The 67,086-nt window shown below is 42.4% G+C and overlaps 3 protein-coding genes across 5 annotated transcripts; 2 read left to right on the top strand and 1 right to left on the bottom strand.

Annotated features, from left to right (window-relative positions):
• The first annotated feature begins 26,730 nt into the window (after positions 1 to 26,730).
• Positions 26,731 to 42,203, top strand: slc35f4 (solute carrier family 35 member F4). Of its 2 annotated transcripts, none has more exons than XM_015970130.3 (7): positions 26,731 to 27,140; positions 37,769 to 38,069; positions 38,562 to 38,781; positions 38,859 to 38,984; positions 39,061 to 39,253; positions 40,409 to 40,498; positions 41,469 to 42,203. In XM_015970130.3, the coding sequence occupies exons 1-7, from the start codon at positions 26,921 to 26,923 to the stop codon at positions 41,708 to 41,710; spliced, it is 1,392 nt and encodes a 463-aa protein (XP_015825616.1). In that variant the 5' UTR covers positions 26,731 to 26,920; the 3' UTR covers positions 41,711 to 42,203. The 2 variants fall into 2 exon arrangements, with proteins under 2 accessions (XP_015825616.1, XP_015825617.1); XM_015970131.3 differs by lacking the exon at positions 26,731 to 27,140 and adding an exon at positions 31,078 to 32,506.
• Positions 42,204 to 46,343: 4,140 nt separating this feature from the next.
• On the bottom strand, positions 46,344 to 50,474 carry ap5m1 (adaptor related protein complex 5 subunit mu 1). 2 transcript variants are annotated; one of them, XR_001573776.3, is made up of 8 exons: positions 50,266 to 50,474; positions 49,376 to 50,030; positions 49,064 to 49,291; positions 48,847 to 48,986; positions 48,477 to 48,588; positions 48,287 to 48,399; positions 48,128 to 48,224; positions 46,344 to 48,038 (listed from the first exon to the last, which is right to left on the bottom strand). XR_001573776.3 is itself a non-coding variant. In XM_015970128.3 (8 exons), exons 1-8 carry the CDS (start codon positions 50,331 to 50,333, stop codon positions 47,956 to 47,958), a joined length of 1,470 nt encoding a protein of 489 aa, XP_015825614.1. In that variant the 5' UTR covers positions 50,334 to 50,474; the 3' UTR covers positions 46,344 to 47,955. The 2 variants fall into 2 exon arrangements, 1 of the variants encoding a protein (XP_015825614.1); XM_015970128.3 differs by having other exon boundaries at positions 48,503 to 48,588.
• A 56-nt stretch (positions 50,475 to 50,530) lies between these two features.
• Positions 50,531 to 59,554, top strand: exoc5 (exocyst complex component 5). Its single transcript, XM_015970127.3, has 18 exons — positions 50,531 to 50,710; positions 51,043 to 51,137; positions 52,686 to 52,833; positions 52,920 to 53,114; positions 54,534 to 54,598; positions 54,744 to 54,772; positions 54,876 to 54,985; positions 55,100 to 55,144; positions 55,241 to 55,381; positions 55,452 to 55,534; positions 55,616 to 55,825; positions 55,895 to 56,042; positions 57,879 to 57,987; positions 58,148 to 58,268; positions 58,482 to 58,568; positions 58,644 to 58,752; positions 58,841 to 59,056; positions 59,136 to 59,554. Exons 1-18 carry the CDS (start codon positions 50,684 to 50,686, stop codon positions 59,322 to 59,324), a joined length of 2,127 nt encoding a protein of 708 aa, XP_015825613.1. The 5' UTR covers positions 50,531 to 50,683; the 3' UTR covers positions 59,325 to 59,554.
• The last annotated feature ends 7,532 nt before the right edge of the window (positions 59,555 to 67,086 follow it).

Genomic DNA, 67,086 nt, shown 5'->3' with positions numbered 1-67,086 from the left:
CCGCAAAATCAAGATCCGCTAGCTTCGTGTTGCCCCATTGGATGCCAGGGTCGCCTTTATCAAGCGTCCGTCGCATAGTGAAGTCCATAACGAGGAGGAACAGGAGCGGCGACAGGACGCAACCTTGTCTGACTCCCGTTTCGATCGCGAAGTATTCCGTCAAGCCGTTTTCTGTGCGTACGCAGCAGCGAGAGTTGTGGTACAGGCTGCGGAACAAACCGATGTACCGTTCCGGGATGCCGTATACTCGAGCAATATCCCATAGTGTTTGACGGTGTATGCTGTCGAAGGCCTTCGTGAAGTCGATGAAATTGATTGAAAGCCGCTATTGGAACTCTATTGTCTGTTCGATAATGTTGCGGAGAGCAAATATCTGCTCTGTGCATGACCGGCCACTACGGAAGCCGGCCTGCTCTTCACGCAAACGCTCCTTGACGGCCCGTCGTAGCCGATTTAGTATCACAAGGCACATGACCTTTCCAGGGACAGAGAGCAGCGTAATGCCCCGCCAATTGTTGCAGTCAGAGAGATTACCCTTCTTCGGCAGCTTGACAATGACGCCTGTTTTTATCATAGGTACACTTAAACTGTTAAAGACAGAATGTTAAAAACAAGAAATCACATCGTACGGTCAGAAAGTATTTGGTCAACAACAAAAGTTCACCTCAATACTTGGTGGACAGAGGTTAAAGGTTTCCTGTAGGCCTTCACCAGGTTTGCACACACTGTAGCTGGTATTTTGGCCCATTCTTCCATACAGATCTTCTTTAGAGCTGTGATGTTTGGGGGCTGCAGCGGGTCAAAATGAACTTTCATAGATAATAATGGATTGAGGTCTGGAGACTGGCTAGGACACTCCAGAACCTCGACATGCTTTTATAATGTAGACCCTTCCCTCATTGCCCCTGTGGTGTGTTTAGGATCATTGTCACGCTGGAAAATCCAGACCCGTTTTATCTTCAATGTTCTCACTGATGGAAAGAGGGTTTTGCCAAAAATCTCACGATACACGACTCCATTCATTATTTCCTTAAAGCCCAGGCTAAACTGTGCGTTTACGATAGTCCCAAAGGGCTGCTTGCATTTGGGCTCTAGAGGGGTAGCCCGCTCAACGGCTATTCTACGTCTCGCTCTAGCAGGACGTCACAAGTGTACTTCCCAAAAAGCATGCATCACTAAAAGCCGTCAGCTAAACAAAACAACTACAATTAAAAGAAAAAGCACCACTGTTATAAAAATACTTCTATTATTAGAGTCATATTTTATTATTAGACATGTTCTTGGGTGCAACCTTCACTGTTGCTAACTCTGCTCTTGCATCGTACGTTAGTTTTTCACGTCACTCCCTGGGTGTATTTTCACTTCATTCATTTCAGACTGAAGTCGTGTGTTTTCTGAAACTGCTTCAAGACTGTCGGAGGATGAATTTGGTTGTGAGAGTTAGCAATAAGCTGTTGCTAGGCAGGTTACGCTGGACGGCCACAGACCTGCACATCACCTGTTTGTTTACCTATTTTTGTCATGATTCTGTTCACAATGAGAGATTTTTCCAGGACGGCTGAAAAAGACAGAGCGGCCCAGGCTTAATACGGATCACATTTGGCGAGTGGCATTTTTACCAAAGGGTTCCATCATCTGACCACATGATATTCCCTCAATCCTGCTCCGGATCATCCAGATGGTCTCTGGCAAACTTTAGATGGGCCTGGACATGTGTTGGCAGAAACAGGGCGACCCTTGGAATGCTGCAGGATTTTAATCCAACAGAGTGTGTTACTAATAGTGACCTTTGTTGCTGTCTTGGTTTTCTTCAGGGGACCAGTTTCCTCCATTCTAGGCTGTTTCTTCACTGTTCTCAAGATCATTTGTACCCCACGAGGTGAGATCATGCGTGGAGCCCCAGGTGGAGCGAGATCGTAAGTGATCTTGTATTTATTCCATTTTCTAATAATTGCACTAACAGTTCTCTTCTCACCAAGCTACTTGCCTCTTGCACAATTGGTGGATGCCAAATGCTTCGTTTCTCCACTGCAGCGCTTTTAAAAGAACTTTATAAACCAACATACACTCATTATAGTACTACTAAATCTATCAGTCGTGCATGCTCATAGTTTGCAGCAGCATTCAAAACAGGAAGCAATAACCTATTTAAATGTATTGACTTATTTTGTACAATAACAAATATGTCATTAAAATGCATAAATGACCCTAACCGTCTGGTTTACCCACAGTCTGAGTAAAGGCTTCAGCTTTAAACCACATTCACTGCAGGAATGCTTCAACAATTTCAAAAATTTGCTTTGTTGCCAAAAGATAAGATAATCAATATCGCTTTCAAGTCGTAGCAAGTTATCTTCAATGAGCCGAAAGGTTGAAAAAAGGGTAGAAATAGCCAGACTGACTCAGTCCAAATGTGATAACATTCATCTGTTCTCCAAATAACTCTGTGAACCAGCAAATTGGGATATTTTGTCTCAATACGTACCAGAATTGTGAGTGAATCTCATTCCTGAGTATAAAAAAAGAGGTGGAATAATTAACTTTGAGTGACCTAATGTGGTTGGTTGAATTAAAAAAAAAGTGTAAATAAGCTCAAACAATAGATGGCCTTGGGTTGGGTGCAAGGTGGAACTGTGCAAAAATATTACGCTGAGATTTATTTTCTGTGAAGAAATTATTTTATTAAAATAGCTTTTAGAACAAGACAGAAGGAAATGGGAACAGAACAGTAAGGAGGCTGGGTGGAGGTCAAAGAGTTAAGATAATAACTTAAAACAATAAATAAAAACTTTGACGTGTGGGACTTTGGCAGCAATTTAGAGGCAGAACACTGCTTTAAGTTGAACACTTTCTGGAAGAAAATCTCTTTTAAATACTCAAGACAAGGTGTAAATCTGTTTCTTTCCTCCTCGTGAGTGTCTTTTCTTGAAAATTTTCAATCAGGAAGGTGGCAGAGTGACGACCAGCCTCGGATGGTGCTCAGCCCTGAGGGGACAGATAAATGAAGGCCACCAGAGTGTTAAAAACATCCGTTCAGCATACTGCTCAGGCTGGAGGAGGAGCATCCTCTATATGTTAAACTCCAGGTCACAGCAAATGCACAAGTAAAAGAGATTTTCTATCATTACGGAGACATTTCTATTGAAGAAAAAGAAAAGTCAAAGCAAACAAAGTTTGACTACGTAAAAAAAACAACAATGAAAATGTAGACTTTTCTCATGAACAAAACAGCAATAAATCCACAAATATCAAACTCATTTTGGCTATGAGATTGTTCCACAAAGAAAAATCCAAAATTATCACAGTCATAATCACTTTCAGGCTGTAAAAATAGTCAAACCTGTGGCTAAGTTATAAAAAACGAGTGAAAATAGTGCTGCAAGATCATCAAAGTTCAGCTTCTTTCCTTGCTTCTCCGTAGAAAGAACGATGGGGAGTTTGAAGATGTTGTGATAAGCTCTGAGCCACGGTGTTGAACGAACAGACCCTCAACAGGCTCCCCGAACCCCAAGCTGTGAACGAGTGAAAATGTGCAGCGCTAATCAGGTGAAGGTAAACAGAACCGCGGCGCCTCCGGGGCATCGCGAAGAACGGACTCAGAAAAAAATATTCCCTATATCCTAACAAAACAATACAAACCAAGTGCAGAAGCATTAACAGGATTGGACCGATTAACATTTATTATGTTTTAAGTGGTTGAAGGGGCAGAGGCACACTTACTCAGATGGATTACTCTGGATTAAAGCCAACAAGGCCTGAAGGAGTCTGAATTGTGAGCCTCAGAGGAGCCAGTGTGCTCTGCCGGGGGTGGGGTGGCGGCGACTCCATCCCAATCTCTGAGATTGGGGGAAATTTCCCATAAAGATGAGAAGCAGATGTTTTTCTTTTCAGTCTCACCCACTCGCCGTCACATGGACTCTCCCGCGCTCGTACAGTCAAACCTGCTGGCCCTCCTTTCCCCCTGGGATGGGGGGAGGAACATGAGCACCATGGGAAGGGTGGCCATCCTTGAGCCTCAGTCACATGACAAGGAAGGCCTTGGGGGGGGGGGGGGGGGGGGGGTTGCAGTACCTTTAGGTAGTGAGCTGTGAGCACATGGAGCCGCTGGTCCCAGAGCCCCCAACTTTCTCATGGAAAAAAGCAAACAAGAAGATTTGATAAAAACGTCATGCTCTGACGATTCCCGCTGGCAAGCTGTCTTTCTTTAGGTGCACTGGAATTGCTTTGAATTTACTTCTCTGTTCCCAGTGTTGATCCAGGGAATGACCTCTGACTCCTGCTAGAAAGAGGAATCCCGGACATCAGATGGGAGAGACCCGTCCACTCCCACTTTTCTCATCGTCCTTCTAGGGATGGTGCCGTCACTAAAAAGCCTCTGAGGCTAAAATGCACCTGCAGTTCCTTGGGGACCAATCTGCAGCTTCCCCAGAGCCTAGATCTTTAGCTCCCATGACTCAGCTCTGACGTAAGTACTGTGATTCACAGTGTAAACAGGCAGAGGCAATCTGTGGGCCAAGGCACTGTGGTTTGTAAACAGACCGACCTTCCAGAAGACAAAGAAAAGTTAAGGAGCAGATGGTCGCTTGTTAAATATCCACAACGGCTACGTTTACATGCACCAAACGTCCCCCATCAGATCAAAATCCTGGTTGATCGGAAATCCCAAATCTGTTTACATGGACACTTAGTGATCCGATCATGCCGTGAGTACACAAGCACAAAGCATTCAGTCAGATTAAACATGCTGAGCATCTTTTGTATGTTCATACTGTGTGTTTTATCCGTTAGTTACCGTAATGCAGGATGAACATGCGCAGAGCGGTCTTCCTGGGAAAAAAATTGTAAACAAATGTCATCCTGGCAGGACATCTTTCCCCTTGCTTTTGACTTTTTACCTAAGCTTTTATTTGAACTGATCACCTTAACTAAGCTACAAGCTCAGCGGTAAACTATGCTACTGCTCCTCTGCCACAAGAGAGGAGAACAGGATAACTTACTAATGATCACCCGCTCACTACAGTTAAGGTACCGTCCTCTAGCTCCTCAGACTTGTCCCGAGTGTCTGCAAAGATGCAAAAGCATCATTTTACTCCAACGATCTGAACTGGTGTGTACATGGAGGTCAGTCAAAATGATGATCAGACAAAACCATTGTGAGTTTTTATCTATGTTTTAATACTTGGTCGTTTTTTGACTGCGTCCAGCTCTTTGAACCACTGACCGGTGGTGGTAAAGCGCTTTATAAATGAAATGAAATTCATCTGAGATGCAGAATTCCTGCAGGGCTTCACTTTACTCAGCCTTAGATCAACAACCTTACACATTTAAGCAAAAAAATTGGTGCAAATTAGGTTAGTTCATCTAAACGTGCAGCTGTGCTGTCTCCAGCCAGTGACGTTCTTTAAAGGTACTCGTTTGAGGAATCAAAATTAGTCCATTTCTGATCCAGAGCTGGACCAGGGTGTCATCTGCAGTAATGAGGTGTTGCTTTGGTCTGCTGCGGGGAAGAAGGAACTGAGCCAAAAGGCAAAGCTCAATCTGCTGATCCAGATATGCTCCAGCCGTCACAAGTTTTGGATTGTGATAAACAGGACATCAGAGGATCTCAAAGCGTCGCTGCTCCTGTGCATCAAAAAGATTCAGCTGAGGTGGCTCTGGCATTTGATCTGAATGTCTCATGGTTGCCTTAATCTGGTCGTTTTCCAGGCAACATTCACTGTCAGAAGCTCCTGGACAAGACCCACTACTCCCTGAAGATGTTGCATGTCCTCACTGGCCTGGAGACACCTTGGGGAGTCCCCTGCAGGAGCTAGATAGAAAGATGTCTGCTGTCAGGCTCAGAGCAGGAGGAGTAGGACCCAAGATGCAGAGCACCAGACGACATGAGGCAGGAGCGATTGAAAAAAAAAAAAGGTAGAATCCTTTATTTGGGAGGTTATCCAAAATTCACGGACTGGAAGCCAAGCCAGGTATCAAGACAACATGAAAAAATTCAGGAGTTCACTAACTGAGCAGGAGTCTCAGGTTTACACGGGGGACCAAAACACACTGACAGCAACAATGGACCGACAAACACTGAGGGACAAGACAGGGCTTTTAAACAGAGAGGGAGGCAATCAGGGGAACAGGTGACAGGTGTGAGGAGTGAATTCTAGAGGGAAGACAGGTGGCATCAATAAACTAATTGGGGGAAAGAACAAAGCAGGAGGCAAGATAAACCACAACCTATGAAACACGGAATAACTAAACCTAAAGACTAAGGGCAAATATGGACAACTAATAACTAGAGGGATGAGGAGGACTAATTCAAAATAAAATAGGAACTACCAGGGAGTGAATAAGAGGAAACATGAGGGAAGCCTAGAGAGAGCTGGGGAACAATGGCCGTGTTCGAGATGAGCCAGTTCTGCGCAGATTAGATCAGCGGTGATCGGCGAGCAGTGCATGCCGGTTAGATTTGTGTCTGACTTGACACCGACTTGCTCTCAGTCGTGCATACGTAGGCAACGATAACCTCGTGAGATCAAGGCGGCCGCAGATTTTGGAGCAAGGTGCTGCAGTTGCTCTCCATCGGCTGCAAAACCTAGGGGATGACGGGAAACGCCTGGCTCTCACCTGATCTAAGATCTGATTGGTTCATATTTTGATCCAAACATCTGGTGGTAGAACATGAAATGTTAGTAGGTCACATGTATTCTGTAAATCATGTTATGTTGATGATGACATATAGGCCATAAAGAGAAATGTGTTTTGTGTTATTTTGTCACGTTTCCTATGAGCACACTGAAGCTACAGCTGCTAACCTTTACTTATTATTACAGTCATGTTTTCATATAGAATATATGATATCCACAAGCACGTGAGGATGTGTTTCAGCTGCTAACAAGCACCAGAATTAAAACTGAAAATTAAACAAGTGTGAACGCTAACGCGATATCTTCATCCATCGTCACCCCCAAGCTACACATGTAGAGAAATCTGTCCGACTTACACGCCGGCTTTCAGCCACTCCCCCTGCTGCTTCCGTCTGCTCTCGCCTGTTTTCCAGACGAGGCGCAGCTCAACTTGAACACATCCAATGAGACACTGGAGTAGAACCTGGAGTGAGAACGGGGGGGGGGGGGGGGGGGCTGGGGACCAGAGGGACACAAAACATGACATCTGCACTCTAAAAAGTGATTAAGGATTGGTAATTTTCACTATAAAGATAAATTGGATAAGTTTCTAAACGTCTCTGAATATAACTTAAGTAATAATTAGAGTTAAATATATTGAAATAAATGATTGAAAATGTCACTTGTGTTTTTCTGTTAAAATAATATTTTTCTTTTCATTCATTCCAGTAAAATCCCTTATAAGTCGCTTTGGAAGAAAGCATCTGCTAAATACATAAAAACAGTATTTGGTTGACAGAATACCTTTTTTACATTTTGTTTGAAATTGTATCAAAATACTTGAAAAACAAGAATATTTACTCTCTAAAACCAATAATTATTCCAATCAATATTATTTATCTTAGACAACAACTAATAAAAGTGCTCCGGTCCTTGAGATTCACCAAACACCATGTTTTAGTTGTTTTCTTGCTCCATCACACCTGATTCAATGGTTGAATCCCCTTTTCAGCAGCTCATCAAGGGCCCAACCTCAATACTTCCAGCCTTGTGCCCTTCAACTGCACAATCCCATACAGGGTAGCGTGTCCCGATTCTTAAAGTGTTGAAGTTAGCCACACCCCTTTTGCACCCTGATCCACACCCACAATCCATTGCTTTGTAAGAATTTTGAGAAGAAGGCGGAGCAAAGGCGCAAGTGCCTTTTCTGAAAATATCTATTTTCTATTGAAAGTTAATTTTAGGACAATTAATGATATTTATTCATGCTCTGAATGTTTTTTGGACAGCAATGAATGTAAACTTTGTCACATAGTTGTTTGTTTGACATGCATTAATAAAGATTGTTTTAAAAAGTAGCACAAAAAGCGGCCAGTAATTCCGGCATGAGTTGTTTGGAATGCTCCCTGTCCCAATTCGGCAATCATTTGCACACTTGCGTACTACACACTCGAAGGCTTACTGTGCACTTCCTCCAAGTGCACTTCACAGACTGTAGGGCGCAGTACTAGTACTGGGGTTGGGCCAAGCTAACAATTGTTTTAGAAATGTGATTTTTATTTTTTAGTGTGCACTTCCTGTCTGAACCTGTTACCTCTGTGATCCAACCTTGCATAAGGTGGGGAACGAATGGAAAAGGACAGATGTGTGTAACATTTTTGATGCTTTAATAAGCTGACAAGCTAAAAAAAAAGAAAAGCAGAATACATTAACACCACTTTTTATTATTTATTATTTAAATCTATCGTAATGTTTTTGCCATTTAGGGCTTTTCTCAAAATCAGTGGTTAAAAAAAGGAGCTGGTTAAATATATAAAATGTTTAAAATCATCAGCTCGCCATGAAATTCCCCGACAAGTCTTCTTCCCTCATTAGTTTATAATATATGAGCAAATATAATTATCAATCAACCTGAAAGTCAAAGCTGTGAAAACTTGCATAAAACAATAAAAAAATTCTTCTATTGTCAGATAAATCCTAACTGAATTTTCATCTGGATGCCATCTTTGTTTGGTTTCTGTGCAGACTCAAAGAAAGTGTTCTTCAGGTCCTTCACGCACTTGATGCTTTAACATAAAAAGAACTTCAATCCCGAGAAACAGCTGGTGATCTTTGCACACCGCTCCAAAGTGAGGCCCCATCCGAGCTACCATCATAGCTTGAAGGGGCCCCTTTTGGTTTTTTCATCCTGTGTGGGATGTTCAGGAGGGCTTTTCAGATGTATTTGCAAAATATGCCAACAGAGGGACTCCTCTTGATGATGCACCTTTAACTAACCTTTTGCACAAACAGAATAACATCACAACTGACAATACACCGATTTGGCTCCTCAATATAATTATCAATGTGAAGATGGAAAATGATCAAAAAGACAGAAAAAAGCTTTTCTTTTCTTTTTTTTATGAGATTAAATCTGTTTTGAACATCTGAAAAACAAAACTGAAGACAAAAACTCTTCCCTTCCAGACAAATATCAGCATCTTTAAATGGAAGGATTGATCATTTTTGCATTTATATTGATCTTTATTTCACCCATTCTGGTACCTGCACTCAAGCAGAACACGGGTCTGTTGCATCAAACTCACTTCAAACACAGACAAAAATGTTTGGATGACAGCTTTACCCTACGAGGTGTGAAAGGTCAGTTGATGAAAAGTAAACTTCACGGCGGCGTAATGAGGAAAAGCTCATCTGTGGCTAAAAGAACAAGAAGGTTATTGTGGAAGATTACGGAGTGGCGGCCGTAATAAGGCTGTGTTTACATTCTGAGGCAGACCTGAATGACCTGGGATTTAAAACGGAGTCATGATGTCGGACAAACACGCACGTGTACATAAACACACATAAAGGATGGGGATTGGAACGCCAATCCCTCAAAGATTACACCAAATATTCACTCCAAATACCCAAAACCACACAAATAATGTCACAAACACTTCATCAAACGTCTTTATGCTGGTGACCAGAGAGCGAACACCATCTTTTTGTTAACACCTGATCCAGTAACCTCCCAAAACAACCAAAACAAACACTCAGTAGTGAACCCATCCATCATTCCGACAGTTCTTGGAGCCGAACCATCGCCACTCAGCTATAATGTTCCAGAGTAACCTAGGGGGTCTCTCCCTCCTCGCTCCACATCACCTGAGTGTAAAGAAACACCATCCCACAGGCACCTGCATGGCCAGCATGCTGCAGATGGGGAGATTATTTATGCTGCAGACAAACGCTGGTGATGTATATGACACTGTGGTCATAACATGCAGGGGGTGTGAATGACGACGCTGCAGCAAATGAACCATTATGGAATTCAGAGCTGAGATTCAAATCAAAACTAGCCAAAAGACCCGCATCCGCAGCTTTTTGATTCATCCTGTTATATTGCTTCCTCCTCCTGAAAATACCCATTCCCACACTGCGGCCATGATTCTGTCGTGACATCGTCCACTTTCACTGCTGAGATACCCAGCAGCTTTACAGCTCTGCAGGGGCACGGGTGTGTGTGTGTGTGTGTGTGTGGAGGGGGGGGGGGGGGGGGGGGGTAGAGGATAACAGACAGGGGGCTCGCCATCCATGGGGAAGCCCCCTATCCACCCTCGTTCTCCGCAGAACAGATAAAATCTGACACAAGTTCTGACAAGGTATTTACACACTCATGAGACACAAGTCATTATTTAAGTGCCTCCCTCTCTTTTCCCTCTGCTCCCTGTCTCTCCTGGGAGGGGCCTTATCAATGTGAAAAAGCCACTGGAGGAAATGCCAGCTTAACTCAAAGATCCTGCACAACAAGTTTCATATAGTCAGCAACAAGAGGGGTGGAGGGGCGGCATGTCTTGTAACTATTAGCCAGAATGCCTTGTGGCGCTGTGGATGGTGTGCTACGAGATCCGACCTCTGAACTCCCCTGGATCGGGTTTCAGGCCTCACAGACGCGGCGCAGAGCATAGAAGCAACAGGAACAGGCAGAGCGTGCAAACTTGGGAAACACGCTCATGAATCCAGAGACCCGTTTCCCTCTCCAGGCAGGAAACACAAATTTGCAGATGTTGAACAGCTGGGAGACATCAAAAAATGACAGCATGGGGAATAAGTTATCATGAAATATAGTTAACACTGCTGCAGTTTTACGTCAAACAGCCCGAGAGACAGAGTTTTAATCAAACTGAATTAAAACAAACTCAGGAGCTTAAACTTTGAGCAATAAAAGGAAACTTCGTTTTTAAAGACAAATAAATCGATCCTAGGACTTTTAAAAGGGTTTCTGCTGTCAGTAAAAAAAATCTGATTGAGAAAGTGCTTCTTTTAGGAGCTGAATGGGGAAGTTTGTGCCAAACACTGGTGCCATGGTAAGAAACACATGATCTGTACAAAAGTATAAAAGCACCGTGGAAGACGTTTGACGAAAGTCTCTGAGTCTAAAATGTGAGCGAAATTAAAACACTGAAACGCGTGATCTCTAAAAAGGTCACACATTTAACCGAGTCAAAGCCAGGATCTGCAAACTCATCTTATCTTAAATATATAAAAGTAAACCAGCCGTTATTAACACGTCAGGGTCATTTTCTTTGTTGTGTTGTTGTATAAATGCTAAATATGCTGAAATAAAACACTCTGATCCATGATGAGATCATGGTCTTTAAATCTAAAACATTTATAAATCAACAATAATAGTCCTCAAACTTCCTCAAAGTGTAAAATAAAAGAAAATGGCTAACTCACGCTCATAAATCATCAGATCTCATGCCTAATTATTTTCCCCCTCATTGATGAAGCTAAACCGATCATTCTGCACCATGTGGCCTGGTTTACCGTCTGATTTAGTCTTTATTTAAAATTGCATTCTGGATACGGTTCAGCTCTGGGAGGGTTGGCAATCACAACAACATCTGAAATTGCAGCTAATCTCAATTCCAAGAAAGCAGTTTGGAAATGCTGTCTTGGAACAACCCAACACGTTCGGTGAGTAAATAAGAGTTCTGGTCTGATGAACACGGACGATGCAGGCTGTGAAGCGAGGAGCTGAGGTTTTCAGTCAGGTGACAACACCACGAGACTCCTGCAGAAAAGTTGCACATCTGTTGTGTGGAGTAATGTTGTTTAATCTGACAAAAAAAGAACAAACATGCTGTTTTTGTGTATCTTTTATGAATTAAAAAGCATAAAAAATGGATCAGTTTTATATATTTAGTTTGGGTCAATGAGGGCTAAACATTTATGTAAATTAATTAAAATCAAAACAATAATTGGTTTGTTATTGTAATCCTTGCTTTTTTCTAGAAAAGTTTTATTCTTGTTTCAACAAGATGTAGAGAATAAAATCTGTTCCACAAAGAGCTTAATTGGTCAAAATAACTCTAATAAAATTTATAATAAAGATTAAAAGTTTGCTCTCTTTTTACTTCACAGCTCAGTAGGAATGTTTCAGCTTCTGCCGTTTGCAGTTTGACCAGAGGGTGGCGCTCTAGGAACAGCACCAAAGTGGTTTAAAACTACAAAAGCTCTTGTAACAGAGGAAATGTGAATATAGCATTAGAAATCATTCTGTGCACATGTAACATAATCAGAATAAAATTATATTCAGCTGTATGAGTAATTTGGCAGAACAACTAATGATGCCAGAATAAAAGAAGCAGCTTGTAGCTCTTCCACGTCACCGTCATTGTGAGGAGAACCAAGAAAAGAGAAGGATCATCTAAAGAATATTATCAGTACTGATTTTAGTAACCATTTTGCTTTTTAAATGTTTGCATCACATAATTAAATACGTCTTTAAGTGGTGGTTTCAGTTACATACATGTAATGCAAGTTTATGCAACATTTTCCATACCAACATTTTGCATGACACATTTGCTAATTTACTGTAAATACTTCCAAAAGGAAATCCTTTTGATAATTGAAGACAACATTAGGGGAACATTAGATTATCTTTTAGAGATAGGGGAGAAGCTTGGTCATCTGGGAGAGGCTAGGAGTAGATCCGCTGCTCCTCCACATCCAGAGGAGCCAATTGAGGTGGTTACCTGGTGAGGTTTTCCATGCATGTTCAATTGGAAAAAGACCCAAGGGTAGCCCCAGGACATGCTGGAGGGACTGTGCTTCTTGTCTGACCAGGGGACACCTTAGGACTTCCCTCAAGAAGCTGGCCCAAGTGATTGGGGAGAGGGAAGTCTGGGCCTCCCTGCTTAGGCTGCTGCCCCCACTGGTTAAGTGTTCAATAATGTGTCATGTGTGAAGGCATTTTCTTAACCCACGGCATGAAGAATCACCACCAGGAGTCGGAAGGCAAGTAAAAATGATTTTGTAAGGTGCGGTAGAGGTGGCTTGGACAGGAAATGGATCAGTGGGGGTCTGAGAGAGGTCAGAGTCTGGAACAACGTGAGAGGATGATGAGGAATGCAAATGGCTTATGGTTTCCTGGATGATCCGGGTTCTTCGGGGAGGGTATGCCAGGCCTGGCCGAACAGCGAGAACGAGGAGCTCCAGGTGGGCCGGTGAGTGGTGGAAAGCAGGTGATCAGGGGCATAACGGCAGGACTGGAATGTTGATGATGGTTCCGGTGATATTGCAGAAAGCGAATATGAATAGATGACTGGAACCTGGAGGAACCAGGAGGGCAGAGCAAGCTAACTGCCTGAAGGGCAGGAACAGGCAGACAAACAAATTCTAAAATCTTTCAGAAAGATCAGGAGGGGCGCTAGAAACTACCTAAGACTGAGTATCATCTGGCACTGGTGAGTTGTCCTGCTGCTCCTTTAAACCCCTGACCGCTGATGAGCTGATTTGATACAGCTGAGCTCTCCAGACACACCCACCTGTAAACAAAGCTCAGACAGATGGTTAGTTCAGCACAGATCATGACATAATGATGGATGGTAAACATGGTGGTCATTTTTATTTTAAATCTGATGGAAGTGTGCTAAATGCAGTAAAATTAGATGATTAGTTTCAGACATTTTCAACAAGAAAAATCCAAACTGGATGTTTTTTATTTCCCCAAAGTAAAAAATGAACCCCCCCCCCCCCCCCCCCCCCCCCCCCCCCCCCATTCTGATCTTATTCAGCCTTACTGAAACAAAACAAGTAATCTCTTAAGAGCTTAATCAACATAAAGTGTCACGGGCCAGCTACGGTAAGCCAAGAGGGAATTCTTTTCACATAGTTTGCTGTTTCTGAAAACTCCTCTGAGGTTTAGCGGTCAGCGAGCATTGATTCTCTGTAAGCTCATCTCTGCTGAGACAGTGGCAGCCCTGCACCTGCAGAGCTCCACGACCTTAGAGGGTTTAGTCAGTCCTGACATTTGAGGAGGAATGAGCTATTATGGACGATGCTCAAGGATGCACGGGGTCAAAGAATCGATACCTTAGAGGCTAATCATGGAAATTCCCACGCAAACAACATTTTGTAAGAACAACTCAGAACCAAATAGTAAAAAATGTCCCTGCTGGAACATTAACAGCTCACAAATTAGCTGCTTTGTCTTGATTCCTCGAAAACAACAATGATTGTATGGTTCTGCAATGAGTTTTAGGATCTTATAAAGAAAATCAATTTACATCAACGGGGCAGAAAAAGCCATCCATTCCAACTTGTATTGCAGGTATAACAACTGCAGACAGATGTGATCAACAACTTCCTGTTAGGCTCCTTCATTCACATTCATGAAATGCCCTGTAACATGACGATTTTTACTTCTTGCAGCAAATTACTATTTTTAACCACGTTTTCTTTCATTGGTTAATTGGGAAGGATTGATTCCATTTCCATCTGTCTCATCCTTTTTGCCACTTTAAATTCCTTTATTGTTTTCCATTCGTCATTTCTTGTGTCGCATCAGAACTCGATGAGTTCGGCTCTGACAATTAACCTCCTTGAATGGTATAGCCAATCGTGTATTATTGATCGTAGCTATAATGAGTTTTAAGGGAGGGTTACTGGGACCATTAATCAGCCTATGGCCTGTATCAGCTGTGTGTACACTGTAAAAATAAAATGTTGGATCTATTTACCCAAGATATGTCAACAGGTTCCGCTAAAGGTAGTTGCTTAAATGTAAGGATTGATATACATTTACTTTTTAAAACATGTAACAACTTGATTAAGCGAATTCAACATTTCCATTTTTAGGTGATATCTTGTTTAAATGTTTAGGGTAAGGGTTGACCCATAATCTGACAGCAGCAATAACCATCATGGACATAATTACTGTATACAAACACAGCTAATAAAAAACTAAACAAGGACTTTATAACTATTCCTGTAACGACGAAGGCAAAAATATGCTGCTGGTGATAAAATGCCCTTTGAAGACCCCGATCACAATCCCAATGAAAGATATTTTAAAAATAGGAAACAATTTGAAAGTTTCGTAACATTTCCCGACTGACAAGCAAAGAATCCTAAACTCTTCTGGTTAAACATTCAAAGATCAATCAGGTTGATATTTCACATTTATATGAAATTATCACATCTTATTGGTCATAATTAAATATGGAGTCGTTACACTATAAAGTGTGATGCTACATAATATAAGTAACATCCAGAAAGGGTCCATTTTGACCGGTCATCTACAGAAATAAGCCCACTATCTAGGTGGATTTTCTATTCTATCTTCTAACACCCAGAAGATTCTGCAGTGCTTATTGACATTCCATGAAGTCGAGATTGTCAAACTAGGTCTCCAAACAAAGTCTGTCCTCTTATCTCAGACAGCTGGATTCCACACTCTCAATGAAAAGTGAAATTTTACAACTCATAAGTTAAATAATCATATGGTTGAATGAACCAGATCTTATATGAAGTGTTTGAATAATCTGTGCCTAATTCAGTGAGGTTGAAATGAATATTGTTCTTACAATGATCCATTTATGTTTTATGATCAGTACTGTTTGATTGAACAAGTTAATCATTATCTACACTCATACACAATGCTCATTAGATGCAAGTTAAGGTTGAGGTCATCTCACATGATGTTTAAAGATTCTTCATCCACATAACTAGAACAGCTTGTATCCGGAAGGTGCGGTTTTCTGAGGGATGTTTGGTAAAGCCTACAAACATGTCAAATTCTGATTCGCAGAAATCATAACAAGTGGATTGTTAAAACTAGAGTGACTTCCCGAGTTATTCCGTTTCGAGCGGAACTCCGAAGTGGCCATTTCGGAACCAGCCTCCTTGAGACGCCTCTCTCTTTGACACACGGTCAAACCTGTTGGCACACTGCCACCTGACAAAGCCATGCGGCTACTTAAGAGCACATCCGTGTTAGATGCAATGAATCTTCCTGCCTGTTGTGACCTGGAGACATCTTGAGACCAGACTGGTCGCGCCGCGGTTATTCTACGAACTTCGGTGCCTTGAGGTCCACCCGACTTCCTGACATTCTGGATCTGACCGTGGGTCTCCGATCAGGGTTTGTAGACAACAAAGGTTCAGATACACATCTACTTCACACCACACCACCTACAACCCACATTCCATCACCGCATATACACTCCATCACATGTTGTTATTTTGTCATGTATTATAATTAGTTTAGAAAAGACTAAAATCTGTTTTAACTATATACTTGACTCTGCCTGAATTAATATGAAGTGTGTTTATGGTCCCTGAACAATCAAAGAATCCTAAACTCTTCTGGTTAAACATTCAAAGATCAATCAGGTTGCTATTTCATATTTATATGGATTTATCACATCTTCTGACCAAGTCCTCCTCCAAACACACCCACATCATCCCGCTTCTCCTCCAGCTTCATTGGCTGGCCAGTCAACTTCAGGGTTCATTTCAAGATCCTGGTTCTGGTCTATAGGGCCTTACATCGGCAAGCACCATCTTACATTGGTGATCTTCTTAGTCCCTACACCCCCAGCAGGTCCCTGAGGTCCAGTGATCAAAGCCTACTGGTTGTGCAGCGCACCAGGCTAAAGACCAAAGGTGACAGATCATTTGCTGCTGTGGCCCCCAGACTCTGGAACTCTCTCCCCCTGAGCCTGAGATCAGTGGACTCAGTGGTCTCCTTCAAAAAGCAGCTGAAGACTCACTTGTGCAAAGTGGCTTTTGTATGACCTTCTTCACCACTCTCTTTATTCTGCTCTCCCCACCTATTCCACCTTCCTCAGGATCCACTGATTTCCCTCTTTCCTATTCACTCTCTTTCTTTACATTTTTTAACCACAATTGTCTAATTTTGCTCATTTTAAATGTATTTTTAACCATTTTCTAAATTCTTTTTTATATTTTTAACCTTTGTTTTTGTGAAGCGCCTCATGATTTTTATCTTGAGAGGCGCTATAGAAATGATATTTTCTTCTTCTTCTTCTTCCTATTGGTCATAATTAATATGCAGTCGTTACACTATAAAGTGTGACTCTACATCAGCAACATTCTGTTATTCAAAACCGAACCTTTTAAATAAAGAATTTAGAATCAACAGATTCCAATTTAAAGAGCAAGTCACCCCCTACCAGAGTATTATTCCACTCCCACTTCCTGTTTGAAAATTGCAACAAATGCTGTTGCCTAGCAGACCGAGAGAGCGGAGCCACTAACAAATACACACACACACACACACACACACACACACACACACACACACACAGGCAAATTGTGACATCATATGGTACCAGCCAACGTTCTAGTGTACCTCTTAGCCAATAGCGATGGCAGAGTTTTTACCTGACAACGGCACGACACTGACAGTTTTAGGCAGAAAATTAAAATTTTAACAAAAATGTACTAATGTGCTAAACTATTGACTACACGTGTCTGCAGCTCGATTAGACACACATTTATATAGTTTAACAGAAAAAAAGTTGTTTTTGGGGTGGCTTGCTCTTTAAGGACATTTTTGAAGAAAATATGCTTTACAGCTTTAAGAATCAATTACAAATTACAAATGAGTCTTGATCTTTTTTAGTTCTAGGCCGTGTGTTTGAATACACAGTTACACAATAACTTCAGAATATAAATAGGAAAGGACAGGGCTGTGTTTTTTGGAAAAAGTTAGATTTTAGCGTTGTGCATCTTTCGGAGCATCAGTGTTGTCCCGCTGAATTAAAACATTCACATGTTCAATCTGCAACACCCCCCCCCCCCCCCCCCCCCGAAAAATTCTGAAGTTATAGAAATTCTGGGCAGTGGTGGTACCTGAAGCTGTCGTCCTTCAGACCTCTCTCCTCCTCACGCTCGAAGTCTAATCATCATCCTGACTGCAGACAGGAAAGACAGCTTGTGCAGAAAAGCCACACAGAGGGATTTAAATTTGTGTCGTGCTGCAGGCATGAATCTCCCTCACAGATCCATAAAGTTCATTCAGAGGCTTTTGGAAAAAAAGTAGCACCTTGGTATTAAACGTGCACGAACCCTCACAATCAGTCAGATGGATTTCTATAAAATCTAACTTCCACTTGCTGTTATTCCCATTCTGCTGAGTGTGTCTGCAAAAGGCTTCCTGTCAGGAAACTTTACCTCGTGTGCCTTATAGGGCACAGTCACATATGGAGAAAATAACCTTCAGCAAGCCGGACAGACAGCCGCTAATGAAAATTTCATGTGCAAACATGCCTCTGGTCAAATGCATGTGGTGTGTGTGCACGTATGCATGCGTGTGTGTGTGTTTGGGGGGGGACGGACACTTGAGTGCACATGACCACAGTAAACACAACATCCTTCTCTAAAGGATGAACACACACGAAACAGCAGCACTTGGGTGGGTTGGTGTGATGAGGAAGCTTTGTGCGTGTTCTATTCTTAACAGTGGAGCCTGATTGTTGCATATTTTATTTATTTGCTGACAGACTTTGTTAAACGTGAGCGGGTGGACTTGCTGAGCCTTCTTGAGGAAAGTTAACTTTTTGTTTGAGGGGAAAAAGAAACGAACTTTGGTGCTTTATGAGACCTCATAAGCAAGAGATTTGTGTTTTTACTTGAAGGGGTCCGTTAAGACTGTTTTAGGGATATTTATCTCACAAGAACACGAAAAGTCTACAGTAGGACTAGAAATATTACTTTTTCATGGTGTTCACACTCACCGTTTGACTCAGAGGTGCTAATATGATTATTTATTCATCACTGTTTTCCTGTTCCTTTCTCTCTGTCTAATTAAAAGTCATGGATCACCACCAAGACATGGCTGCCAGAGGTATTATTTATTTAAAAGCTTTCATGTGTGACCTTTGCTGCTGTTTGCACCTTCCATTCAAATGACAAACTCTTCTTCTGTCAAACAATCTTTCTCAGCTGCACAAGTTGGATTGTCTTTAGTGCACATTGAATATTTACAGTGGTGTGAAAAACTATTTGCCCCCTTCCTGATTTCTTATTCTTTTGCATGTTTGTCACACAAAATGTTTCTGATCATCAAACACTTTTAACCATTAGTCAAAGATAGCACAAGGCAGTTTTGAAATGATGGTTTTTGGGGAGAGAACAAAATCCAAACCAACATTGCCCTGTGTGAACAAGTAATTGCCCCTGAACCTAATAACTGGTTGGGCCTCCTTTAGCAGCAATAACTGCAATCAAGTCTTTTACAGTACTCTGGAGGAATGTTGGCCCACTCATTTTTGCAGAATTGTTGTAATTCAGCTTTATTTGAGGGTTTTCTAGCATGAACCGCCTTTTAAAGGTCATGCCATAGCATCTCGATAGGATTCAGGTCAGGACTTTGACTAGGCCCCTCCAAAGTCTTCATTTTGTTGTTCTTCAGCCATTCAGAGGTGGATTTGCTGGTGTGTTTTGGGTCATCGTCCTGCTGCAGCACTCAAGATCGCTTCAGCTTAAGTTGACGAACAAATGGCCGGACATTCTCCTTCAGGATGTTTTGGTAGACAGTAGAATTCATGGTTCCATCTATCAGAGCAAGCCTTCCAGTTCCTGAAGCAGCAAAAGAACCCCAGACCATCACACTACCACCACCATATTTTACTGTTGGTATGATGTTCTTTGTCTGAAATGCTGTGTTACTTCTACACCAGATTGAACTTTTGTCTCATCAGTCCACAAGGTATTTTCCCAAAAGTCTTGGCAATCATTGAGATGTTTCTTAGCAAAATTGAGACGAGCCCTAATGTTCTTTTTGCTTAACAGTGGTTTGCGTCTTGGAAATCTGCCATGCAGGCCGTTTTTGCCCAGTCTCTTTCTTATGGAGGAGTCGTGAACACTGACCTTAACTGAGGCAAGCAAGGCCTGCAGTTCTTTAGAAGTTGTCCTGGGGTCTTTTGTGACCTCTCGGATGAGTTGTCTCTGCGCTCTTGGGGTAATTTTGGTCGGCTGCTCACTCCTGGGAAGGTTCACCACTGTTCCATGTTGTTGCCATTTGTGAATGATGGCTCTCACGGTGGTTCGCTGGAGTCCCAAAGCTTTAGAAATGGCTTTATAACCTTTATCAGACTGATGGATCTCAATTACTTTTGTTCTCATTTGTTCTTGAATGTCTTTGGATCTTGGCATGGTGTCTAGCTTTTGAGGTGCTTTTGGTCTACTTCTCTGTGTCAGGCAGCTCATATTTAAGTGATTTCTTGACTGAAAAAGGTGTGGCAGTAATCATGCTTGGTGGTGGCTACAGAAATTGAACTCAGGTGTGAAACACCACAGTTGGGTTATTTTTTAACAAGGGGGGCAATTACTTTTTCACACAGAGCAATGTAGGTTTGGATTTTGTTCTCTTCCTAAATAATAAAAACCATCATTTCAAAACTGCATTTTGTGTTTACTTGTGTTGTCTTTGACTAATGGTTAAATGTGTTTGATGATCAGAAACATTTTGTGTGACAAACATGCAAAAGAATAAGAAATCAGGAAGGGGGCAAATAGTTTTTCACACCACTGTATACAGCAGGTGGCTGGAGAGCCAGCCACCGATCTCTAAGGTGACTTGCCGAGCCGCTGAGGGGACTGCTGGTGCATTGGGTGGGGGGGACTGGCTTGGGATAAAGTCCTTTGGGACACTTTGTCTCCTCGGTGTGTCCTTTTAATGCACTCAGGCTATGGATTGTGTTTTATGACACAAAAGTCTGTAACAAGCACCCAGGAGGAGAGCCGGGTATTGCGGTAATGATCTGATGAAACTGCCATAATAATAACGGCCCAAAAAAACTCCCAGCACACATCTTCTCGGGACCAAAATTTAAATCGGAGAGCTAAAAATAGAAATCTCATTCTGTGCACACTCCATCTGTACATGGAATCATCTCCAGAGTTTAGCATCAGATAAAAAACCTCATCACACCTCAGCAGAGGGAAACAACAGAAATGTTTAAGGAAAGATGATAAATGTTCACTGTTAGAATAAAGATATAAAGCCTGCACAGAACTGTAGCGACTTAGATCGTCTTATGTTGAGAAGCAAAGGGCTTCAAGGCGCTTTGGAAAAATCTTACCATCTCATGCAATATTGCATGATTGTGTGCAATCTGTCAGCCCTCCAGTGTACACTGACTATAGCTGGAAAAGTCTCTGAATTAGAGTCATTCCTATGTTGGCTATGCATGATTATCTGTGGCAGCCATCTTGAATTTGACTGACTCCAAAAATTAATCAGATGTGCGTCAAATGTTTGAAAGGTCCAGGACTTTGCTATGACTTCAGCGCATTGTGACTTCTTTGGCAAGGAGTGACATCACTGATCAGTGCCAAAAGGCGTCAATGAACATTAATAATATTAAAAGTTCAAATCTGTCAAAGTACGCTGCAGTTGAATCCATCCGGCAGACCAGGAGGGCAGCTATGTGACGTAAAAAGCAAAAACCAATGACCAGATAAAAATTTAATTCTTTATGACGCTCTGTGAAACCGCAAACACCATGAATTCTGGCGTTTGAAGGGGATTTACGCCATAAATTTCAGCGCTGGGAGTTTAGAAACTGCTTAGCCTAGTGAACTAGACTAAACTCTTGCCTTGCAAAATTTGGTCTAGGAATACTCCATTGGAACCTCCACAGCCCAGCATTCTGGCTGTCCAATCATTTCTCTCTAAAAGGGTTTCAAACCCTTAGAGCGTGTGACTGGTCCACAGTTTTTTGGGCTAATCAGGGCCCTCTATTCGTCTAGCGGTCCATCTAGTGATGCAACAGAGTGAAACAAGATGGCGACAGGTCTTTTGAAAAGACTTTTACAGTGATCCCTCGCTATTTTGCGGTTCGTTTATCGCGGATTCACGACTTCGCGGATTTTTTCTTTGGAGCCTTATTCAAGGGAAATTTGCTTATTCGCGGTATTTTTCTATGCGAAATATCAAGAAATTCCTGTTTTTTTTTCATAAATTTCATCATAAAATGCACTTTTTGTAATAAAACATTAAAAAAACCAAGTAAAAATACAGTTCTATGTAAAGGGAGGGTTTTAAAAGTCTGAATACGGTATACGTACCTGTTAAATAAATACTGTAAATATGGTGTCCCTACTTCGCGGATTTTCACCTATCGCGGCCAGGTCTGGAACGCATCTACCGCGATAAACGAGGGATCACTGTACATCATTTTGAAATTTCTGGACTTGGGTTTTAGTAGAATCCGGAGCAGATAGGTGTATTTAAGTCCTTTATTTAGAAAAAAGGATGTATTATCGCCTTCTTCAACAGTGGACTGACTAGTTTACCGATATTCGCTGCGGTATGTACCTCACGTTGTTCATTGTCCAGTAGCATGCGGAGATCATTTGAAAGACAATGGTAGAACCCGTTGCCAGGCTAGCAAATGCTGCTCATTTTGTTTTCTTTCCATCTTGCTTCACCAGAATCTCTTCCAGTTTTACAAATGCTGGTTGTTGGTGATTGCTGATGTCATTTCCTACTGAGTAGCAACCAGTCAGCATGAGTTAACCACAGGTCCTGCCCAGCGACTCTACTGGGCCCCAATATCCCAATACAGACACTCAGCTGGTCCCTGAAATGGACCCGGTGTCTGTCCAATCATCATACATCATCAGATAAAGCATATTACAGCATTTGCCTGTCTGAGTTTACAAGTCTGTCAGATAACCAGAGGTGTGACCAAGTCACTGCTTTGAAAGTCACAAGTGAGTCACAAGTCTTTCCAGTCAAGTCTCGAGTCAAGTCCAAGTCAAAGACAACCAAGTCCAAGTTGAGTCCAAAGCCAATGATGTGGAAGTCAAGTCCAAGTCCTTAACTTTGAATTTTCAAGTCATAATCAAGTCATCTGTCCAACTTGAATTTAATGAAAATGATAATAACTAAATTCCAGAAATAAAGCTTCTTAGCGCTTCATTTATTTGCTCAAACAAGCAGGAAGTGCAGCTGAAACTGATTGTAAACGAAGAGCTGCTGCTTTTACTGTAGCAGTACAAGATCAAACCCAGAACCAAGAATGATTCATGATTTTTGTCCATGTCGTGCCACTTTTGTGCTAAAATATCAAATATGCTCAAGTCATCATCAAGTCAACAGATGCAAGTCGATTCAAGTTGCAAGTCATTGGCGTTCAAGTCCAAGTCAAGTCGTAAGTCTTTATAGATTTTATCAAGTCAAATCAGAAGTTATTAAAATAATGACTCGAGTCTGACTTGAGTCCAAGTCATGTGACACCAGCCCACACCTCTGCAGATAGGCATACACAGTCAGATCATCATACACTTTGTTTAGAACAACTATATGTTACCCTGATGAGCCATGTCACCCGTCAGATCATCGTACACTTCTTAAACAATCAGCCATGAATCCTAATGCAGCTTTTCTGAACGTGCAATGCCTGAACTGCACAGACAGTCGAAAAAGTGGAAAAAGAAATCTTCTTTTCTGTACAGACTTGTGTCCATGAATTAAAAAAAAACTTCTCAAAAAGTACATGGAAAAGTTTGTGGGCATTTGGTGTTTCATTGTTGTGGCCATAAAGCGGTCCCCGGACTGAGCGCATGAGATAAGGGCTTTTGGACGGTGAGCAAAATGAAACAAAAGAACACGGGATTGGTTTGGTAAGTAAGACAAGGGGAGAGAACATGCTTCTGACATCCAAGGGTATCATAACCCCCCCTCAGTGTGTCTGCACAACAATACCAACAGGGACAGAACTTCTCCACACACTGGGAATCAATTTCACACAGAGAGGAGAAGACTGGGAAAGAGGCGAATCACAGAGACACTGAAACACTGAATCTTGTCTTCTTGGATTTGGAGAACATCTGCGAGCTGGGCGATCGGAGTGAAGCTTCCCTGTTCCAGCATAAAAACCTGTAGCCGGCTGAGGAAAAGAGATTGTTCTGCAGTTTACCTTTGAATGAAAATCATAATAAGTGCTTAAAATTACATAAAAACATGCAGCATTGTTCAGAGTGAAGCAATGAAGGGGTGATTAAATAAGGCTATTTAAATATGATTACTCGTATCTATTTGAGCTTCAAGATGCCAAATGACTGTTTGTGCTCTGATTTTTGTTTTGCACATACTGTAAGTAAAAATGTTGTAGGAAGTGGATGGAAGGGAAGATGCTCAAACATTAGGCCACAAACCTGAAGGAACTACAAAATACAAAACCGAAGCATCTTAAAAACATTAAAAAGCTAAAATACAGAAAAGCAGGAAGTTGTAACCAGAGTGCAAATGTGAATTATGGTGGCAAAATCAACAATGAAGACAGAATCTAAGACAGAATACATTAAAAACAGGCAGTTAATGTATTTTTTTTTTGCTTTTGCGTATATTCACACATCTTAATTAGACAAAGCTGCAGCTTTTTTCATTTGACGGACCTGGAAAAATACAAACATGAATTCCATCTGGAGAATGAAGACACAAATAAAACCAGGAGAGACAGATAAATATTTGCTCAGTAAACACATTAAAATACACTTTCAGACATATAAATATATGTATATATATATATATATATATATATATAAAGAAAAATGGTGTGATCCCATTTTTTAAACCCTGTTCAGTTCACGGTGCACTGTCACTTCCTATGGCTGTTGGTGTGTTGTAGTGCCCTGGAGCCTTTTTTATGGTTATTATTAAATACGTTCATCCTGCTGCCTCCTGGTTTACCTGCATTTGGGTCCTCTCTTCCATGACATCTTGTTAAAATGTCAAAAAATAAAATCTTGTAACAAAATTGGTGCCTAACTCCATCTGATACATGAAAAAAAGACATGATCACAACTATTTACACACGTGAAACAAATATTGAAAGATGAGCTTTTTGACCCACATCTCCAAACGTCTGACAGCAGCAAAGATGCAACATTTTGAATTTATGCTCACATTTGCATGATTTCTTCCAGCCAATTAAAAAAATTAAAACATTAATCTATTTATTTATTTTAAGAAAAATACAGATTAGCAATCAAATGTCACAGTTGAACACACACTGCCGGTCAAAGGTTTTAGAATGCCCCAAATTTTCCTGTTTTTATTGGAAATTATGCAGTTTAACATCACATTGCTCTCTGAAATGAACACATGGTACAAATACGCAATTGGAGTTAAAAAAAATAAATCATGGAATCAATTTATAGACCAAAATGTATTCTAAACTTTTGACTCATCAAAGTAGCCACCTTTGGCAGATAAAACAGATGAACACACTCGTGGCATTTTTTCTACAATAGAAATCAATTATTCTTCAGAAAGTTCTTCCCACATCTGCAGGAGTTCCCATGATGGTGTAACACTTGAAGGTTGCTTTGCTTTCACTCTTCTGTCCAGTTCACCCAGTTCACCCCAAACCAGCTCGGTGGGGTTTAAGTCTGGAGACTGTATTGGCCACTCCATGTTTACAAGCTTACCATCTTGTTCTTCTTTCCTGAGGTAGTTCTGGTATAGCGTGGACTTATGTTTTGGGTCATTATCTTGCTGTAGGATGAACCCCTGACCAACAGTGGGTACTGCATGGCGCTGGAGAATGCTGTGGTAGCCGTTTTGGTTCAGGGTGCCTCTCACTCTGGATCTAGCAAAACAGCCCCAGAACATCACACTTCCTCCTCCATGTTTGACAGTTGATGCCACACAATGTGGAACCATCCTTTCACAAGATGAACTGAAGATTTCTAATTTGGATTCTTCAGTCCATATTACCTACTTCCAGTCTTCAGTAGTCCAATGGCGGTGTTTCATGGCACAGGCAAGCCTCTTTCTCTTACTTTGACATCCTAGCAGTGGCTTTCTTGCTGCAACTCATCCTGTCAAACCTGCAGCTTGAAGTCTTGTCTTCACAGTTGAAACTGAGACTTGCTCACTACGACCACTATTAAGCTGTGCTTGAAGCTGTTGTCCTGTGAGCCGCCTGTCGTGGAAGCGGTTAAATCTCAGAAACTTGTCCTCTGATGCAGGTGTGGCTTTGGGTCTGCTAGACCTCTTCCTGTCAGAGTTTGCCCCAGTTTCTGAGTGTGATGGTGAAGGAAACTGTACTCATTGACACCAAGACTTCTTTGCAATTTCTCTGTAGACCTACATTTTTAAGTGTTATGATGGTTTGTCTCTCTTCCATTGTGAATTGCCTTTCTCTTGCCATTTTTGTAGCAACACACTATTATCTGCAGTACAATACTGTTCAACTGATGCTCACGAGGGTATGGTACCACAGTGTGTTCCAACACTGCTTTCATGCATACAGAGGAGGTTGTAAGTAATCCAGACAGGTTGGAGGAACACCTGTGGGATTTAGTAGCACCAGCTTTCAAAGCTTGACCAACCTCCATTGCTGCAGAACGGCTGTGTTCCCTGAAAAAAGCCTTTTAGTATAATTCTGAAATGTACATTTTTTTCAGTTTTGAGTAACCTTACCTTTTTTTTTAAACCTCTGGCAGTTTGCCACTTCACTTTGCACTATTTGAAGCTATTCCTTGGACTTGAATGACTTAAACTGCAATAGCTGGAACAATTGGGATGTTCTAAAACTCTTGACCGGTAGTGTATGTTTCCAAGAATTTATTTATTTTTTTCCTCATATTTTTAAACCAGGGTTTGTGATGGAGTTCTTCTCGTGTGACGGTAGTGTCACGCCCCCTAGTGGTCGATGTTCACCAGGCCACTTGAGTGTGAAAACCTTGCTCTACGTCCTGGAGCACCACTGAAGGAATGCAGATGCTGGAGGTGTTTGGATGTCCTCCTCCTGCTGGTGCTGCAAATTGTTGCTGCAGCCCAGTGGGACACTCTCTCTCTCTCTCTCTCTCTCTCTCTCTCTCTCTCTCTCTCTCTCTCTCTCTCTCTCTCTCTCTCTCTCTCTCTCTCTCTCTCTCTCTCTCTCTCTCTCTCTCTCTCTCTCTCTCTCTCTCTCTCTCTCTCTCTCTCTCTCTCTCTCTCTCTCTCTCAGTGCGATCTGGACTCATTCTGGTCTCTCTTTTCACTCGGACCCGCGATGTTCAGCAGCGAGAGCGTCTCGGGGAGCGGGGAGCAGCCTTGCATCCAGCTGGAGCCCCTGAAGAACACACACTCACCGTGCAAGCCGACGCCGAGCCGCACTGTCCTGGCGGAAGGCAGCCCCAAAGCGACAGCCAACGGCGTGCACGACATCGAGGACCGGATTCTGAGGATCACCGGCTACTACGGTTACAACCCGGGATACTCAAGTCACAGAAGTGAGCGAAAATAAACATGCACATAATAATAATAATAATAATAATAATAATAATAATAATAATAATAATAATAATAATAATAGTAACAATAATAATACATTTTCACTAATCGCAGATGCGACAGTTTTATTTGCAAAATACGTTTTTGTGCACACAATTAAATGAAACATTGCATGTATTTTTCATTTCATTGCATTTTACAGCGATTTATTAATGCAAACTCTGCTAATTAGTTTCAAATGATGATTATTAAGGAGCAGCGTGATATCAGTCATTGTCACTGTTAGCTGGAGGCAAATCCGTCTCTCAAGCAAACTTTCAGTCTCTATAAAGTTGATTAGTTGATCTGCATCAGGCCTGCTAAATCCTGCAAACAACTAATTAAACAGCAAAAATTACACACTCGGATGTTGCATGTGAATGTTTCCAAATTCATTAAATCCAGCACCAGTTGTGGATCTGAGTGACTTGTGGGGCTTTATGCAGGAAGGCAATAGCAGGGATTGGAGGAGAGAGCTGATGGTGCACTTTGTTCAGAGATGATCTTCAAAAACTTGCCCTCCACTGACATTATTGCTTTGTCCAGTGGGATTACAACAGGAGGATATAATGTCCATTGTTCTGATTTGTGATGGTGATCAATAAAGTTTTTATATGTATAAACTGTGCAGAGGAGCCTGGGGCATTTCCTCTCACCTCCCTGTTGCATAATTTGTTGCATTTTTTTAAATTGTTCTTTATCAAAAAAACAAAAATTAACGATTTTTGTAAATTTCTTAACACCCTGTTTTCTTGCACAAGCTCTGCGACAAATCCTCGACTTGGAAACGCAAAAACGACAGAGGTGCACGTCTGAGTGTTGTGCCTCGGCGGCTCAGACATGACATTTCTGTCGCGTTGTGTCTGACAAAACTGTTTAAATCCTCAAGAGAATGTGGTTCGGCTCTCATTTGGTGGAGAGCGGCTCCATCTGAGGCTCATTTCAGATTAATTTGGAGTGCCTGGATGGATTCTTGGAGGAGGAGAACTAAATAAGCCTGCCTCTCATTAACGACCCTTGTGTTTATCAGAGGTGTCACTTTGCAGAAGATTAACCATGACACGTTTCATTTGAGAATAATTTAATCTCTTCTTGCAATTCCAGATTAATGAGCTTTACATTGAAGAAAAAAAATGCTTAGATTGTGTCTGATGGAACTTGTATTTTGACGTTTTAATCTCACAATAGATAAATTATTCATGAAATAGATTGTTTCTGTTTCACAGGCCTTTGCGTGTCCATAGTAATGTGCGAGGCGTGCTACGGGAGGGGAAACTGAAGGATGGGCTGTCATCTGGGATGTAATTTCAAATTCAAAGAGCAAATAGAGACTGTAAGAGCTGTCCAAAGGTTATGGAAGCTACAGGGGAGAATGATTTAAAGGACTTTTCCCATTTCTCTGGTCAGATATCCCTTCAGAATCTGCAGAAAACATCCATCGGGGAAGATTTTTGCCTCTTGCGCAAATCTAAAAAGCCTGTTTTCTCTAAATGTATTTATTTTTTAAGAGCATGGTGATTCATTGACCCCTAAAATCATCTCACTTACATTTATTTGTTTCTTTTATTCTTTTATTGCATTTCGTAACCTGGTGAGGGTCATTTATTCACTGAGGCAAAAAGCAGCAAAGCACCTAAACCAAACAGAAGGTTCCTCCAGCCCATGGGGTAATGATATATTTAGTATGATCCCTTTGCCAGTTTGTTATTATTGCCACCTGCCATCTGTGTTGATTTAGATGATGTCTGAACTGCATTTAGAGATTTTCTTTTAGTTTAAATGGAATTTGGAGCAAATTGGATGCAGTATTTTTATTTCATTTCTCATTTTGAGCAGAACAGCTGGCATAAAGCAAACTCAAGTACAGAACACTTGCAGGATCAGACAGACTCCTGGAAGTTATTGTGATCGTTTTCTGCAGAAACTCCTTTTGAATGTCTGTCTGGTTCTTGCACGCACCCTGCTGGGTAAAAAGCCACAGAGCTGAAGGATGACAGGTACTTTTAATCCCTGCTCACCTCGCTCTGAGTCGGTGCTGTTCACCGCTGGCATCACAGCATGACAGCAGCACGTCTAAGGGAAATTATATGGAAAGGACGGAAAAAGCAGAAATGAATGTTAAATCTGTAAAACGACCATTCCAGTAGCAAATCTGAAAGAACTTCTTGACTATTTTGATTGCAAATGAACCTTTATTCATCTTTCTCTCTGAAACACTCTCCACACATACATATTTTGAACTGTCCTGATCCCAAGCCTGCTCACTCTGTGCTATTTATAACCAGCCCAACGAATGGGATATGAGTTTTGCCTGAATAGCTTCTGTGGGTCTTCTGTGCAAAGCCTCAGCAGCTCAACCTGCAAGTAATGGAGGCAATTTCTCTCCAGAACCTGTGCTGACGCCTCAGTGCAGCTGCACTGATTCTTGTGCTGCTTGTTGTGGATTTGTTGCTTCAGGAATGCTATATAATGACTTTGTTGACATAAAAAGTGCGTGCTGTAAAGCTGTAAGAAATAGTTTTGTTCAGTGATTTTTGAGGCTTTTGGCATTCTATTCACATTTGAGGCCAAGACTGCCATCTTGTGGTCAATTAGTGCAACAGCCGAACCAAACTGAAGTGATGTGAGAACAGGAACAGCTGGTTCTGTCGCTTTTTATCGCGAATTCTTCCGATATTTAAAGTGCCACAGCATGGCTCATCCATCCATCAGCTATAGCTGCTTATCCTTGCAGGGTCATGCAAGATGGCTCATGTATTATCTATTTAAAACTGGGTATAATTAAGTCATTTTACTGGTAGTCTCATATTTGATGCACCTAAGTTTCTCTTTTGCCCTCTGGTGGAAGATCTCATTAGTTCAGTGGCATGTGCCAATTTTATTTTATTCTCATCTTCTTGTTTCATATGTACATATTAAAATAGATGACTTCCTAAATGTGATGTTTACATAAGCAGGTGAATTAAAATGTTACATGGTTGGCTTGGAAGGTTTTAAAAGCAACATTAATCTACAACAATAAAATTTTATCATTAAATAAGCCTGAAAAATGCCAAGAATAAATCCTTATAATAAAAACTAATATAGTGAAATGTGAAGTGCATTAAATCCATTTGTGTGTTTTTTTAAGCTTTCACCTTTATGTCTATGACACAAAACTGCTGAATAATCTGATTCAGTCTAATTTTAGGGTTTATTGGAATATTTTAAAGTCTTTTCTATGACTGCAATCTTTTCATAATTGCTTTGTTCATTTAAATCACCTTTCTTTCATTCATTACCAAGTTTCACCACCAGATGTCCTCGTTTCCCAGTGTTCCCACCTGGTGTTGTGTGCAACTTTAAGAAAACAGCCGCCAGACAGACACAATATATTCAGGTTGTTCAGAGCTCTCTGTTGTGTCCTCCTGCTCGATGACACGTGACAAGAACCAAAGACAAAAGAGCCTTCTACTATTAACCGACGAGCTTTTGGTTCATCTGAATGATAAATAGAGCCCGAGAGCATCTGTGTGTCCTGGAGAAGCACTGTTGCTATGGAGGTACAGAGCCAGGATGCTGGGCTGTTTCATCTTTTGATCTGTAATGCATTCAGACTGATCTGTTACTCAAAATTCATCTGTTAGAGACAAAAATGACAGCTTGTGTTTATTTATTGAAACACTTACAAAAGGTGTTGATTAAACTCTGACGTGTTTCTTGAAGATGCAAGTTTGCAGTTTTGTTGACCTGCAGACAAACAAATATAAAGCTTAAACTTCCACTTTAAAATGTTGATGTAATATTTGAGGTTGACACACACACACACACACACACACACACACACACACACACACACACACACACACACACACACACACACACACACACACCAGTGGTGCCTGTTCTCCAAGTATGTCTCTTAATCCGATAGCGATTAGCCCCTGAGGCTCTGCTGACTGGGTGGTTTTACCTCCTCCTTGTCTAGTTGTTGCCTCCTATCATCATTAAAGCTATTTTTAAATTTAACCCTCCTCACTGGATCCATACGTTCAGCTTGACCACGGGGATAAAATATGTTTCAAAGTGCAAAAAAGATAAGAAATGCACTATATAGAATTTTCCCCTCAAATGCATAAATTAGCTTTTATCTGTAATTTAGAGGCTGATTCTGTCCGTTCTGCAGCACATTTACCAGGTTCTTGTATCAAAGTGCCACGTTTTCCTCTTGTGTTTGCCCACAAACACTCTTCACTGACATGTTGATGAAGTAGAAGCCCCGCTAACAAATCACCCCATTAAATCTTCAAGTAAACGAGCTGCAAACAGAGCTCGAATGACTGGAGGGCTTTTCTTGAAATGGAAACTTGTGACCGCAGTGCTGAGTCTGACGCGATAGGCATAAAGCTTTCGATGGGAGAGTTTATCTAATGTGGCAGGAGAAAAATAAACATATTGAATTCCTTTACTGCAAGAGCATCCTCACATGGTTAAAATTTAATGTAGAAAATACCCCGTTAACAGGAAATGCCTCCGAACTTACCATGAATGAAAGTAAATAACTCTACGTTTGAATAATGCTGTTATTAATGCTTGATGTGGCAGTGGTGGAGGCAACAAGAGGCAGCTGACTCTCAAGGAGTAGTCAAGAGCAGAGGATGAGCCGAGAAAAGTCAGACAGACAGAAGATAAGAGTGCAGAATAATGGAGAGGGGGTGTCTGGTCAGGTAAAGAGGGCGGAGCTAACGCAGCGCTGCTTGGTTACATTCCAAACAAAGCTGCTGATTTGTGGAAGCAAGAGAAGAGGAGGGAAAAGGGGAAGAGAAACAGCAAGGATTGAGGGGGGAGGATGGAAAGAGATGAGAGGAGCGAATGCACCGTGCCACACACACACACACACGCACACACGCACCGTCACCCTTAGAGACGGTGGTGATGCTGGACTGGGGCATCTTAATGCAACTGTGGAGTCTTCACTTGGATAGACTTCTGCTGAGGTGTCTCCACTGAGCAGTGCCACCGTCCAGACGGAGGGAGAGAAGCAGAAAGTCTGGATGCAAGTGTTGGGATGAGGAGTTGATCCGCCGTAGGACGGGGGTTTCAAGGAGCAGAAGAAGAAGCGGGGGAGTTGGGAGACTGAGGATGCACTAGCAGGAGGAGCTGCTGAGTGTGCAGCTGCAGCAGCCTGGGCTCTCACACACCCACACACACACACACACACACACTCACATCTTCCGCTTGGAGGACAGTGTGTGGTGCCCCCAGTGGAAAATGAAGAAGCATTCGGCCCGAGTGGTTCCTCTCAGCTCATACAGCACCCAAGTCCTGACCAGCCCCAACTCTGAAGGTAAATCGAAGCATTAAGAGGACTAAAAACTCTGTTAGCCTTTACATTTTTTAAATTATTAGCAGAAATAAGCTAGTTAAAAATGTTAAAGTACTTTTATTTCTGTGGTCACGTAGTTTTCCCGAAGGCATCGCATGCACAGAAGCATCAGATGTGTAAATAAATAAAATTTACTGTAACTATGTTGGATTTTGCTGTTTGAGTGTTGATTCAATAAGCAGCAAGTTACTTGTGCTCTGTCAAAAATAGAGAAAAATCAGCTTTTCTCACAACCAACCCAACATTTCCACCCACCTTCAGCTTCTCAGAACGATGCATCTGATCAATCCTTCCTCAGAGCGTTCAGCCTAATTTGGGTAAAAACTGGTGGCTTCTTATTGGATTCAGCAGGACTCCATCAATCAGTGGTGCTGGCGTGCAGCGTCAGGGCTGCAGATTAAACGCAGAGAGGATTGAAGAGTGAGTTTCTAAGCAGCACACTGTTCCACAAAAAAGAGCGAGGAGTAAAATGTTTTAAATTAATTAACAACCCTGATTTCTACCACTCTGGAGTTGCTCCCACTGAGAGGCGCCGAGCAGGGGTGGGCATACTAGTTGCCCCCCATCTTGGTGCCTGTACGTTGGGGTTTACCCCAGTGAATGAGAGGGTAGCCTCCCTCCGCCTATGTGTGGGGGACGGGTTCTGACTGTGGTCTGTGCTTATGCACCAAACTACAGTTCAGACTACCCACCCTTTTTGGAGACCTTGGAGGGGGTGCTGGAGAGTGCTGCTTCCTGTGACTCCCTCGTTCTGCTGGGGGACTTTAACACTCACGTGGGCAACGACAGTGAGACCTGGAGAGGTGTGGTTGGGAGGAACGGCCTGCCTGATCTGAATTCGAGTGATGTTTTGTTATTGGACTTCTGTGCCAGTCATGGATTGTCCATAATGAACACCATGTTCAGACATAAAGGTGTTCATATGTGCTCTTGGCACCAGGATACCTTAGGCCGCATCTCGATGATCGACTTTGTTGTTGTTTCATCTGACCTGCGGCCGCATGTCTTGGACACTCGGGTGAAGAGAGAGGCGGAGCTGTCAACTGACCACTACCTGGTGGTGAGTTGGCTCAGATGGTGGGGGAGGATGCCGGTCAGACCAGGCAGGCCCAAGCGTATCGCGAGGGTCTGCTGGGAACGTCTGGCAGAGTCTCCTGTCAGAAGGAGCTTCAATTCCCACCTCCGACAGAACTTCCAAAATGTTCCGGGGGAGGCGGGGGGCATTGAGTCTGAATGGACCCTGTTCCGTGCCTCCATTGTTGAGGCGGCCGACCGGAGCTGTGGTGGCAGAATTGTCGGTGCCTGTCGGGGTGGCAACCCCCGAACCCGCTGGTAGACACCGGTGGTTAGGAATGCTGTCAAGCTGAAGAAAGAGTCCTATCAGGTCTTTTTGGCCTGTGGGACTCCAGAGGCAGCTGACCAAGCGGAACGCGGCTCGGGTGGTCGCTAAGGCAAAAACCCGGGCATGGGAGGAGTTTGGTGAGACCATGGAGCAAGACTTCTGTATGGCTTCGAGGAGATTCTGGTCCACCATCCGGAACCTGGGGGGGGGGGGGGGGGGGGGCAGTGCGCTACCAACACTATCTATAGTGGGGACGGTGTGCTGCTGACCTCTACTCAAGACGTTGTGTATCGGTGTGCAGAATACTTTGAAGACCTCCTCAATCCCACCGACACGTCTTCCAGTGAGGAAGCAGAGTCTGGGGACTTTGGATTGGCCTCTCAAATCTCTGGTGCTGAGGTCACTGAGGTGGTTAAAAGGCTTCTCTGTGGCAAGGCTCCAGGGGTGGATGAGATCCGCCCGGAGTTCCTCTGGATGTTGTGGGGCTGTGTTGGCTTACGTGGCTCTGCAATATCGCGTGGATATCGGGGGCAGTCCCACTGGACTGGCAGACTGGGGTGGTGGCTCCCTTATTTTAAAAGGGGGACCGCAGAGGGGGATCACACTCCTGAGCCTTCCTGGTAAGGTCTATTCAGGGGTTCTGGAGAGGAGGGTCTGTCAGATTGTTGAACCTCAGATTCAGGAGGAGCAATGTGGTTTTCGTCCTGGCCATGGAACACTGGACCAGCTCTATACCCTTAGGGAGATCCTGGAGGGTGCGTGGGAATTTGCCCAACCAGTCTACATGAGTTTTGCGGACTTGGAGAAGGCTTTTGACCTCGTCCCTCGGGGGGCCCTGTGGGGGGTACTCTGGAAGTATGGGGTACCAGGCCCTCTGATATGGGCTGTTAGGTCCCTGTATAACCGGTGTCAGAGCTTGGTCCGCATTGCCGGCAGTAAGTCGGGCTCATTCCCAGTGAGAGTTGGACTCCGCCAAGGCTTCCCTTTGTCACCGATTCTGTTCATAACCTTTATGGACAGGATTTCTAGGTGCAGCCAAGGTGTGGAGGGCATCTGTTTTGGTGGTCTGAGGATCAGATCTCTGCTTTTTGCAGATGATGTGGTCCTGTTGGCTTCATCAGAACGTGATCTTCAGCTTTCGCTGGAGCGGTTCGCAGCTGAGTGTGAAGCAGCTGGGATGAGAATCAGCTCCTCTAAATCTGAGACCATGGTCTTGATTCGGAAAAGGGTAGAAAGCCTTCTCCGGGTCAGGGATGAGGTCCTGTCCCAAGTGGAGGAGTTCAAATATCTCGGGGTCTTGTTCACGAGTGAGGGAAAACTGGAGCATGGGATCGATAGGCGGATTGGTGCTGAGTCTGCAGTGATGCGGCCGTTGTACCGGTCTGTCGTGGTGAAGAGAGAGCTGAGTCAGAAGGTGAAGCTCTCGATTTACCGGTCGATCTACGTTCCTACTCTCACCTATGGTCATGAGCTTTGGGTAGTGACCTAAAGAACGAGATCGTGGATACAAGCGGCCGAAATGAGTTTTCTCTGTAGAGTGGCTGGGCTCTCCGTTAGAGATAGGGTGGGAAGCTCGGTCATTCGGGAGGGGCCCGGAGTAGATCCGCTGCTCCTCCACGTCGAGAGGAGCCAGTTGAGGTGGCTCGGGCATCTGGTCAGGATGCCTCCTGGACGCCTCCCTGGTGAGGTTTTCCGGGCACGTCCAACCGGGAGGAGACCTAAAGGTAGACCCAGGAGACGGTGGAGGGACTATGTCTCTCACCTGGCCAGGGAACGCCTCGGGATTCCCCCGGAGGAGCTGGCCCAAGTGGCTGGGGAGAGGGAAGTCTGGGCCTCTCGCCTTAGGCTGCTGCTCCCGCGACCCGACTCCGGATAAACGGACGAAAATGTATGGATGGATGGATGGATGGATGGATGGATGGATGGATGAAAATGGATGGATGGATGGATAATTACCCTTATTTCAAACACATTTTAAAGTTCTGAGACTTACTGGATGGTTTTAATAATAAAGTTTTATTGGCAATATCCAGAAGACAGATGTTTAAGATTGATTTATTTAAAAAATACATTGACATCTATTATTTAATCATATTTAAATTTTAATTATTCAGTCTAATTCGACAAAAAAGCAAGAACTGCTTTGTTAACCAGACCGAGTTTTGATTTTTCACCTCAGGACAAAGAAGCTTGCATCCATTTATTAAAACCAATGATCCTGTTAGATGAGAAAGACGGATTTAAAATGCTAAAGCTTCTGATCTCTCACATGAAAACAGCATTTATCAGCAGGCTCATTAGGTTGATTAGGGATGGTTGCTGTGACTGTATGTAATTAGACCAATTCCCAGATTATCTTGCAGAAAAAAAAATTGGTTTTAGCTGAAAATTTTCCACTTCTTATGGATGCAAAGCAAAATTTTACTTGGTGTTTGCCTTCAGGTGCAATCACAAAAAGAAAAAAAACTGCATAATTTTTAGATAATTGACTGTATTTTTTACTACTTAAATTGCATTAAAATTTATTTTATTTTAGCTTGTCTGTATTTTGTAGCAAAGAATTTACACAACTTTTTATAGTTTAGCATGTTTACAAAATGGAATTCTCCATTTTCCAAACATACACTTCAAAACTGATTTCCAGGATAGTAACAAAAAGCCTTGTTTTTAGATATTTTATCTTAGTTTTAATCTGAAATGTAAAACTAATGTTAGATTAATTTTTTTGTTTTAAGAATTCTAGCCAAGCAACATGTACTGCTCCCATTAGCATAATTTTATTCACTAAAAACAAGAAAATCCTATCATATTTAAGGATGCTTACTTTATTCCAAGTAGTACATTTTTGCAGATTAGAAAGTTTTTGTTTTCTTTTTAGACTTAAAACAAGATAAAATGTCTAAAAACAGTTTTTTTTAACTTTCTTGAAAATCAGTTTTTGCAGTGTAAGCTTCTGAGAAAAGGATCCATGTTTGCAAAAGATGTGAATTCATCTGTAATAACTCATTTGTAATCCCTTGGATGCAACAAAATCCATCTACACAACAGTGTGACTGTGTGCCAGCAAACATCTAATGCAATTCAAAGAAAGCTAAAGCTAATTTAGCATGTTTTCAGAGCACCTATATGAGGCTATTGTCTGATTACTTTTGACACAAAACTTGGTGGCATTTGAAAAAAAAGGAAAACATTTCCATTTCCTTTCTTACTTTTTTCCTGAGGAACAAACGGTTGAGACAGAATAATGAGTCCCTCTGAGGTTTTCTGCTTCTGAAGCGAGGAGGTCCCATCATCTGCAGGGCAGTAGCATCTGCAGCCATGATGGAAATGGCCGAGCTTGCAAAGAGGGAGCTAGCACGCGTCATTGTTTATTCCTGTCTGGGTGTAAATTGATCACACAGTAGAGAGAGAAAAAAAGAAAGAAAGCCTGAGGTCTCAGAAATGCTTGTAGATGCAGCAGTTTGGGTTTTTCACGGCATGTCCAGAAGGCACTTGTTCCTGTAATCCACCAGGGCTCGAGGCCAGATCTGCATCACTCATACAAGATTAAAGTAACGCCCTTGTCTGTCCATCTATCTCCATACAAACAGTCCCAAGGTTGGTGTGACTTCCTCGTGGAATGTCATGTGGTTAGATTTACACCTGCTTTCATGGGCATCAGGTTTCTTTGCACACCTGGATACAACAGCTGGACAAAATGCAGCATCATGAGGTATCTGTTTTTGACAATAACAGGCTGTCTTTGGTGCTTCTGCAAATGGAGATGCATTGTGAAGCTATTACAAAGTGTGATGAAACGCCAGCCAGAGAGTCAGCGAAACAGATGCATAGTTTGTTCAGATTTCTACTTTTACTGTATTTGTTGTCTTCCTCTTTCCCAGGAGAGGATGGTTTGGATTCCCGGGCGGAGACGCCGGGCAGTGAGACCAGCAGCGAGACCCGATCCTTCCACACTTGTGCCAACACGGTTCTGAAGGTGCTGGGGGGTCTTTTGATGGTGCTGTGCATTTCCTCCTCATGGGTGGGTACCACTCAGGTGGTGAAGCTGACCTTCCAGTCATTTTCCTGTCCCTTCTTCATCTCCTGGTTCAGCAGTAACTGGAACATCCTCATCTTCCCTATCTACTACTCGGGGCACGTTTTTACCACACGGGAGAAGCAAACCCCCATTCAGAAATTCAGGTAAAACTTTAAAAAACTGCTAAAAGTGCAAGAAAGTGACAAAAACTCATCTTAAAACTGTGTCTCAATTAGTTTCTCCGCGGGAACAACATCTTGTTGCACTAGCCGTTAGCATCAGCAGCTTCACCACACAGCAGAACTCCTTCAAACTTGTGTTAATTGTGGAGATGAAACATCCACGTTGCAAGTCAGTGATAGAGTCGCGTTGCTGTTATCCAATCTGGGATGATATTTCCAAATATCAGGAAATAAGACTCCAGATCCTGCCATCTGAAGCTCAGCTGTGATGTGGCTCACTTCTAGTTCCTAGAAATGGTGCACTGGTGATTTTTTTTACCCTCACTGAAAATCTATTGAATAATCAAGTGTTCCACATCTTTAAGAAGCACTGAAACCACCTTGAAAGCAATGGCTTAAAGTGTTAAAACGTGTTGGTGTTGCTTCATCAGCATGGACTCATTCTTACTTAAGTGTGATGCTTCTGTCCGACAGGGAGTGCAGCAGACTCTTTGGGGAGGACGGAATGACTCTCAAGCTTTTCATAAAGAGGACGGCACCCTTCTCAATCCTGTGGACTCTGACCAACTACCTGTATCTCTTAGCCTTGAAGAAACTGACCTCCACTGATGTCTCGGCTCTCTACTGCTGCCACAAGGCCTTCGTCTTTCTCCTGTCATGGATCGTCCTCAAGGATCGCTTCATGGGAGTTCGGGTCTGTGGGGAAAATGAGACTTTTACGTCACATGACTTTGTTGCACGTTGCTGATGTCTCTGAATTTCCACCGACAGATTGTTGCAGCCATCATGGCGATCACAGGCATTGTGATGATGGCTTATGCTGATGGCTTCCATGGCGATTCTTTTGTGGGTGTGGCACTGGCCGTGGGCTCTGCCTCCACCTCAGCTCTCTATAAGGTCAGACTGCATCATAAAAAACTTTCTCCACTGAAAAAAGAAAAGTTTGAGATTCTTAAAGCCCGTCGCCTTCTAGGTGCTGTTCAAGATGTTCCTTGGCAGTGCCAACCTTGGAGAAGTAGCTCATTTTCTATCCACAATGGGCTTCTTCAACCTCATCTTCATCTCCTGTGTGCCCCTCATCCTCTACTTCACCAGGATAGAGCACCTGGGCTCGCTGTCTTCGATGCCCTGGGGCTACTTGTGTGGACTGGCGGGACTGTGGCTGGGTGAGAAAAGCATTTCTTACTACCCTCTGATGCAGGGGACCTCCAGACGTTTTCATGGGGGTGGCCAGGTGGGGCCTGGGAACCTTTAGGGAGGATGGTGCTCCAAATGTGTCCTTGTTACTCTGGGAAAGTTTAGCCTCTGGATGTGCCTTGTATGCTTGTTCAATGTTTATCATCAACAGACAATCAGCAGCAAAACTAGTGAGGTGACGTTCACGAACGAATCAAATCTTTTGAACGGGTTTTCTAAGTGAACGATGAGAGCCGAGTCCCTGTAGTCGGTAAAGTGCACCCGCTCAAACCCCACCCACCGCTGTGACAGACGTAGGAGGAACCCTAACCCACCCCGTGCGCCCTCACGGACACCGCAGGAACACGTTGCTCTTAATACCCCCCTGCCACCACCCCCGCTCTCTTGGCTTCACTTCGTTCAAAGGAGCCAGTCTTTTGAACGGCTCTTTGAGGTAAATGACCGACTAATGAACGGCTCCCATGAAAGAGCCATAAATCCCATCACTAGCCAAAACATTTACCTCAAATATGAGTTACAAAAAAATTCGAAAAATAAAGCATTTATTCAATTTCATTTATTTTCATTTAAATATTTGTTGTTTAAGCATTTTAAAATAGTTTAATCTACTTGTTGCTGTCTTGAAATATTTAGAAAACTCTTAAAAATGGTGAGCAGCAGTAAAGTGTTTGTTTTTGTTATGATTTATTTATTTACTTACTATGTTTTTTAATTGGTTTTTACATTTAAGTTTTTTAAATCTACCTCGGCGCGGGGGGGGGGGGGGGGGGCAACAATCGCCCAGGAGGTGGCCTTGGGCACCCCCTGGGGGCCAATGCCCTTGGATTAGTCTTAACTGTCAGGGATATTTTTTGCTGTTTCTATTTATTCACCGGGCTTAAATGTAAAAGTCAGAAATGACAAAAGAAACCCAAAATGTATCGGTGTTCTGATTGGTCTAAGTCACAATGTCTATGAGGAATCAAAGAAAGGTGCAGAAAACTCATTGAAGGGAATGTTTATAACGACTGGTTGTATGATTGTTCCGTTAAAATCTCCCAGCTGCCATTTCAGTCACATAAATAAATGCAGTTTTGACTTGAATTCACTCAAACTTGCGAATCTTTCTTCCACGTCTTTTTCAGTGTTCAACATTCTGGTCCATGTAGGAGTGGTGCTGACTTACCCCATCCTCATTTCCATTGGGACACTGCTAAGTGTGCCGGGTAATGCAGGTAATCCTTACCTTTATTCTACTGGTTAGCATACCTCCATGAGTTAAAGGGGACATATGCAAAACTCCCCTTTTGGATTCTTTTGTGCTGACACGTGGGTCTCTGCTGATGCTAAAACCCGGTCCATTCTCTTCCTGTTAGTGTCTGATCCAATAAACAAGCTGTTTCAAAACAACCTTATTCGTCATGTCACAAATGGGGAAATTAGAATGGAACCAACCATGTGCAAGAGGGAGCAGCTGCTGGAAGAGCAGTGGCTCTACTCTGAGCCCCTCCCACATATCGGAGCTTCTCAGCTTATAGCAGCCTGAGCGAGGGATGGGTGGGCCTCACTCCAGCTGTTTTTCTTAAAGTGACAGAGCCCTGAAGCAGATCAAACTGTAAAGGATAAAACTGCTGAAATAGCTTTATGAGGAGGATTGTGTGAAAAGATCTCCATAAACATGTTTACTATCAACCATAGAATTATTATAACTTTAAAAATGTCATTATTTTCCCCCTTTCACTGAATTCTGAGAAAAGGGGGTAAATGGCCACACGTACTGGGGTAACTGTATTGTAGGGTCAGCACTAAGGACAACTAGAGCAAACAGATTACTCAGCAAGTCTTCCTCTCTTTTTCTTGATATCCAATCATCAATGTGCCAAAACAGACCCTGCAGCTATCATCCCACTAAGGGAGGATCAGGTTGCCAAGGCGACAGTAAATGCCTGCGGACAAGTTATTTTCTTTAACCACTGAAGACAGTACCAAGGTCAGCGGGTTACAGCAACTTGTCTGAGAGCTCCTGACCACCACTAAGGCAGAGTGGATTGTCTGAGCTGATCATAATCCGTATTTGTTGGACTCATCCCTTACATCTGTAGCAGTTTACCTTACTTCATGTAATTAATTTGTTTTCGTTTATCCGTCTCCATCCACAACCTTATCCTTGCCCCATCCCACTTGTCTCTTCATCACGTTGCCAAGCCGTGGATGTTTTGAAACATGAGGTAATCTTCAGTGTGGTGCGACTGGCGGCGACCTGCATCATCTGCCTCGGCTTCCTTCTCCTGCTGCTGCCGGAGGAGTGGGACTCCGTCACGCTGCAATTCTTCGCCAACATTGCTGACAAGAAGTCCGAGGAGCAAGGGGAAGAGCTGACAGAATCCAGCGTCAACACTCGAAGCCGCAGCCGAGCAAACGGCACGGTCTCCATTCCTTTAGCATGACACCGCTGCACACAGTGGCGTGGCCAGATTTTTTAAAATGGGGTGGCCCAGGTAGTGCACTTCTTTGTGCATGGGTGGCACCAATGGTTATGCCTTTTCTTTTTTTTACCCCAAGCTTTTTGTGGAAAAGTATTTAAAAGAAATTCTGTGGGGTGGCCAATCAGATTCCAAGGGTGGCATGTGCTACCCCAGGCCACCCCCTGGACACGCCCCTGGCTGCACAAACCCCTGCAACACAGCTACAAGCTGCTTCATCCTGAAGCTGCAGTAGAAAACTTGCTTCACAGACTTCCAATACAGGACTTGGGAAGCAACAACTTGAAATGAAACTGCAGATCTGTCACTTCAGAGAAGAAGGGGAGAGAACACAAACCAAAAAAGTGGTATTTATTTTTTGAAATACTTGCTCTGATGTTCTGCACATGGCTAAAGCAAGAGCTGACTGGCTTCTCCTGACATGCTGTATTCTGTGAATATAAATTTTCAGCAGGACCAGTTTGTCTTGGTTTATTTCTAATTATTTTAATCCAAACCAGATGAACTGGTGTTTTACTGAGTTGTGTTACAAGAGTTGAAACGATTCTATGCTTGATGTACAGGCTCCTTTGGTTTTATAAAAAAGGTTTAAAAAAACTTCTCTAAGTGTAAGAGGACCACATACATGTTACTAAAGCACCGTCGTTTTTGATCATTAGAAAAATGTGAAGCCATTTTTCAGAAATATTTTTTATCAGAGTCACCTAGGAAGCTGCTGGATGGCCTCCATGTCCAAAGGAGTGAAAAAAAAACTGCTCCCACATTAACGATCTACCCAGTCTTAGCAGGTCTTGACATTTCACAATTTTTTGCCAAATTTTGAATAAAACAGCCGTTTTAATCAATTCAATCCAGATGTTATAACAAAGGAAAATGTAATTAATTAAATATAAGTCAAAATAGTGTTTCTGGGATGACAAACGAGTCAGTAAGTTAATTCTACATTGGCTCTGTCTGTCTCTATCACACACACACACACACACACACACACACAAACATGCATGCACATGCATGCACGAATGCACACACAATCATACATACTGCACGCTTACACACACACACACATGCATGCACACGCTTACACACACACACATGCGCGCACACGCTTACACAGACACATGCACGCACACTCTTACACACACATATGTATGCACGCTCACACACACACATATGCATGCACGCTCACACACACACACACACACACATCATTTTGGAGTGCAATCAGTGAGCTGAAGCCTCTAATGAGCCATTTGCTGATGGGACAGTTTCACCTAAACAGCTTTTGTGACATTTTAACACAATTAATTCAATGATGTGGAAGGAGTGTGAGCTCTAATGTTCACCTGGATAATGACAACAGACTTCAACCAGAGAATGTAACTTCAGTGTCAGCCAATAATAAATGAAACATTTTTGGTAAGAGAGAAAATAAGTGATGAGTTCAAATTTTTGTGTGACCTTATAGTGGCTCAAGGACTTTTACTGGTGTGATTTGAAATACGTCTGTTTCTACTGTGGAGATGCCAGGATTTAGTCTTTGTGCAGCACTAGCGTGTCTGCAGAACTTCAGGGTAACATTTTTAATAAACACAATGAAATATTTGCCAGTCAGGGTAACAAGGCTGACAGATTACCAAGCCTGAAGTCATGGAACTGCATGGCTGATGACATAATTAGGTAGTAGAGGAAAAGGTCTGGAAAACACAAACCTTCCGTAAATATTTAACAATAAATTAAATAATAAGGAAACTGTTAACAGTTTGTCTTTTTATGCTTTTATGATCATTTATTTTATTGAGCCACTGTTTCTAATGAGCCTGCTCCCCTCTGGGTTTTCTTAAACCAAAGGGGGTTCGGAGACATAACAGGTTCTTTGAAGCATTAACTTATGAGTTACAGAGGAACCAACAGGGAGCGTTACCATAGAAACCAAAATCCTTATAATGACAGAAAACATGCAAAGAGGGGATGGAGTTCACACTGGTGTTTTAACCAAAGGTGATTCTTGGGTTTTTATACTCAGACAGTGAAGCAAAGTTTATTTAGGATCAAATGGAATCTTTTAAAAGGTTTCTTTCTTGTGGGAGGAACCTCACTTCATTCTAGAATAATCAGCGCAAAGTAAAAGTTAGTAACCGTGGTTGACCTTCTGCATGCTGAGGACTCATATCAGAAAGGTGCCACAGTCCAGTTTAACTAAGAACATTTTTGGATTAAGAGAAAAACAATGGGCTCTACAGACTCCAGACCCAGAGCAGGAAGAATTACTCCCTGTAAAAGATTACAAGTAAAGGAGCAGACACCTGAACCAGAGACGACCGCTTCAGCGTTCTCCGTGGAACTCCCAACTGGATCTCTGGGACTGAGGAGGATTATTTCACCCCCGCTGAAACAGGAAACATCCTCTCCTTCCCTTTCAGGTGAGTCTCTGTCTTATGTTGTTTGTGTCTGAATGTAAGAATCAAGAAAACAAATTATCTGCATCCGTTTAGAGCTTTTTGATTATACTTGTAGCACAGCGGGGACTGGAGAGATGGGGATGTCCACCAGTGTTTTACAACCGACACCGGCTGAGGGATTCAGGTAAAGCAGGTGAAGCATTTATAGCATCGATAATTCAGATAAGACACTAATAGAAACTTTACTGCAGCGCCTGAAGATGGAAAGAAAAGAGTGGAGAATCAGCCACTCTTTGTGCACACACACATGGATTTCACCTAACAATCTCATCATCAGCAGTCAGCTTAGCTAGCTGGACTTGCCTCTCCACACAACCAGCGTGATAAACCCTTGTGCATAAACAGAGTTAGCTAAGTGATAAAAAAAAATAACCATTGGAGTGTTTTTTCCCTGCTGCCAACACCAAAAAGCCATAGCATTTTATTTTGAAGTAATTGTAGAGAAAGTGTTTCTAATCAGTAACTCTTGCAAATGTAGGAATCCAGTTTCATCTTCTCCTTCTAATCCTCCTTAATGTTCCCAAGAAAACGAAATTAAAAACATTTAAAGAAAAATGGCTAAAATGGGATAAGTGTAGTAATAGCTATCAGACACTGGGGGCAGCAACTCCTCGTCCTCCCTTTGTAGCCAGCAGAGGGCGCACGTTCCACATGTAAGAGGACAGTTGACAGTTAATTCTCGATTATTTAGTGATTTCACTCCAACTTTTTGATCTTATTTCTTTTCAGTTGGAGATCCGAATGCAGAGGAGATCCAGAGGATGAAACCAGTGAAAACTTCCACAGAGACAAACTTCTACTGAGACAAAGTCACATGGACATAGCCCAGCCTAACTTCTGGAGCCCAGAGGGAAGCTGAGGCCCACAGTCCAACAAAACCACCCATTTAATTACAATAGATCAGCTTCATGGTGGAAAAACTATTATAAAGCACAATGCATCCATACAAAACACATTTAGATAAATTCAAATTGAACAAAACTGGAGAGAAAAGACGTCCCAAAAGGAATGACACAAAATGTGTCTGTTTCTCCTAAAGTTAGCAAGACAAGACCTTCAGTGGTGCTGGATTTGCAAAGAAGATTTTCAAATATGCCATTTTAATTTTTTTTATTATTACGATTCATGGAAATTCTTTGCATCTGTTCAGGGGTCTGCCCACTTTTAACCCATCTCCTACAAAATTAAGTTGCTTAAAAGCACATTATATACTAGACCCTTTAAATATAATTTCATTTTTATATTTTTGTTCTTTTTTGTTTGGCACAAAGGGAAAAATAGCTGTAGATTAGAAGTTTTCACTTTCTTAGAAATGACTGTGCAGAGTATTCAATATCTTCATTTGAAGGAAACCAATAAAAATGTTACCCAGTTAGAGGTAGATTAAATAATTGCTCCCTAAACCAACTGACTGATGGTTTCATTTGAATTAAATGCCCTCAAATTAACTTTACATGTTTTAAAAATGTAGCTTATGCAGTGGCTTGTCTTAATTATGCTGCTTTTCTTGTGGTTCCGGAGCTGAATCCCTCTGAATGTCAGAGAGTTGCAAAGAAAACGGATTACTAACAAAGTTAAAACACATTTTATTCAAATCCTGGAAGTAAAATGTGAAGAAACTGTTTAGGTCATAGAAACAAAGATCCACAAGTAGCTCCAAATAAATACATTCAAATAAATGATTGAAAAAAAAATACTGCATTAATTCCATTACTTGTCTCAAGTCAAACTTTTCTATGACATCATTTAATTTGACTATGAATTTGTCTTTTCACTCTTAAATAATCTCAATGATTCTGCAAAATTCTCAATATGATCAAAAATCTCTAAATTCAGGGTTTGTTTCGCTGCCTGAGTTTCTGCTGCCCTCTACAGGGGAACGTGATGCAGTACATCTGAATGTATACTGATGATGTCGAACCTGCAAAACAAACTTCAATTGTGAAATCTATTGTGGAAAAACGTTTGGTTCACTCAAATGTTATGTACTAATAAAATATTACTTCATAAATAATCAGATTAAAAAACTTTTTCTACTATCGTGTAGGTTGGCTCCTGCAAGCAGGTCACCCAGGGACCACAGTGAGAACTAAATCCTGGTTTTCAAACAACAGAAAGGAAAAAAAAAAACAGAAAAATGCAGCAGAGGAACTTTATTCAGTCTGAAATTCTGAACATTTACATTTGTTAAAGAAATCAAGATAATCATAATTGAATGTTATTGTTCAGCCACTGGATGTCATTATTGTGCTGAAAGTAGATAAAAGTCACATCATGTTTGAACATAAACATGCAATTTCATGGTTTTCTAAAATTATTTGTCACAAACCACAATTTGATTTTGACCCATTTGACTTTAATTTTGATCACTGGAGAACGCACGTGTTCCACATATAGAAGATCAAACAGTGATGCAATAAAATAATCATTAGAAACAAGATAATTACTGCCCGAATGTTTGGCTTGAAGGCACTAAGGCAGAGATACACTCTAAAATGATACTTGGTGAGCAATTGGACCTACAAATGACGCTCTGCCAGAAAGAGGCCACTGATTGCTGACTTGAGGAGCCAGACTGACCTCATACAGCGACACGAGATTTAGAGTGACCCAACTCATCAAAAAAAAAAACGTCTTCTTTTCCGGTTCGCTAGCCACACACACTGGACCTTAAAGCCAAATTATTGTGTTGGGCTGAGGGGGACCCATGAGGTCTCGGTGTCTGCCACTCCGTACTGCTACATAAAAGAAGGTGAAGGATGCCGTGTGAGCAATTGGTTCCAATTGACTAAGGATTGGTCATGGTCGGCCTTCTGAGTGGAAATCCACGTGAGAATGTAGCATTTGGACCAGCGACGGGCACAAGAGGCCAACGGCAAGACAATGAGGCCACTCAGAGGCGTCTGGCTGCTGTGGAAACGTGGGGCTCAATCTTCTCTGATCTAACCCTTCCTCAGCCTGTTAATCATTCAGCTTCATAAACTCAGATGAAGCCTGTTTGTTGTAAACACGTCAAAGAGCAACTCGCGTTAGTTATAAATGGTAGAAAGAGCTTAAAACAAATAGTTCTTGAGATTTCTGTACATCAAGCTAATAAACAGTTAAACCCAGAGTTCTACATTAAATGATCTAACGGCCTCCTACAACCTCTGACAGGAACTCAACCATTACCGTTCTTGTGACTTTTTCACCAATTAGGCAGGTCCGACTCACTGAAAGGGACCGGTTGCTTTTAAGTCTCAGAGGGCCAAAGGGTCAGAGCTCAATCAGTCTGCATGGAGAGGTTGTCTGATCGAACGAGCCACCAGCTGACAGGCCAAAAAAGGAGGAGGCAAAAGAGGTGTGTGTGTGTGTGTGGTGGAGGGGTGATTGGAGTAGCTAAGAAACCTTTTGTAGTCAAGATAGTGGCCAGAGAAGCCTGGGCTTTCACAGTCCAGCCGGCCTCTCCTCCAGGCCTGCAGCAGCTGATGACAAGGTCCTAGCTGCTCATTATACGGCTGATGGAGAGTCGCTCAGGTGGGACTGTTGGAGCAAAGGGTGGCCTTGTGTCTGCAAATCTGATGGAAAGTTGGAGGAAAAGAGCTGAACTAAAAGGGCGTGAATGGAGATCCCTCCTCAACAATCTTCCATCCTTAATTTGCCCCATTTTAAAAACGACTTCAGTTCACTTTAACTTTAATAAATTCCCGCCCTGATAATAAATGCTCAGCGGGGATCTCAGTCTCATGAATCCCACTGAGCCGGTGTCTTCTACGTGGTCATCTGTGCGCCGGACACCGGGGCAGCACCTGTTGAATTCCATATGTAGTACTCTTTGCAAAGAAGTTCGCGAGCTGAGAACCAAACAGGAACATCATTTTCAGTTTCACGTAAGACACAGCACTTACAGCGCCTGTTTTCAAACAGAAACTAAAAGGCTTACATGTTGCAATCCGAGGTTTGGAGGAGGAATACACTTGAACCGAATGCTGATCCACGCTGCACCCAGACAGCGTCATGTCAGGCACTTTAAAATGTAACTGTAAAAAATAAAGTGTCCGTCACTTTCCTGCCTGAAGATCCCACCATCATAATGACTTACCTTAATGTAGGCAGTGAGTCCTGTGCAGAGAGGGTCACAAGGTCCCGGTGACTGCCCAGAAAAATTGATCTTAGCCTCCAGCGAAACCTCGCGAGACTTTGGGAACTTTTGGCCTTCATATCAGAAAGAAAAAAAATGCTGTTTTTGTTTTATTATCAGTGAAACTGAATTAATAGAATATTTTTTTCACCTGAGGCTGTAGAATCTGGTACATACCCAAAGCCCAGACCAGCAGGTTCTTCTCTTTCGACACGTCTACTTGTCCAAAGCTTACCTTCACATCCGCACCCCCCATTTGATTCCTGAATAAAACACGCATGGTAGCAGTTTTAATGATCACACAGGAAATGTTCACAATTCTCAACAAGCTTAGTAATTCCTAGATTTTAATGTTTTCTTTTGATTTAAAATATATCTATAAAGAAGTTTTAATACTTTGTGACTTCAAGTTTTGAATTTAACATTTTCCTAAATGCTTCTAATTCATCCTCATGTCTACATGTCAGTTTCTGGTCACTTTAATTATCAGTAATCATAAAAAAACACATTTTGCTGTTTACCTGTTGAACAAAGGCAGGTGAGCCTCACAGTATTCAAAGTTGTTCTTCACAGTTTCATGGAGTTTGAGAGATGCTGTGAGACGCAGCTGGTTGTCTTCTTCCTTCAGCTGATACAAACCTAGGATGGGGGGAACAGGGACCTGAGAGGACATTTTTAATATGATTATGCTAATCGATGCACATGTCACAGCGCTACGTCTTGTGTTCAAAGACATACCTGAGAAGTGTAGCTGCAGAGTCGGAAGGGCTCCAGAGGAGGAGAGAAGGGGAACTTATAAGGACCAGAGAAAGCGGAGCCGTCCAGATTATCAACACTGCTGGAAGTCAAGATACTAGAGTCCAGTGAGGTCACACAGGGATGAACCAGGATGTCCTGCAGTGGAGAGCCATTGGGAGGCAGGGACAGGGTCACTGTCACATTTGGGAGCACGCCTTCAACTTCACACTGTTAACAGAAGTAGAGAATGATAGAAAGAAACTTGCAAAATGTTGTAACATTACCAGTTTTATTTTTACACTGCACACTTACTTTGCATGTGACAGTGCCATAAACATCCCACAAGTCCTGCCTGCTCTGGTTACCGTACTGCATAGAGCGCACCGTTTCAGTCACCGCTACATTCACCATGGCTCGGCCGCGGTGTAGGCCCGTCTTCCAGGCTGGCTGCTTCTGGGTGCCAGCGGGGATGGGCACTGCTGGTGTAGTGGGTACTCCCACAAGTGGTACATCAAGGGGCGTGCCAAGTGGACAAACCTGCAGGAGGGCAGAGGGCAACATTTCCAGACGAGAGATGAGCCCATCGCCATAAGGTTTACCTCCTGAGCCAAGAAGAAATGTTTGCAGCCCTGCCAGGAGTGTGAGACCCTGGGACACTGACAACAAACTGGACAGAGGTGGCCGAGTTTCAGAGGGGACATCCACTAAGGGCAAGCAAGCCAGAATGAGGGACCCCTGAGAGATGTTCAGTACAGGCCAAAGAGTTTTCTCTCCATCCAGACGCAGCTCCAGAGCTGGTGATCGGGGACGGTAAATGCAATCATCTCTTTGAGCCACATATGACTTGTTAGAGCTGGAAATTCCCAACTCTGTGAGCAGAGGCTGGAGGATCAGACTGTCCTCTGGGACTGCTACATAGGAAGAGCCAGACAAGCTTCTAGCACGGTGCTCCACTGTAGGAAACCTCCTGTAAGAGACAGAGCATCACAAAGCCCATCTAGACACAAGTAATGGGACTGTGAAAATGTTTATAACGCACACGCACACGCGCGCGCGCGCGCACACACACACACACACACACAAACACACACAAACACACACACAGCAATATGTTTAATGAAAACTCTATATGAGTAAATAAATCATTCCGTTTTCATTACCAAAAGACACGAAGTTGATGTGTATGAAAGGAAGTAACAAACCTTGAGAAGCGAATGGATGCATTTTCTCCCCCTTCGTGAGAAATTATCCACAAAACACGTAAACCCATTTGTCCTGTTGAAATAAAATCATAAAACCATGCAAAATTTACGCTCTAGTACGTTATTATTTACATATTTGGCCAAGTTTGAGCCGTTCAGTTTCCACATAAGCCACTTCCTGTTGTTGTGCCACGTGACGGCTACTTCTAGTCAGCTGACACATACGCATGCGCTTGTTCAAGCATCTGTTCCCCCCCCCCCCCCTCCCACCCTTCTCTACCCATTACAGGAAACTGGAACAAGCTAGCTGTCAACAAAAAGCAACATTGTGCGGAATCTCCAAATAAATGTTGTGGTCGGCTATCGAGCCGCCTTCTGGTTGTTCTGCCTAATAAATATTGCCGACTGAATCCTGAACATGGCCACAACCGCTCAGCTGTTCGAGGTAATATAAATTTGTCTCGGCTAACAAGTGGCTAACTATTATTACGGCAACTTAACGGTTCTGACTTTGTTTATCTTCTCATTGTGTAATTTATCGTTAGTAACGACTCGGATTGTTCAATGTGATTGTGTCATCTCGTAAGTTACTAGACAATGAAGACAATCGTTCTTCATTTGTGTGACTTTGCGGAAATGTCAGCATTTTTATTTGCGTGCAAAACAACAAACTGCGCACCTTTGATTTCTGTTTTAATCAAATAGCATAGATTGTGCAGTTTTAGAATCGCTTTGTAAAATCGTGTTTTGTCTTTTTTCTGTCTGCCGGTTCCCCAGGAGCCTTTTGATGCAGATGAGTACATAGAAAGGTTGGCATGGAGGACACCCGGTGGAGGCTCAAAAGGAGGAGCTGAGGCATTTGACCCCAAAAGGTATGGACGTTACTTTTGCCCTTTTCTATGAGGCTGAGGGGCATCAGCTTGTCCCAGAAGCTACTCTTCATTTCACTGACTGTCTTAGACTGTTTGGTCATACGAAGCCATTTTTTGCAGATTTAATTTAAAAACTACACAAGTGTTGTACATCAAATGTTTATAAAAATACAACACAATCGTTACATTACATCAGCATTGTGTTTTTACGTAAAAATTAGCTAAATGCTTTATGACAAATGTCTCAAAAAGTTATTCTGCATCTGCAGCCCAGTGTCTCCTCTGTGCAGAGGACACAAAATAAAAATAAAAAATCATTATTGTTCAAGAGAAATAAGAACAATTGTCAGTTTGTGTGTACACACACTTGTTTCTTGGTGTTTAGCAATTTGATTTCATAAATTTTTCTAAGTTACTTTCCTAAATGTTATGCATTTTGTGCTCCTCTTTGATATACTGATGTTCTCTGTGGAAGTTTGTATTGCAGCTGTAGATGGGATGCAACTTGATTATTGTTGTTTTTAATTTGGTTTTACATTTACATTTTTGCATTGTCATCTCTGTTTTAAAAAAAGAGACAAAACTGATCATGTTGTAGAGGCTTTTTTACACATTTATGTCTGTATCACTAAGGGAAAATCATTAATTTAACTTTTTTTTGTCATAAAACACCTATTTTCTTTTATTATTTCTAACCCCATTGTAATAATTCCTAACTCTTTAATTGTTTTTTTCAGCTTCTCCTTAAATTTTGGAATAAAACATTTAGAGAGTATAACTGAAATCATTTTAAAATGACTTAACTTTTGTTTTGTCAAAGCCAGTTGAAAATTAGCAGTTTTCTAAGAGTGTTCAGTCCTGCTGTGCCTGCAGAAGCACGTCTCCGCCTTGTTTGCACTGACTTATAGTTTTTGACAGGTTGTAGAAATTGAGAAATAAATATGTTTACAAATCCTTTGCACGCTTTCCCCTCTATTTTTTTTACGATGTTTACACGGGGGACTGAGTTGAACCTTGTAAGCAAAAATGCCACACCAGTTAAACTTTGCTGTAGATCCATTCCCTGTTTTATCTTCTTCAACCACAAACTGTTGCCACCACTTCCTCGGAAGCTCTTAGTGAAGAGTCGGAGACAACATATCTGAGGAGGCCACCATACTGTGAGTCACCATCCCGGGAATGAGTGTCTGCTGAGAGAAGATGACTTTAAGCTGTAGCCAGTGCTGAAGGAATTAGTCAGAAGATTATACACTCATCATTTGGGGATGTTTCCTACTCTGTGAAATGTGCTGCTGACTTAGAACATTTGCTCTGCAGTCCTAATGGCACTCTAAATGCCGCTGACGAAGCTGCTAGTTTTCACAGCTTCTTAAGTCTGGGGACCCAAGAATTAAGCATCCAGCGCTATTTTGTAACTGTTATCAGTAACTGTGAGGTCAGTAGGACAGACGTAACCTTCTGATACCCAAGTCTTCCTCTAATTCCTCAAGTTTTATATTAATTGTGACATTGTTTGGACATGCACATATCTCTTCTCCTTTGCGACAGGCTTCTGGATGAATTTACAAACCACATCGAGGAGCTGAAGCAGCTGGATGAGAAGATTCAGCGGAAGGTGGAGAAGCTTGAGAATCAGTGCCATCGCGAGGCCAAGGAGTTTGCCCACAAAGTGCAAGATTTGCAGAGAAGCAACCAGGTGTGTTGTTGACTAAAGAAAACATTTTCAAAACATTACAATTTCACTAATTTTATTACAAGTATGTTCACATTGTATCAATCCAGGTGGCCTTTCAGCATTTCCAAGAGCTCGATGAGCACATCAGCTATGTGGCTACTAAGGTTTGTCACTTAGGGGACCAGTTGGAGGGGGTGAACACGCCTCGCCAAAGAGCTGTAGAGGCTCAGCGTCTGATGACCTACTTCAACGAGTTCCTGGATGGAGACCTACGCAGCGATGTCTTCAACAACCCCGACAAGGTGAGTAGGCAGCATGTTACTTTCTGTCTTAAATTGGGAGAGGTGTGTGTGTGTGTATGTGCGTGTGTGAGGCCACTGATGAGAGCCCCTGCTGTGATACTGCTGGAGGTGAGTATGAACAGGATTACGAGGCAAACCATCCATGTTAATTTGTCAAGTTTATCCGTTTAGTCGAATCCCTCAGCCAATTTGGATTAATGAAGTGTCTTTGCTGTTTGACAATAGCTTGTTGATTGGCTAGCATGGGTGTCAACATGCTCATGTCAAAACTAATTGTATTTACAGTAGGCGGGAGCAATGGCCTCCGATTCATTATTTTTTTTTAGAACTGGATTTTTGCAGCAGGATGCTACCGGGGCAGAGAAACCAACTCTGGCCTAAGCTGGGAAATGAGACGCACACCTTTTCCCACTTTTTTTGTCACACAAGTGACTCGTAAAAGTTTGATTCTGCAGTTGTGTCATGATAACAGAGAGATTTGCGTTCCTTAGATTACTAGTCGTTAGCTGGTACTTCATGACTGGATGTGGAGAAGTGAGTGTGTGGTCAATCCCAGAGATGGAGCTGGTTTTCCGGAGAGGCATGCAGAAATATTTGGCCGGATTCCTTTTCCTGAGCGCACCTCCATCCGAGAGGGGAAGTAGAAAAGCTGCAAGTGAATAGCTGAAGGGGGATGGCTTTGCTAATCCTTCTGAAAGGGAGGGCTGGGCCGCCAGCGTGGAGACAAGTGCTGCTAAACCCTGACTGCAGGGAGACGGCTACATTACTTACATGGGATTTAGCTAATCTTAGCTGGGGGACAGATACTTAGAAAACCTTTGCCGAGCAGAAAGGCTGGATCCTCCTCACGGGAGCAGAGTAATGATGTTAGCTGAGGCAGGCATCTGCAGGAACACAGGAGTTGCGGACGGTGGGCCTTTTCGTAGGTCTGAGGCTTTTTCAACCAGCGTGTATGGAGGGGTGGGGTGAGGAGGGGGTGTCTCGGTAGAGCCTCCTTTTTTTTTTTTTTCTTCAAACAGATATCCCTGGCCGGACAGATTATTGAAAGCGATTTAGGCTCCTGTGGGATTACAGCCCATTCAGAACAGGGATGCCAATAAAGAGTTGGGTGTGCTGCTAAGTCAGGACTGCTGCTGCCAGGGCCCAGGTGAGCGCGGCCTGTCTGTTATCAGCTTCCTGTTTAACACAGAGAGGTGGAGGAAGGCTGCGCTAAGATGATGATCCCTCAAGTGGAGACACTGCCGGCGGCCGGCCCACCTTCTGTATGGACGTCCACCTCGTGCAACCCCCCCCCCCCCCCCCCCCCCCCCCCCCGCTCACCTGACAATTTTTCTCTTTCTGACACACACACTCTCTCTCTCTCTCTATCTCTCTCTCTCTCTCTCTCTCTCTCTCTCTCTCTCTCTCTGTTTCCTTCAGATTAAGGAGGCTGCTGATATCATTCAGAAGCTGCATCTCATTGCCCAGGAGCTGCCGTTCGACAGGTGAGTCAGGCCTCCTGGAGGCAGCTTTAAACGCTGTCAAACAACAAACATTAGTTATGTTGTCTTGTCCTCACAAAACAACCCCTAAAACCTTTATACATCTTAAATTCTGTATTATTTACTCTTTCTGATTTATCTGTGACAGATTTTCAGGTGTCAAGGCAAAAATCGCAAGTACGTTTATGAAAATCCTCATTAGCCTGGTTATTTTTCAGCATAATAGAAGCTTCTTTTTAAAACACTTTTTTTGTTTGTTTTGTTTTTTTCTTCTGCTCAGGTAAATACCACGACCTGGAGCGGCAGCTAATCCAGGAGTTCACCGCAGCCCAGCGTAGGGGTGAAATTGGCCGAATGCGGGAGGTTGCAGCGGTTCTCCTACATTTCAAGGTGACCCAGAAGAGACGCGTTCAATCTTCTGCAGCTCGTGATATTACTGACATGTGAAGTGTGTAATGTTACACGACGGTCCATAAAGGTAACACCTGTGGCTTTCCGTTAAAGGGCTATGCTCACTGTGTGGATGTGTACATCAAGCAGTGTCAGGAAGTGAGTTTAAAAGTTATTAATGAAATCCTCTAATGTATTAAAAGATCAAGCATTTACATGTTTATTTTCTGGTTTTTTTGTAATCGTTCTTCTAAGGGCGCCTACTTGCGGAACGATGTGTTTGAGGACACTGCGGCTCTCTGCCAGAAGGTGAACAAGCAGGTGGGCGAGGTCTTCAGTAGTCCAGAGACCGTCATGGCCAAACTCATCCAAAACATCTTTGAAAACAAGCTGCAGGTATGTTTTACCGCCTTTTATGTGCGCTGCTCTTGTACGTAGTGGTTTACATCTGACTTTGTGTCTGCAGGCTCACGTTAGAGAGAAGCTGGACGAGACTCGACATTCTGATGTGGAGCAGTACCTCAAAAACCTTTATGACCTTTACACCAAGTAAGCCACTTCTTCACTTGTGATTTGTTGGTTTCTTGCAGATATCATTGTGATTAATTTTTTGTCGTGATTTTCTTTCAGGACCACAGCTTTAGCTACAAAGCTGACAGAGTTCAACCTGGGCTCAGACAAGCATACGTTCCTGTCCAAGCTGATAAAGAGCATCTTCTCCTCCTACCTGGAGACTTACATCAACATGGAAAGGGAATACCTTCGCACTCGAGGCGGCCAGATTCTGCAACGATACTACGACTCCAAGAACCACCAGAAACGCCCCATCGGCATCAGCGGGTCTGTTTTCAACTTCAGCTTTGTCACCTGTTATAATAAATTCTGGAAATGTTAATTGTCTTCTTAAAGCATTCAAGACCTGAAAGAGCGGATCAGACAGCGCACCAATCTTCCACTGGGCCCCAGCATCGACACCCACGGGGAGACCTTCTTGTCCCCAGAACTGGTTGTTAACTTGCTGCAGGAGACACGTCATGCCTTTGAGAGATGCCACAGGGTGAGCCGTCTCTGCTTTCTGCAGACCGAACAGCTGATTGGCTTGCTTTTAGCACATCCTAGTGTTCCCTAAGGTTTCCCTTTTTTTCCCACTACCTCCTCGCTGTGCAGTAGCGCCCCCAGAAAAAATTCATAGGGTGGCCAGGTGGGGCTAGAGAAAATTTTGGGGGTGGCACACCAGGTTGGTCCGTATGGTAGCTCTGCAAGCCTGTGTTGATGCATTGCATGCTCCTTTATTCTTTTTAATTAAAAACACAAAATGCATCCAACACACTTACCTCAGATTTGAAGAACTTTTCACAAAAACATCTATAAAAACTTTAGAGATTTAAACGTGTTGAGCAGGAGAAACGTGTATACTTTTTAAAAATCTGATTATTTATTTATTCTTTAATTGTATATGTTATTGGGTTTAAATAATAATTAAATAATATTCTGTGAACATTGATATGATTCATCAAAGAACATTGGTCTTCTCTGGCGTGGCCAGCATTTTCTACCCCTTGTGGGCGCCGCTGTCGCTCTGCGGTCGACTTTTGAACCCCATAATCTAACTGCTGAAATGTCTCCTCAGCCTTCATTAGATTCCACAGGAGTGATTCATCACTAAATCAAACAAATCAGCTGTGTTCACGATCTAAACAAACAGGAAACGTGTTGGAAGCAGACTGCAGTGCCAGGCATGTCAGCTCCCCTTTACTAAGTTCAGCAGAGACTGGACCGGCACTCTGAAGTTGCAAGTGTGATATTCTGGCCACAGAGGGCGGTGGAGGTCTTAGTGGCATTTCATTAACACTGTAAAAGGTCATTTTAGCACATACTGGCTCGAGAGAGTTATGTAGAATAAGGAAAATGTTGCATAGTATGCCTTTAAAGATGGATTATGTGTTGTTGGAAAAATGCATTCAAGCAAGCTACAACAAAAAATCTAAGTACCAATCCCTTTCTTCAAACTCCCCCCTAGAGTTACAGAATCTGATGGTGTCAGAAAATGGTAAAACATCTGCTTGTGACACACACACACACACACACACACACACGCAGGTTTGCTGAGCTGCTAAGGTCAAAATGTTCAGATCCAACTCCGAAGCAGACCTCCTCCCGCGTGTCCCCTCTGCCAAACTAGAATGCTAGCTTTTGTGGCGTTTGGTGTTTTTTTTTTTGGTGAAAAACAATCCAGTTTTCAGCTTTCTTGGTTTATTCTAAAATTCAAAACCACTACGGTTCTTTGCCACCAGCACAAACAAAACTTCTAGAACACGAACTGAACTCTGTCCTTTCCGCCTGCTCAGGGTGAAGTGCACACATTAGGGCTAGGCAATAAATCGAACATTTATCGTTATCGAGGTGAAATCCTCGGGATATCGTGACATTGATTTTAGGCCACATCGCCCAGCCCTAGCACACATAAACTCACACACTCACTCGTTCCCACGCAGAGTTGAGACTTTTCTCTTCATTCCCAAAACAAAACCTCCATCACCTAAACGTTTCCCAACAGGAACAGAACCAGACTCTGAACAGGATGTGTAAAACAAATGAGACTTGCAAACGGAACAGGACATTTCGTCCATGACACCAAAGCAGCTCAGCTAGCTTCTCTTCCTGTTCGGCTGCTCCACCGAGTGCGAGCATGTCCTGCACACACAGTGTTCTGTGCAGATCAATGATGGATGGGTTATGATCCAATCATTTAGAAGGGGGATAAGGTCTTTTCAGGACTGTGTGCTTCAGAGGCGGTTAAAACTTTATTTTTTGAGATAATATTTGATTCATTGGTCGTTGGTGGAGAGCATCTCAAGGAAAAATGTTTATTTTTTATTTTTTTATTTAACAGCTTTCAGATCCTTCTGATTTGCCCAAAAACGCCTTCTCGATTTTCCTCCTGCTGGTGGAACATCTGTGTGTGGAGCACATCGACTACGCCCTGGAGATCGGCCTCGCAGGTACGAACGTCTAAGTGACAACAGAATGTGTCCGTCTGGTCTTTCCAGATCATTTCTCAAAATGAACATTTTTTTTAAGAGTCCACCTACTGTAAATGATAAAAATGATGCTTTCATCTACATTTTGATCTGACTGGTCTCACGTCTGTTTGATCTGCAGCGATTCCTTCATCTGATGCCAAGAATGCCAACCTGTACTTCCTGGACGTGGTTCAGCAGGCGAACTCCATCTTCCATTTGTTTGACAAGCAGTTTAATGACCAGCTGATGCCTTTAATAAGGTCGGATACAAGCCAGCATTCTAGTTTTTGTGTACTTTATTCTTTAGCAAATACCCAAGAAATGTTTTTGTTTTCCATGGAAACGCACATAAACACGACTATAGGACCCTTTTATGTGTTTCCATGAAAAACAGTGAAGTTTCTAAGTGATGCTTAACTTTTGAGCAGTGCTTTCATTAGGGGGTTAGCCTTTGAATTCACTCTCGTCTACAGCTCTTCCCCAAAGCTGGCGGAGTGTTTGCACAAGAAGAAAGAAGTGATCGAGCAGATGGAGGTGAAACTGGACACGGGAATCGACAGGTTGATGTGTTTATAGTGTAAAATCTGTTTCCATGAGTAAATGGAAACCTTCTGATCTGCGTTTCTGTCACACAGAACACTGAACTGCATGGTGGGGCAGATGAAGCACGTCCTGACCACTGAGCAGAAGAAAACGGACTTCAGGCCTGAGGATGAGAACAATGTCATGATCCAGTGCACTTCAGTGAGAGACTCGCCCCATAAATAAAATGAATCGTTTTAAGATAAACATTTGTTGATGATACAAACCATTCTCCTGGTTCCTTCGGCAGGCCTGCTCCAAGGTGTGTGCCTACGTCAGTCGGCAGGTGGAGCACGTGCGGAAGTCCATGGATGGGAAAAACGTGGACACGGTGCTGACGGAGCTGGGGGTGCGCTTTCACAGACTCATCCACGAGCATTTACAGCAGTACAGCTACAGCTCCATGGGGGGCATGTTGGCCATCTGCGACGTGGCCGAGTACCGACGATGCGCCAAGGACTTCAGGGTGAGAGAGGAACTTTGAACGCGGCTTGGCTCACTTCACCTGTAGTTTAATGCATCTGCTGTAACGTCTCCGTCCTCAGGTCCCTCTGGTGCTGCAGCTCTTCGACACACTCCACGCCCTCTGTAACCTGCTGGTGGTTGCTCCCGACAACCTGAAGCAAGTCTGCTCGGGGGAGCAGCTCACCAACCTGGACCGGAACCTTCTGCACGCCTTTGTCCAGCTCAGGGCGGACTACCGGTCAGCCAGACTGGGTCGACATTTCAGCTAATGACTCCCGGAACGCTCGCTGTTCTCCGTCCAAGGATAAATGAGCTTTGATGAGAAGATGCACCTTCAAGGTGATGCATCATCACACAGACTACAAGCAGTGGAAGACTGCTTGTAGGCTCCTAAAAATGTGGGAAATGTGCATTTTGTATTTTTATTTTCAATGTCCATCAAATTAGAATTCCCTTTGTTTTTAAACACCAATTGTTCATAAATTCATGTTATAATTAAAATAACTGTAATTATATCTCTGCTAACATTAAAAATATGTTTTGCTTGTGCCAAATATATAAGTCCTGCAGCTGCTCTTGTGCACAAGAATCCACTCTGGTGTTGTTTTAAAGGGAAACTGTCAACAACCAGGGTGCAGACACGAGCTCTGCAGTTGCACTGCATGATGGGAACACACAAAGGCCGAGCTTCATCTCCCTAAAGGTAGAAACGGCCATGATGCCGGTGTACCAGAAACTTCCAGTTCTGGTACTCAATGTACATCTGTGCAGGGAGAAGTTTATACATTATTCATTAAGGTAAAAAAAACTTCCATAAGTTATTACTAATTCAGTTTTTAGTGTCCGACATGACTCAAGCACAAGTGTGTCTAGAATACATTTCAGTAGAAACCAACATTTTGATCGTGTAAGCTTTGATCAAAGGGCATGAATTAAAAATGGCTCAGTTCAATCCAAACAGCCAATTAGGTAAGAAAGAATGGATTTTTCTGACATCTTGTTGTTGGTTTAGTGTAAAAAAAATAACCTAAAAGAGACACATGACCACCTTTTCATATTCTGACTGCCAACCACAAAGGCTGAGTCAGGAGGAGATCCCAGCGAAGTGTGATCTGAGCACCAAAGAGGGCCTGAGAATCTCTGGAGGGTTTGGGTGGTCCCCTCATGGCTCAGGTGCTTGGGTCACTGAGTGTGTGTTACTGTAATTGCTCAGATCAGCACTCACTCATCCAAGACTGAGCATTGTTGGGCTGATCTGCTGCATTTCTGGGTCAGAGGACACTAAAATGTTGACCTTTGGTGATTAAGGCTCCAAGGTAAAAAGGGACTTCTTCACACAGGGCTTATTTGGGCTCCATATCACCTGAGGTCATGACCCGCTGTACTGCTGTTTACCCCGATTCAATAAAAGACGCGTTTTATCATCGTTCATCTGTGTGGATAATTATGTTCTGAAGTTTGCCCGTTCCTCTCTGTGAATGTCACTTTCAAAGTGGGATGAAACAGTCCTCCTTTCTGTAGAAGTCATCAAGTATTCATAGGAATTCTTGCCACCAGTGTAAAGTTCCTTCTCCGACTTCAGGAAGTGAGCCGAGCCAGAGGGGATTAGATATCTACCAGCTGATGAATTGTGTGCAGTAGTCATGAACTGAGGGGGGGGGGGGGGGCAGAGAGATAGAGACGGCTGAGAGCTCAGTTCCTGTGCCGGCTGGTTAGTGTTGTGTAGAAGGTACACAGTGCTGTTCAAGTTCAAACAACATAGTAAATTAGGCTAATATTAATATTATCAATGCCACATAAATTCAATTCTCTCTGTCCTAATCACAACTGGATAGCTTGTAAAAATTATTGAGTTAGGCCCTGATGCAAACAGCGGCTCTTTTCCAAACATTTGACAGCTATTTGTTTTCGCAGCGATTAATGTGGAAAGGGGTTTGGGAGGGGGGGTGGAGCGGAGCCGGGCCAGAGACGATAACTGGTGTAGAGATGGAGGCAGCCGCGCAGCCTGGCCCTCAGGGGCTCCCAGCACCGCCGTACGGAGGAGGGGGAGGGAGAGGGGGTTGTGGGGGGGTGTTTGAGCAGGTGGAGGGGATTAGTAATATTGTCAACACTGGAGAGCTGGATAAGACCGTCCTCTTTAACTCGTCACTCCGAACAACTCTTGTACGCGCGTTTGGAAGCATAAGGAAATAAAAACTACAGACCGAGCAGGAAGACGAGCGTGGCTCAGACTGAGGTCGGCTATTCCTAGAAAGCTACCAAATCAAAGGAGTCATGTAGGGAAGTACAAATACATGGTTACTTTACTTAAAGGTGCAATAAGTAAGACTTTTACAGTGAAATAATCACAAAAAAGTCTCAATCAAGCTGGAAGGAAGGTTAGATTGAAACAGATTTCCTTCTGGCTGGGTAGAGGCCAGATTTAATCAAACAGCCGCAAAGCCGAGCCGACATCTGGGAGCCCTAGGTTGTTTAGAAGTGGTCAGACCGTGGCGGTAATGTGGCACAATTGTGTACCTTTATAAAAGAGTAGGTGATGGCGGTAACGCGGGGGTTTGGGGGAGGTCTCGGCGCTGAGAAAGACTTTATTTTAGCTTGAACAAAACTTGCTTTTTATTGCAATTGAAGCCACAATAGTTTATTTACGAGCCGCTCCTAAAGGTTCCTCTCCTCTACAGTCCCTGTTGGTGACCTGAGCTCCAGCTCTAACAGACCGAAACTCCTGCAGCTCTGCATCGCTCCGGTTTATTATCTCCGCTGGTTCTGTTTACAAAAGAGAAACTTACGTGTTTACGTTCATTTTCCATATTGTAGCTCGGCGGTAACTCGCCACGTGATCATGACACGTCCCTCTGTTGAGCCAAGTCAGAACATGCATTCACGAGTCAGGCGTTGTGATAATATTACTACCAAACTTGGCGGAATGAATGATGCAGAATTTCCGCGTCGCCGTGCCCCCACGATGCGTTCATAAGACAGAAAGCTGCAGCGGTATTACGCTGATTCACCAACATGGTGTGTCTTATAAAAAGGGCTTTTTAATGATTGTGTGTGTAGCCATAGCCTGTGGGGTTGCCAAGTCTGCGCCAACATTTGTGTGACAGTGGGCTTGTTTGATACATGGACTGTAGTACCCAAATGTGACCACAGGGTGTCATTCTTGTGCACCTTTAAGTAGAAAATTTGAGTACCTTTACTTCATGGAGTAATTATCTATTAGCAACTTTTTACTTCTGCTAATTTCCTTTTCACACAGTTATCTGTACTTTCTACTCTTAAATTTAAAAAAGTATTCCTCCAGATAAATTGTGCCATCCTGAGTGAATGTGAATGCAGTTGGATAATAATTTTAAACAAATATTTTTCTGGCGCCCTGATGGTTTCACATCTGGTTCTTTAATCAATCAATCAATCAATCAATCAATCAATCAATCAATCAATCAATCAATCAATTAATCAATCAAAGCTTTATTTATAAAGCGCCTTCCGCAACCCTGTCAGGAAGCCCAAGGCGCTGAACATGGTACAGTAGAAGTACAAATCAAAAATAAAAGCAATTCAAATTACAAATTACAAAAAAAGGATTTAATGTAACTGCCTTACACTAAAATGCATTCATGTTTGATGTGCTGCTGAAACAGGAAGCCCAGTGTTTCCCAAATTTGTCATGGTTAACTTTTTTAATTTAATATTAAAGTCATGATGATCTTTAATACATTTTTTTGGGTTAACTACCATGTTGCATTACTTTTAAAATTTAAAGTAATTTTAAAAGAAGTACTTTTTTTACTTTTACTCAAGTAAAAAGCTTGAACATCTACAGAAGTCATTTTTAACCTTGATTTCTAAAACTTCTTCGACTTTTGACACCTCTGCACCAAATACACCATCAACGCTGATTTCCTGTCTGTCCACTCCTTCATTCAGCCACTTCCTCCTCACATCCCATAAATCCTTGCTCTCGGCGCATTGTTGCTCGCCCAACCAGGCTGGGCCTCTCTCTGCCTCCTGGAGCACTGACAATAAAGCATTACAGCAGTCAATCCATGTCAACAGCAGCTTTGCTTAATTCCTGCTAAACACATTTATTCTAAATCTTCACCTAATGATGTATAATGATTTGTTCTGCAGTGTGCTGGTGGCTCACGTCTTGTTTTTGGTGGTTTTGTTTCACGTTCTAACGGGGAGATGACTCAGGTTGACGCACAATGGAAGAGGATCGGGTTTTATTAAGGACCACTCAGTGAAAATAAACCAAACGACTGAAGGTGATTCATTAAAACGGTCCTTTTTATTTCAATCTATTCTTTAGGATTTCATGGTGCCGGCACAGAGCCAGGCCCTCCAATGTGATGCAGATGTTGCCCTGGCCTTGACCTCCTGCCCATATAACGCCAGGGCCAAAAAGACACAGGTGTCACTTCACCTTCAGTCTTCAGTAGCAGGGAGCTTCTAATCTAAACAAATCACTTTATTTGCTCCTTTATCTTGTCTGTAACAGTATTCTCCTTTCATTTCTGCAACCAGGCATCCTAGTTGTCCTTTTTAATAAATTAAATCTTCTCATCTTATTAAAAAAACACTTCTGTGCCGGTAGAGGAGTGTTTTCCAGGGTTAATTCCTGGCTCGGTGCCTGCGCCTTGCTCTCTCTTGGCTGGGTTTGTCTGGTTGACTGCTCCACAGGAACAGACTGGCACTCTAGCTGAGGGCTCCAGAGTCTTGCATGCACAATCCACCATCCACGTCTGCAGTGTGACTCATCTACAGCAACATTAAGCACATTTTATGAGACATATTTGAAATGTATGGATGTGACATTATTATACTTGTAGTCAAACCTAATATTAGTAGTGTAAATAAAATGCAGGAGTTAAATAATGCTCTAAATGTGTCACAGTGAGCTGCACACCACATACTGTGAAAATGAAAGGTTACGCAGCAGAAAAAACAAATTGATTCTGTTGTTAAGCGACTTGACTCGCAGCTGTTAGATCCGTGAGGCCCGTGGCCCTGCTAACCCACTGATGCTGAACCATGACCGAGAAACAAACGAGGTCTCTCTCTTCTCCACTGAAGATGAAGCACTGCATCACCAAAGCGTGTGCATTTGTCTAATCAAGCTTTGGCCTGCGGCTACGTCAAATGTAAGTGAACAGGCGTGTGTGTGTGTGTGTGTGTGCCAGGCTCTATTTCTGTTCAGCCCGACTGCGTTTGATGATGAAACAAGTCTGAGAGCGTCAGACAGAAGGGGGCACTAGTGCTCCAGTGTTGCCCTCGCTTCCTCAGAGCTCCTCACAATGGGGATCTGCCTGATGGGGAGGGGGGTTGCTTTTTTAGGTCTGCAAGCCCATATCCCTTAATCCCCAGCCATGATTGACAATCATGATTTAGGGTATATGGTGTCCCGTTCTAATCCACGAGCAGTGATTTCATTTGCATACCTTCCATACGTGGCCTCATTCTGGAGGAAACGGCTGCCTTTGTAAGTGATACAGAGAGAGAGAGAGAGAGAGAGGATGGGGTAACGTTTCTGTTTTTGTTTTCTATTCTTACCAGAAGATAGATGAGAGCCAGTCTTCCTGCTTGAGCAAACATTCCAGTATGGATGCTCTTTCTTCCTGACTTTCTCCTGATCGACCGTCAGACAAAAAAAGGGCTTGTGAACCCTGAAACTCACACGCTCATCAGTATCGTGAAGATGTAGGAACACACAGAGATGCTCCCCTCACACGATGCAAGGCTAAATTGCTATTTGCTCATTTTACAACCAAGTCAGGCTTAATTATAATCATGGGAGTTTGGGAGTTACCGTATAATCTCTGGAAGGTATTAAGAATTTCCCCATGCACGCCAAAAAAACGAGAGAGGGAGAGAGAGAGAATGAAACAAATACTTACAATTATTTGCCCATCATAACACCCAGGGGGACGTGAATCAAATAACGCTCAGTGTCTGGTGCGTCCACAGAGATCGTTCATCTTCACTTTTATCTGCTGAGGAAGTGAAGCTGCAGAAAAGGTCAAAATAAACATGTTTCTTTACAAGGTCAAAGGTCAAATCAGAGATCTGTAAATGAATTAGTTTGATTTTCAGATCAAATTTGACTAAATAGTTATTGTTTCCTTTCTTTTGTCTTCGTATAACCTTAAAAAAAAAAAATATATATATATATATATATATAGAGAGAGAGAGAGAGAGAGAGAGGTACATATATATATAAAAAAATTATATATATATATATATATATATATATATATATATATATATATATATATATATATATATATATATACCAGTTGGCTGATATACATATATATCTATCAGATGGCTATATATATATATATATATATATATATATATATATATATATATATATATATATATATATATATAGCCATCTGATAGATATATATGTATATCAGCCAACTGGTGTATATATATATATATATATATATATATATATATATATATATATATATATATATATATATATATATATATATATATATATATAATTTTTTTATATATATATGTACCTCTCTCTCTCTCTCTCTCTCTCTCTCTCTATATATATATATATATATATATATATATATATATATATATATATATATATATATACATATATATATTATATATATATATAAAGAATTCACTATTTTTCTGGGTTTTGGATGTTTGAATTTGAGCATACAGTTATAAATTTAAGCAATGATGATAATAAAATAAAAATGTGACATTAATCATTTTTTATTAAATGTTGTACCCTTGAAGTTTACAATGGTAAGAAAAATATTTTTTTTGTTTTTTAAGATAAAATTATCTACTTTTTGTTTTGTAACACAAGAAAACATACTCATAATTTCTATTAAAAGATACTACAATCTTTGTGAGTCAAATATAATAATTAAAAAATACATTAAAAGGAAAAAATAAGACATTCTACAAAGGTTTAAATAAAATTTTGATGATTTTTTTATTGTTTATTTTAATCTAAAAGCACTTATAAAAATTTGAATCTATGTCTTCAAAGCAAAGAACGAAGGGAAGAGTGTCAGATAACACGACTCCATCTGAGCCTGACCAGGTCTCTGTGAACAAGAACAAATGATAATCTCCTCTTATCTCTGGTGTGTTTAGTGTCTGTTTGATGGCTGTCGCTTTATGCTCCTGCCATTTGGGAAAGATCAAAGTCAGGAAAAATAAAAAAAGATGAAGCATCCTAACATCCTAACTGAAGGCCTCGATAATAAAGAAGCTGTGGTCACCTTTAATTTTCCTTAAAAATATCTAAGATGAAAAAACAGCAAATCTGTCCTGAATCCTGCCAGTACATCCCAGTTCTTATCCATGACATGATGGTGGGAGGCTGTGTGGCGTTGAGCCGTCCCACCCTCCTAACCATCAGCACCACTGGCCTAATTGATTCTGTTTCTCTTTATCTCTATTTCTTAGTTTTGTTTTTAAGTGAGCAGGAGCAGAGCAAAAAAAAGCTCCTCTTCTCCTCATTTTGAGAAATTATACTCTTGTACTTGATCCAGCTAACAGGATTTTCTTAAATTACTTTATAAAAGACCATCTCTTAACTTTCTTCTTCCTCTCTGGATCCATTCATTAGCAGGTCTGCCTCCAGGCCCGCTCACATCAATTTCTTGGGTTAAAGTTACAAACTTGGGCGGCTCGGGCTCGACGCTCACGGTGGTTTTGGTGGGGAGTGTGTGTGTGTGCGTGTGTGTGTGTGTGTGGGGGGGGGGGGGGGGGGGGCAGAAATGGGGACAAATTGTTAATTTCTGATGTATTAGAAAAATAAAGGGTATTGGTCCTCTGTTATCCAGCATGGCTAGCCTCAGGGACTTACTGTGGTGGAGAACATTATGCAAATGCTCTTCTCTTCTCTCCATCGCAGCCTGCTGTCTTCCACTCTCTCTCCCTCCTTCCACCTTCTCTCATTCTCTTCCTCTCTTTTGCGATCACTCCCCCTATAATCTTGCCTTTTCTGTCTCGTTAATCTCCATCAGTCAGAGTAGAGAG

The sequence above is a fragment of the Nothobranchius furzeri genome, chromosome 18 (genome assembly GCF_043380555.1).
Source record: "Nothobranchius furzeri strain GRZ-AD chromosome 18, NfurGRZ-RIMD1, whole genome shotgun sequence".
NCBI classification, from domain to species: domain Eukaryota; kingdom Metazoa; phylum Chordata; class Actinopteri; order Cyprinodontiformes; family Nothobranchiidae; genus Nothobranchius; species Nothobranchius furzeri.
This window is presented reverse-complemented; position numbering and strand designations above follow the sequence as displayed.

Excerpts from the sequence above, each read along its gene's own strand:
- slc35f4 (XM_015970130.3), top strand. The coding sequence starts at position 26,921 with ATGTTCAGCAGCGAGAGCGTCTCGGGGAGCGGGGAGCAGCCTTGCATC. Across the intron at positions 39,254-40,408 it reads ACTGGCGGGACTGTGGCTGG|TGTTCAACATTCTGGTCCAT; the intron begins GTGAGAAAAGCA and ends CGTCTTTTTCAG. Across the intron at positions 40,499-41,468 it reads AAGTGTGCCGGGTAATGCAG|CCGTGGATGTTTTGAAACAT; the intron begins GTAATCCTTACC and ends CACGTTGCCAAG.
- exoc5 (XM_015970127.3), top strand. The coding sequence starts at position 50,684 with ATGGCCACAACCGCTCAGCTGTTCGAG. Across the intron at positions 55,826-55,894 it reads CGCCCCATCGGCATCAGCGG|CATTCAAGACCTGAAAGAGC; the intron begins GTCTGTTTTCAA and ends GTCTTCTTAAAG. Across the intron at positions 56,043-57,878 it reads CCTTTGAGAGATGCCACAGG|CTTTCAGATCCTTCTGATTT; the intron begins GTGAGCCGTCTC and ends TTTATTTAACAG.
- ap5m1 (XM_015970128.3), bottom strand. The coding sequence starts at position 50,333 with ATGGGTTTACGTGTTTTGTGGATAATTTCTCACGAAGGGGGAGAAAAT. Across the intron at positions 49,292-49,375 it reads ATGGCACTGTCACATGCAAA|TGTGAAGTTGAAGGCGTGCT; the intron begins GTAAGTGTGCAG and ends TTCTGTTAACAG. Across the intron at positions 48,039-48,127 it reads CAAACCTCGGATTGCAACAT|CTCGCGAACTTCTTTGCAAA; the intron begins GTAAGCCTTTTA and ends TTTGGTTCTCAG.